This window comes from Pimephales promelas, chromosome 8 (genome assembly GCF_988280905.1).
Source record: "Pimephales promelas chromosome 8, fPimPro1.hap1.1, whole genome shotgun sequence".
NCBI lineage: Eukaryota > Metazoa > Chordata > Actinopteri > Cypriniformes > Leuciscidae > Pimephales > Pimephales promelas.
In genome coordinates, this window is record NC_142776.1 from 4,690,798 (window position 1) to 4,762,886 (window position 72,089).

General features: G+C 37.3%; 1 long non-coding RNA gene across 1 annotated transcript; it reads right to left on the minus strand.

Moving 5' to 3' along the window:
• Positions 1-14,339: 14,339 nt before the first annotated feature.
• On the minus strand, positions 14,340-44,115 carry LOC148977633 (uncharacterized). The gene is made up of 4 exons (XR_016169598.1): positions 44,069-44,115; positions 41,566-41,647; positions 14,816-14,978; positions 14,340-14,487 (listed from the first exon to the last, which is right to left on the minus strand). It is a non-coding gene; the product is annotated as an uncharacterized LOC148977633 (long non-coding RNA).
• Positions 44,116-72,089: the final 27,974 nt, after the last annotated feature.

Consider the following 72,089-nt stretch of genomic DNA (forward strand, 5'->3'; position numbering starts at 1 on the left):
GCAAAAACAGCTGGCTTGGGAGCATTTAGAATTGGGCCGCCATGGCATTGTCTATTTTATCACCAGTAATGTGTACTATTTGTTCCACTCAATGTGCAGCGAGAAGGCGATTTAGAAAGATTGATCTTTTCGCTTTTGTTGAAGACCAAACTCTGAGGCATCAATATATGTCCTGAAACAAACCTTGATTAGTTTCCACAAACCACAAAACAATATGTGCAGTAACAGAGATGCAGCAAGCTTTTATTTATTGTGGAGTTGTGGTAGAGCAGCCATTTTAACGACATTAGTAAACCACATCTGTACGGCTCAGCTTACACTGTAATGCGCAGTAATTACGAGACGTGTTCCTCAGAAAGAAAGAAAAAAATGGTGCAATATAACCCACGATAAAAAAAAAAAAAAAAAGCAATAAGGCACGATATAAACATGCCTCTACAGCATGTCTCACTCTTTTAATCTTTGGCTGAAAAAGAACTAAATCTAACATTGGTGTTTAAACAATGCATAATTAAAGCTTCATTAAAACCGACTGAAGGGTTATGCTGCAAGAGTGACCTGGCCATATAATTACAATTAACCAATGACCCTCATGTACATAAATTCATAGAATTGCTCGACAAGGTTGAAAATTAGCTTCATTTTGAAATATTTAGCATCAGATCATCATTAAAAAGAGTGACATGAGCTGAGACGGAAAGTCAAGGCAAAGTGTGTGCGTGTGTGCAGAACAAGAACACACAATGCTTATGTCGACTGTGATTACGTGAATACTCACTGAGGCATTCTGACACATTTCTGTGTATTTGACCATTTTCCAGAGTCGACTTTGATTCCATCTCCCACTGTAGGAGTCGATGGAGTCAAAACAGGGCTGGGATTATAAAACTACAAGATTGCTGTCATTATTACACAGTAAATGGAGGCTATTCTTTTCCTGACAAGAAGCCTAAAACTACTTTTTTTTTAAAGCCTTGTCCACATTAACACATTTTCGTTTGAAAACAAAGCATCTTTTTCTCTCTATTTTGGCCTTCTGTGTACACTGAGAATGGTGACATCAGTGAATGGTGAGATGTTTTGCTAAATAAATTTTTCCTGCCAAAAGAATAGCATGAGTACTTTATTATTCCTGTTCCATCTGGATCATCTCATCCTCATCTTTATGAGGTTTGACGCATACGTAGTAAGGTGGATTTAGTGTTTTCTGACTGATTTCAATGTGGATGAGAAACCTTTAGTAATGCTTGAAAACGCTGTGACAATGCTTGAAAACGTGTGAATTGAGAGCATTTTAAAAATGGAAAGGCTATTTTCAAATGTATCCGGATTAAATGTAGAGAGCCTAAAACAACACTTTTAGCCTGACTGGCCAAATTAGTCCAGTTTAGAGACAACCAGTGTTGTGCCTGAACGCGTTCATTGAACGATAGTTCATTAACTCATCATATTTTGGGGCGAACGTGAACTGAACGTACTGTATTACTGCCTGATGAACATTGTATGCGTTCATTCTGGTGTTTGTGAACGTAAGCTCTCTCAGTTTAACCAGAGCCGTTAAAAGAGTTTAAGTTCGTTTAATTGGGTGCCAGATTTCTATAGAGCCTTCCAGGCGAAAACCCGGCTAAACGCATGTAAACAGGCCTTAATATGCAGCAAAAAAAGCACCCAATCTGGCAACACCAGACACCGCGGCCGCCGCATGCGTCAACAAAAAGCAGCATGCAGTCGACAAAGCAGCGAGGAGGCATCTTATCTTATGGTACGGTGAGGATGGGAAAAAAAACGCCGAAAAAAATAATGGTCTGTGGTTGTATAATAATAATAAATAGCTTGCAACTTGAATATGAACTATGAACTTAACTAGTTCATTTTAAAATTTGTGAACTGAACTTTGAACTAATTCATGTAGAAAGTGAACTTCCCAACACTGGAGATGATATAATCATCTTATAGCATAAAAGGAGGAGCGATGACAGTGAAGGATGAGAGAGGACCAGGCCTGGACTATTTATGTTATGGTTTGTTTATGTGCGTGTTTTACCTTTTTCTGTTTATTTTCGGTTTAAAGTGTTCAAACGTTCACTGAACAATGACTTGAACAACTTCAGTATCACGCGATAAAATGAAGTGAATGAAAACAAGACTTAACATCTTATACAGTGTTGCTTCCGAGTAAATTTGAGATTACTAGAAAACAAGTTAACAAGCTTGGTCTGGTTTAGACATATCAATCTATGCCACATTTAGATGAAAAGGTGAGGAACCAACAGCAACATCAGAAAGTTCGAACATTATAAACAAAAGCAAATCTTAAAATAAAAGTTAATTGTTATCCTCAAAAACCCTTTGATCGACACAACTCAATTTGAAAGTGGAGCCGGCTGAATCTGTGAAGCAAGCAAAATGGGAGCTTGTAAGATTCCAGTCAGTTGTATAAGGCTCAACAAATCTCAGTTATGAAGTACAATAATCAAAGACAGGCCCATTGCACGGTGTCTTCTGACTGGCGAGCCACGGACTCAGCCGAGCAGCAAATAACGCTGTGCAGAGGAAACCTTTCCTTGTCTCAAAAGTGTCCTCTCTTCATATTTCCAATTGTTCTTCCGCTGTTTGTTTGGTTAAGTCTTCACCGTCATTGTTTGAGGAAGTGTTCTCCACTAGGCGAAGCGTTTCGCTCACTCTCTCTCTCTGATAATCTCCTTTCATGGTCTGCTTGGCACCACATTCACTTCTGCTCATCCACACAGTGAAGGAGGGAGGAAATCGACTTTTATTTATTTAGCTTGCTAGGGCTTATTTACTTATTTATTTTGTCAGAAAAGAACAGGAATAGATATTGTAATTCTAGTCACCATTTCCTATAGAAGTTTTTTGGATGAATTCAAATGTCTCGGTGTGCCTGCTGATTAGCAGCCTTTTGATAATTCCCTTTTGATTTTTCCTTTGTGGTCTCTTTGGTTTTTTTGGCCCTTCAGAACACTTGAAGGGACCCTCATTATCCGTATTGGTTCTCTAATCCACATATGTTCAGAGGTGTAACTAAATATTACAAAAATTAGGTACATTAAGAGTTTAGCATTTGGTTCTAGATCACTAGCCTGAAAATTGAGTGGAATGTGTCCTTTTAAATGTCTATGGTGGTTACCACCCATACATATTCAGTATTCCACACACACACACACACAAAACAAATCCATTCAACATCCCCACTGCTTATAGTAGACACTGAAAAATACAGTAATTTACATACCAATGTAGTTTTATTACATACATTGCAGCTGTCCTCTAACTCAGCAAGAAAATCCCTAGTTTGCTATTACCCAGTCAATTAGTTGAATCCCTGTTCCAAAATTTAGTTCGATCCCCTTAAGATAGTATGACCAGCTGGTAGCTCGTTTGTTGCTGGTCCAACATGGTCTAGAGCTCATGACCAGCTAGAAAATGACCCTGCTGAAGAAAATAGGGCTTGTGTCAGTCTTTTGGTAGGTTTTAATGGAGTTTTTAGCACACTCTAGTTGGTGTCCAGGCAAGCTTAAAACCACCTTTGATATTTTTCCATCTCTACATAAGCAGCAAGTAAGAAGCAAACGCATCACATTACCACGCCACAAAAACTGTTTTCATTCAACATGGAAAAGTAACTAAATAAACGTCTGATATTTAATTGAACATTTCTGAAAGCAGTGTATCATGGGATTACCTTTTCTGTGAAGCATATGCATGATGCTGCCTTAGATTTTAGCCAAAAGAAGGCATCTTAGAAGGAACAACCTGTAATAACAGCCTTCGAGTCCTAAAATGCTGTGTAGTTAGACAGCCGAATAGGTTTTTAAACAGAGCTATGGAGTTTGTTTTCTCAAGCATTCCTCCCAGAAGGGATTGCAGTCTTTGTTTGCATGCTTGAGCTTGGTGTACAGATGTATATACATATGCATAAAAACTAGAATCAGCAGACATCCTCTCAGAATCTTAAAGACATCTGTATCCACAATAGCACCTTGCCCATCCCAGCACTGTTTTGATCCAATAAGAAATATGCATATTTATGACATTATAACTTATGAAACGGAAATTCAAATACAGTAAACACAGATGACTGGCAGATCATGTCTGTGTGCTTTTATAAATGCGGGAAAAATTCATAAAATCAAATTTGCATGATACTAAATCTGAATTATTATGAGATAATGTTCCCATATCTGCTCGAAGGATGCATATGTATTCTGAAATGGCAAAAAGCCCAATCTTATTGGGGGGGAAAAAATAAATGAGGCTTTAAATTGTCTCCAAAGCCAGGGGATTGAAATGTATACATTTGGTTATCAAACCAAAGGTTCAGAACACCTGCCAATGGACAAAGTAATTGTGAAGAATTGGCCAGGTCATTGGAGTAGAATGTGATTGATTGCGGTTCTTATACTACATACTAAAGGAGATATCATTGGTCAGTTTCATTATACTATATGAGCAATATCACACGAGTAAGAGTACAATATTGCTCTATATGCTGATGATCAGCTATATCACACAACACTTCAGAAATGTCACTTTAGAACTAGCAATGAGGGAATGCTGAATTGCTTCATTAAAGCATATTGTATTACTAAAAACCATGAGAGAAATCGATTAACGCTGGTTCAGACTACAGGATTTCGGTCCGATTTTGGCACAATCTATTTGACGTAGGTTATCATAGTGATTCGTAAACAATGATGGGCAATGGGACATCAGAATCGATAATTTCAACTCGTATAGTGTGTCAAAATGGGCGCTAACAAATGTCGAGTCTGCGACACTTCACAATGTCACGACAAAAAGACTAGGATGTTTAATTTTGTATCGGCCCTCCACCACGGTTCCGTCAAATCTGCAATGTTGACCAATAGCAGCACGGCAATTGGTCGAGAAGCAACGTTTAGGCTGACATGTTTGTCCGTGACATGACATGAATTTAGAAGTCAAAATCACATAATCTGACAGAGTGACTATTGCAACAGACAAAAACAGTGTAGTCTGAACCCAACATAAGCAAGCGTATTACTTGCATCTGATATAGCATTTATTCTTTAGGTCAATCTTAAGCCACGTTTTCACCCCAGGAACTTTCCCCAGGAACTAGGAACTTTGGGGTGGTACTCTGTGTCTCACCCGCAGGGACCAGGGTTTAAATGAAGCTCACGAGGCAACACATTCTCATCCCAAGACGTCATCTAACTGACTCTTTTGACCATACGTCAACATCCGACGTTTTAGGGCACCCTGTAACGTTAGATGACGCTATCCTAGGACTGATGCTTTAACTTTAGCGTCAGTTAGATGACGCGGGGAGGTTTAGGTCTGGGGTAGGGTTAGGGTTAGATAGCGTCATCTAACTGACGTTAAAGGGTGCCCTAAAACGCCGGATGTTGACATGGTCAAAAGCATCAGTTAGATGACGTCTTAGGATGAGAACAGGCTTCATGAGGTATGGTGCGTTCTATTATAGCCAACGAACCGACTCGGACCTCGGATTTAACGTCACGTCCACACTTCAAGCATTCTATTATGTTTTGCGTGTTCAAGTCGGAGAAAAAATGGACGCCACCCGGAAAGCTGTTATAATGGTAGCACGGGCCGAGTACCAGGCACTTACATTAAAAATATATTTATATATATATTATGACTACACCTTATCAAAACGCAGCCATTTGAACTTAAAAATGTTCACTTTATTTAATGTTTTTCATGTTAATCTTCTGTTAGCAACACTAGCAACGTTAGTAATTGCACTGACAACAACCGATTCCCATACCTACAGGTGGACACAGTAATACGAGTTATTATAATCGTCATTAAAAATACCAAAGCAGTTCAAAAACAATGAAAACAATTCATTCTTACAAGTCACAGGGCGCAGCCATTTTGAATTCCGAAACTGAATTCTTGCTCGGTGTCCTCACGGTTGTCCGACGTCCGAGAGGAGAAATCCGAGGAAAGGGGGTGTGTTGCTAGGCAACGTCTGTCGTCCGATTCGGATCTCCGAGACGGATGAATAATAGAATGCACCATCGGTACTTTCGGGGATGGGACTTGGGTGCTGAACATGCTGATTGGTTGAGTTCATGCAGCATTTTGATTGGTTGACTCCATTTTATTTCAACTTTTTTAAAAGTCTGTTGTGGTGCGGGCTGTGCAGTAAGAGTTGTTTGCTATTCGAATCAACAGTGTAGTTTAAAAAATATGTCAGATGGACCGACAACGAGGTTCAGGCTTTATTAAGCTTATATATAAAGGACGAAATCCAGCGGGAACAGGAAAGTCGAGCGCAGTCCTACGTCATCTGATTAATTTGCCTAATCTTCACGGTAATTTTGACTGCAAAGACGGGGGAAAAAGTTCCAGGACAAATTGTTCTGGGTATTTTCGGTGGAAACGCGGCTTTATTTTCATAATAAAAAAATCAGTTTGAATGTCTGCTGAGGAAAGAGATATTTTGTCTAGTATCCTTTTAACAGTTAAGAAGATTTCCCATGACAGCACGAGTCGATGCATGTTAGTTGCATCTTGTAAGGCTTTGTTTAAACGCCTCCATTAAGGCTTCCATTTAACGCCGTTAAAATGTCAAGCCAAAATCACAATCACTAGCAGACCCTTTCTTAATACTAATATTATTTATTGAAGAATAATGTTTAAAAGGATCAATAATAACCATTATAAAAGTATAAGAAGTTTGTACAATAGGAAACAAACACAAAACAGTTAAAAAGCAATACTCTAGTTAGTACAGGTTTTAAATTGATTGAAAACAGAAAGTTATGAAACTCAACTTTCCCTTAGCCAAATCGTTTTTCTCTGACACTTTGCTCTGATTAATTTTGGGTATATCAAATGAGCAGTCGTTTGGTCTTATTAATCTATCTCATGTTTAACCAACAGCAAAAATCCCCAAAGGACTGGTGGAGATCAAGCTGTTCTTGACGGCCACCGATGGTCTGTAAACGTCTAAACAAATTTTCCAATAGGCACTATTGTTCATATCACATTTTTGAGGTCTAAACAACTACATTCTCACCTAAACTCTTAAAACTACATTATGTGACACAATAACTGCTGTATTTGTAGGATTGGTGAGTTACCCTGTGAAAAATTTTGCTAGTATATGTCTGGCAGAATCTATTGGAGTGATCCAAATTGTGAAGCGGTTTCTGTGTGATATTAGTACAATATTGCATGGCTGGAAAAGGCTCTCAGCCTTGTTGAGATTAGAGGACCATAACTGACTTTTGTGTATACATTTACATCATTCTCAGCTTCTTTCTCATAGCCTTTAAGGACAAATATGCCAATGTTTATGATGCAATGTCATCTCGTTAAAAGCAATTATAAGACTGTGGGTGAATCATTCAACAGTTTTGCCCTAGCTTCTGCTTAGCAGTGAAGATTTGCTTTACGGGTCCTGTCGTGAAAAATAACTTCAGGCTTTTTAAAGTGTCCTCTTATTATACCAAAATAAATTTGATCACCGGGCATTGTCTCCTAATTCTCAAATTCTTCAAAGAGCACATCCAAACCACTTCTCTTAGTTTTGGGATTTTCAACGTGGCATCCTTGGAGCGAGGGTGGCTAAATTTATAAATGTAATTCTATTAGCATGCTTTCACGCAGCGTTCCAAGAGTTTCAAAGAGTGAGCATTCAATAAAATCAAAGAAAGAGCAGCTTTCTGCTCACATTTTTCCCCATTTCGAGTACTATTACGGTCAAAGTCCTGTCTTTAGCGTTCACAGATTGACATGGATCGTTAGACCAGGCAGGGAAATGCATAACTTTGTTTTAGCCTAATGAGATCTCTGGATTCCAGTCTCCTACACCAGAGCAATAATGCACAGAAGAATGGAATTGATTGCGACCGTAACGGGGTTCAAATTTGTAATGGCGAGCAGTGCAATATGGGCTTTTAAGAACATGGAAGAATGGAGAAGAAATGCATTCCAATGACATCAACATGCTGGAGATTTTTTTAAAATGCAGGTAAATTAAGTTTAGAGGGTCTGTCAAGGGCAGATAAGAAATATCGGTCTATAAAAAGGCCATCTGTATAGTTTCTGTGCAATTTACATCTAATAGCAGAAGAAAAATGATATAGATATCACATTTATCTCCACCCAAAGGAGACAGAACAGAAACAGAATTTATATTCCAACCTCAGAGCCTGATTACAAAACTGGTTTATGTGGAAAAATCATATAAAAATTGGATTTTGGGAAGTTCTGAAAAAGCTCTCATTCATTTTTTTTCTCCAGGTTTGTTACATTTTTTTTTTACAACTAGAACAGGTCCAATGTGCTGATACATTTTTTTTTATTATTATTATTAGATGAAGAAATAAATGATCAATCATGACAACTCTTCGAATAGTTTTTGGATCTTATTGAATATGGCAATGTTAATGTATTTGGTCTTGGCAGACTACATCTGTTAAGCTGCTGCTACTGTCAATTATTGCTGTTGGTGCGGATGCAGAGCAAGTGTGTACTTTCTGCTCACAGAGATGCTGCTCTGAACATGAATAGACATACATACATTCCGTAGCAGATCTAGTCAGGTGGAGGGGTTCAGAGCAACTCTGATGTAGGACCAATACAGCAAACACTGAACCAGACTATTTAAATGGGTCATGAACTGGCTTTTTAAATTTTATTATATTGTTGTCTGAGGTCAACTTATGACGTTCGCTTGGTTTTTGCATTCAAAAACATCAAAATGAATAAGTAATAGGCTATTTTCTACTCTAATTTTGAGTCTAGCTCAAAAACACTAGGTTTTATGGGCGTCTCGCACTGAAGACTTGGAAGTAAACGCCCACTGCTGTGGATAACAGTTTTGCATATTATAATGAGTTTCAACTCACCCGTCAATGCACTTGGAGGAAATTGTTTTGAAAACGTCCAATGTTGTAAAATGTCAACCGGAATGATTCGCCCATACACGTTCGACCCAAAGTCTGTGTGTTGCACAATTCCTGTCAGATCCAATATAGACGAGTTCTTTACTCTTAATCGGTCTGCAAATCCAGTCTTGTTTACAAAACAATCCTCAGTGAAATGAAGCGAACAGACGGACAATGTTTTACCTCATCAGCTGGAACGTAATTAAAAATAAAGTTTATCCATGCAGTCCTATTGGAATCCAGAGGATATTTTGTATTGCTCGGTAGCTCGATCTGGTTTGTCATCACAAGGTAGGCCTATGTTATTTAGCTATGCGTGTAATGTGCGAGTCGGTGGGCGGGGCAACACAGCCGTAAATAAGTAGGCGTTGATCTTCTTCTGCGGGAGTAGTGTTTTATCCTGTTTGACGTCATAGTTCCCCACTTTGAAAAACGAGTCGTTTGCTGGGGTTGGTGTCAATAAAAGCTTTTATTGGACTAACAAGGACGTTTTCAGTTCTTACAGGATATTCTTATAATATGATGACCTCTTAGATGTCAAAAGCTCAAGGAAAATTTGATTTCTCAATTCATCACCCCTTTAAATGTTGAGCAAGCAATATCAATGGCTGCAGGATCAGCAGAGGCCAATCAGCTTGAAACAAAATGAGGGTGAGTAAACGATGACATTCATTTTGGGGTGAACTATCCCATTATTGTTAACACTTTGGTGCTAACACTTCTTTTTAGTTTGCTTCTGTACTCAGTCTGAGATAGCGACCTATCTCTCAGGTTTCCTCCGCCCTGAAAACAGCCAACCAATCAATGAACAGAGGGCAGGCTGAGAGCCGTGACGTAGACTAAGCACCAAGTTTAAGATTGTATTTTAGGTTAGGGAAATCGAAAACGACCGTGGAAATGGAGACAGGGGATGCAATTCGCTCTGTTGTGGAGAATATTACCGCCATTTGCAAACTGAAGCCCTATCAAGAAGAGTGTTTGTTAAACATTTTGAATGGAGGTGATGTTGTGGCCCAACTCTCGACAGGTTTTGGGGGAAAAAGTGTTAATTTATCAACTATTACCGATCATCAGCGAGAAACGGGGCAGGCCAAAGGCCGGCAAGGCGATAGTTGTGATTGTGTCCCCCTTGGTTGCACTAATGGAGGATCAGATTAAAGGGTTAGTTCACCCAAAAATGAAAATTAAGTCATTTATTACTCACCCCCATGCTGTACCAACCCCGTAAGACCTTCGTTCGTCTTCGGAACACAAATGAAGATATTTTTGATTAAATTTGAGAGCTGTATAACTACCACATTGGCTCCTAAGGGACTGCCTCTTGACGGCCCAGAAAGTCAATGAAGAAAATGTTTAAATATCCCAAGTGACTACAGTGGCTCAACTATATGTTTATCAAGCGACGCGAATACTTTTTGTGCGAAAAAACAAACAAAAATAACGAGTTTATTCGACTATTTCTTTTCTTCCTTGTAGGCCAGAACGAGAATTCCTTAGATTTCCACGACGCATGCGCGAGATTTGCGATCTGCTTACACCGCTTACACTACTTCAGATCGCAATTCTCGCGCATGCGTCGTGGAAATCTTTAAGGAAGTCTCGTTCTGGCCTACAAGGAAGAAAAGAAATAGTCGAATAAACTCGTTATTTTTGTTTGTTTTTTCGCACAAAAAGTATTCGCGTCGCTTGATAAACATATAGTTGAGCCACGGTAGTCACTTGGGATATTTAAACATTTTCTTCATTGACTTTTTGGGCCGTCAAGAGGCAGTCCCTTAGGAGCCAATGTGGTAGTTTTACAGCTCTCAAATTTAATCAAAAATATCTTCATTTGTGTTCCGAAGACGAACGAAGGTCTTACAGGTTTGGTACAGCATGGGGGTGAGTAATTAATGACTTAATTTTCATTTTTGGGTGAACTAACCCTTTAAGGAGGCAGTAAAACTCGGTCAGCCATGTTCACTCCGGTATTTCGCTCTCGTATCATACATGCGTTTACAGTGGAGCTTCGATGCAACTGACCTGGTGAATAACACGTTATAACCAATTATGTGATTGGCTTACAGGCAACCAATGATTTTTTACCTCAGACAAGTGCCACCCCCGCGAGAAAGAAAACACTCTTTAATTATGCCATTCCAGACTCTGTCTATGAAGCAAAGCGAAGTAGCAGAGATCGGTATTACCAGGCCAGACTCATGGCAAATGCAGGCTGAAAGTGGAGATTCTATGCAATTAAAACTACCATATGCTACAGTACATTTTACTATGATTATGAACTTAGTAGCATCGCAATATTGCCTAAATATCATTACTATCGCATTATAAGTGTGCACGTAAATATAGTCACTGACACAGTCAAAATGCGCCATTGGAGGATTGATGATTAAACGTAATTTCGGCCAACACCTAAAATGTGAACATTTTGTGTTGCAGAGATTTCAGTACATCACTAAAATACAACGCCAAACAGGTGGATCGGTCTTCAATGTGAAAATATCGGTGCAAAACAAGCAAAAACTAATTCCACTCTTTCCACATATTTTGAATCTCTGGACCGGTGTAGGCATTTCTCTCCCACAGAATCGCTGCTGCCACACAGCCTGCCTCCTCCATATTGTTCCCCGGGGGCGAGCCACCTGCAGCAGCCTCTGGTTGCACGAGCAGATTGCCATCACTGGTAATTGAGACTGCGGAAGGGCTCGGAGACATTTCAGCAAATGCTGGATCGGAATAGATAGCAGAGGCAGCTCGGAAGGAGAGACGTGAGGGCCGGGCATCCGTACGCGGTGAGAAGAGATGACAAAAAACGTCAATGCCGAAGAGGTTCTTCCATGCCATGATGCCTCAAACAGGCCTGTCAGTGCTTGTGAAGAGCACATCAGGCGATGAATTCAGCCCGGGGCTTAAACATACAGATACGGCCTTGAGAAGGATACATGAGGCGCAAGCTAGCAGATGAACCCGACAAGAGGTACTATGAAAGACTTTACCGACGTTGATATTTACACACTGCACAGCAAATGTTGCACTGAATATGTCTTTGAACCGTTCACAGAAATGAGGGAGAAAGGTGCTATCTTCACCTGTGCGCCTGTCATTTCATCTCTTCGCTCTTCCTCCTCAGTCTCAGCATGCCCTCCTCCTCTTCTTTCATTAATATCCACAATATGATGGCTTTAACGACAGCGCTGCATTCATTAATATCTCCCCCTTTAAATGCCACTCTCTCGCGCTGCGCCAAAATGAAACGCCACCAAATCAAAACATTAATTAATTACGTCGCCACCTCACCAACCTTCAGCGGGCTGACATTTTCTCTCCCTGTCGCTCTGATGAGTGAGCCGGGTTACGGCTTGGTCTCCACAGGGCTCTGCGTAGCAACGGTGCCTGCGGCTTTAATGCAGGAGAAGAGAGATACAACAGCGGTGTTTCTGCATAATGGCATAGTGTAGTGTGAGTGCCCACTAGTGGACAAATGAGGAAGCATGCAGGGAAAAAAAGACTCCTTGTTTTGCTCGTGTTGCAATCTTACATGTCAGTAAAAAGTGTATTTCTCAGTCCTCTTATCACCATTACTTACTGAATCTCGGGTTGTTCAAAAACACACTGGCCTAATTAAACGAATGGGTCTTCCAAAATAAAAATAAAAAAGGTCGTCCCAAACCCGTATGACCTTCTCTGCAGTGGATCACGATGAGATGCTATGAAGAATATCTATGATCTCCATAATGACTTAAAAAAAAAACAAAAAAAAAAAACAGTCCATGTAGTTTGTATGCTATACGTTTTCTTAAGTCACACAGTAGGTTTGTGTTTGTAAAAACATACCAGATATATATCAAATATCACCACCAAATAAATGTATTACATGTATAAATTATATACATATATTAGGGAGTGTTGTTTGCCTGTTATATTGGTATATTGTTAGTTTATATAGAATCAATGACTGAATAACGAGTTACATTTCGAGAAGTGTGAATGATAGCTTTCCACACAAAGCTATCATCCACACTTCACATCATTCACACCTCCGATATTCACACCTTTTTTCATGGTGTTTTGTGCCAATTTAGAGATCTACCGAATTTGTCCCTTTCCTTTCTATGAAAAAGAGCACCTAACATCATCATTTGTGTTCTTAAGGAGAAAGACTCTCATAGTGTTTTAAAATGATATGAGGGACTGGATTTTCATTTTGACTGAACTACTTTTGACTTAGATATAGTGTAATCACCTGGACATCTTTATTGCACTTGGGATGCCAAGGTTGCTCAAATACTACAAATCCTGACCTCACAGCTGAAGTCGAGGTCAAAAAGACACTTGTTTGGTCTAGTCACCTTGACCTTTCACCGGGCCAATGCCTGACCCAATCGACTTCCATCAGGGCGACTAAAGCACAGGAGTCCCTGTCCCCTGCTCTTGCTCCAGATTTAACACCTGCCTCGATTCACCTTTAGTATATCCCTAATCAGTCTTTCCGACCATTAACAAGGCCAGAACTGTCTGACATAAACACACACCTGCAAACGCAACCCAGATTTATGCATCGCCTTGCCGTGACACAAATGGAGCATCTGATCCAAACAAACAAGCCAATAAACCCACCGCGCCTTGTTCCTACAGAGACCAAAGTTCACATTTGAGACTTTTTTCGAGGTACAATAGCCCTTTTATTTTCAACCAAGCATTCACTACCTCTTTCTATTTTCAAAAACCTATTCAATACTTCCGACCAATGCATTTCTCTCATTTTTCAAATATCTAGAGGAAGAACTCAAACAGGAATTCCAATAATGCTTGCAAGATGAACTGCAGACGAGATCCGAAATCTACCATTTCACCTGAAGCACAAAAAAAGAAAGAAAGAAAGAAAGAAAGATAGATTCAAAAGTCAATGCTGAGGAGCTATTAATGTGAATTCAGTTTTTTTTTTTTTTTTAGCTGAGTCATGCTGGACATTTTCACTTACATACGGAGCTCAATCATCGTGTCTTTTCAGAGTGAAGGGGACAGAGGGAGTGTCGGCTGCTTTTGTTTGTGTCCCATACAGTGTAAATTACATGATACGAATCTCTCCACGAAGCTGAGTAGAGTAATAAATATGATAATGTCTATGTTTTGTTCACATGGAAACATATTAGAGGCAAAAACTGTTGTCTTATTCATCACAATGATTCCGCTGGGTGAATTTTCGTATTACCTGGCCATTGAAAGCGGCATAACAATGCAGGCGTTATTCAGAATGCAACAGACCAGTAGTGTTTGCGGTTCAGCATCTCAAGTTTTCCAATAATTTGCATTATTGGACCTCGTCGGTCAGGCTGAAAACAGTAAAACCGGAGGCCATTTTTGAGGGACCCATCAACGTAATTTACAGCGCTCTTTAAAAGCTCCGTAAAAGGACAAGGTTAGTCAAGGACGAACGTTTGGCGAGACAGTGAAAGTGCCCCTTTCTTACGAACCTTCCCAGAATGCATCTCTCTCCTCCAGCAACAGCACGTCCTCTGTAATGGCTGAGCTGTAAAAGCGGTACGTGTGCGTGCGCCGTCTGCGGACACAGATTAGAGGACACTTGCAGGACAGAGGGTGGCATACAAACAAAAGAGCATGCGCTCGCCATATTTGCAGGGCGGCAAGAGAGAGGGAGAGAGAGAGAGAGCGTTTTGCTGTGACGGTGATGTATGGCTTGTCACTGGCTAAGCTTTGCTCAGAATACTAATGGATCTTTTGGAGCACAAGATGGAGAGGCTGAATACGTCTCTTTATTTTTCTCTTTCTGCAAACGTGCGGTAACGGAGACGCTGCGTGCTCGCAAGGGTGCGGGGGTTTGGCGTGGGACACTTTTCTCCCCTTGATTAAAGTTGTAAGGTGCTAACCTGGGAGCCGACACGCATCTTTGCAGCCTGCAGACGGTTGTGGTTGTTGGGGATCTCTGGGCTTACGGTCATGAGAGATCTTGAACTCATCCTGACCTGGACCAGCTGGAATTACCTCTCTTGAATGGGAAACCAATCCAAGGGATATCCACATGATAGAGGTCTAGATGGAACACATGAAACAATTACCTCTCATATCTTATATGATCACTTAGACTGAGATGCAGTGCAGAAAGATTCAATTCTTGTATTACATTATCTAAAAACAAAAATGCAAATAAAAAGTAGTGTCGGTAATGGTTTCAGACTTTAGGACTGCATTTATTAGGGATATACACTCACCTAAAGGATTATTAGGAACACCAGATCAATTTCTCTTTAATAATTAACTATCTAATCAACCAATCACATGGCAGCTGCTTCAATGCATTTAGGGGTGTGGTCCTAGTCAAGACAATCTCCTGAACTCAAAACTGAATGTCAGAATGGGAAAGAAAGGTGATCACAATTTTGAGCGTGGCATGGTTGCTGGTGCCAGACGGGCCTAGACGGGTACCACTCATCTCCACTACAAAAAGGAAAAAGAGGCTATAATTTGCAAGAGCTCACCAAAATTGGACAGTTGAAGACTGGGAAAATGTTGCCTGGTCTGATGAGTCTCGATTTCTGTTGAGACATTCAGATGGTAGAGTCAGAATGAGAACATGGATCCATCATGCCTTGTTACCACTGTGCAGGCTGGTGGTGGTGGTGTAATGGTGTGGGGGATGATTCTTGGCACACTTTAGGCCTCTTAGTGCCAGTTGAGCATCGTTTAAATGCCACGGCCAACCTGAGCATTGATTCTGACCATGTCCATCCCTTTATGGCCACCATGTACCCATCCTCTGATGGCTACTTCCAGCAGGATAATGCACCATGTCACAAAACTTGAATCATTTCAAATTGGTTTCTTGAACATGACAGTTAGTTCACTGTACTAAAATGGCCCCCACAGTCACCAGATCTCAACCCAATAGAGCATTTTTGGGATGTGGTGGAACGGGAGCTTCGTCCCTTGGATGTGCATCCCACAAATCTCCATCAATTGTAAGATGCTATCCTATCAACGTAGATTTAAGGCATTTCTGAAGGCGAAAGCGGATCAAACACATTATTAGTATGGTGTTCCTAATAATCCTTTAGGTGAGTGTTTATAAACCAAAAATGTATTTTAAATTATATAATTGTTTACACACATTTATAAGCCGTTTTCCTCAAGGGGACCATAAGGACTTTTGGTTATTGGAATCTTTGTGGGGACATTTTTTCCCCATAATGTAGGGTTTGCCAGGCCTAACACACTCAAATCTCGTCAAATAATTTATTTGATTGAAAAAAAAACAGTAAAAACTAATATGTTACAGTGTTATAATAGCTATATCAATTACAATAACTTAGTTATATTTGAACGCAATTTAAAATCTCATTTTTACTCCAGTCTTCAGTTTTACATGATCCTTCAGAAATCATTCTAATATACTTAATATTTTGTAGAAACTGTGTTTGATGAAAAGACAGTTGCTGTTTGCAAGATTTATGTTGGATACACAGTGAACATTAGTTAAATAGGGTTTGAATACTAAAACATGTGAGAGAAAGGCTGTATAAGAATCAGTTACACAGAACAAATTCAGTATCTTGGTTATGAGGTAAAAAAAAAATATCAACGGCACAATATAGCAAGCAGTGTTTATTATGCAAATAAAATAAAGCTAGCTCGTGGACAGCTCATAAATTGGAAACAGCTCAAGTAAGACAACACCATTGCTTACAGGAAAACCTTATATAAAATATGCTAATTGATCTCAGTCACAGAGCAAGTTTATGACTACAGATTCAAAAAGGCTAGAGTGAAACTGTCAAAAAAGTGGGGATAACAGTGAATAACGGGGTTTGTATATGTAATGGACACAGAATTACTCAGTAAGGGTATGGTCCATCTAGCTTTAAGGCCCCATGAGACTTTTTTTTATGCTTTATTACTCAATTCAATGGATTTTTTCCAAGGATGATGGTCCACTTGAAGGAAACCGTTAACATTCAAATGGATTGCCTGGGATTGCCTAAAGCCTCACTGAACCCACTTCTGACTGTAAACACTTCTGACTGTAACAATATTCTTTATTAGGCCTGTGTAAATATGCGTTCAATGTTATGCATAATGCATTGTTACCATGTTGCTTGGTCTTGAACATCGTTTTCGGCTTTCATGCATCCTATTAAATTATGCAAAAAAATAACTGTGCTACAAAAAAGGGCTACAAATGATAAACGGCATTTCAAAAAATAAATAAAAAGAAGAATACCACACACGCACACACACACGCACACACACATATTATTCTGAACCAATTCTTGTCCTTTGTTTTAAAAATAGGACCATGAAATGCACTCTTTCAGCATTTCTCAGGATTTTACATTATGCAATTCCAACATTGTCATTTTCTGGCAAAAATATATTGTGCTCACATCTCACTTCACAAGTGTTTGCGTCTAATTTCTGCACAGGGAGCCATCAATAGCACCAGCATTAGCACAGCAACACACTTGTGTGTAAGAGCTAAGTGCTTAATTCTCTATGTAATCTCCATTGGCTTTAATTTTTCTAAAGGGAGGGAGGTCGCATGCGTGTGAAATTGTCTTTCTTAGCAAGAGGCATACCTTTATTTCCCTGTACACACAGAACCTGATTAAATCAGGGCGCTAAGAAGGATAATTGTTTTGTGCATTAACTTGAGTTAGTCAGATTGCTTCAGGTAAGACCCAATTTAAAGTAAGCCAAGTGCTCTTTATGCAAGTGATCAATGCTTGACCTGCCACGTGTGGTCTGCTCAAGTGCACACTCGATTCTTAAGAATCATAAACGCTCTCAGGGATGCTCTTCAGTATAACGGTGATTTTTTTTCTAAAACAGGGGAATGCAATGTCCAGTGTGCAGTTCTCCCGACATGGGGTGAGTAAATGGTGACTGAATTGTAATTTGGTGGTGAACTATTTCTTAAAGGGATCTTATATGCTTTTCAACTCTCTTCAGTGTGCTATGTTGCTGTTTGAGCATATAAAAGGGTATGTAAAGTTACAAAGCCACTCCAAAGGGAGTTATTCTCTATATCAGTGTCACTGTTTCTGTAACTCAAAAAATGCCTTGATTGTTGTTGGAGGTTTCTTCTGGGAAACGGACATGTAACAATATCCCTCATCAAAACAATTCCTGCTTCTTTCATATACAAAAAAAAAAAAAAAAGACTTGTTGAGTCTGTTATGGTAAACTTCAGAAACTTTGAATGATTTTTTCCAAAACTGCTGCAAGTGGTTGACCAATCACAACCCACTGGTCCAGCCAACCAATCATAGCAAATGCACTTTCAGAAGGAAGGGATTCAAAGAGACAATTCCTGTGTCCCAATTCAAAAGCTGCATTTTTCGAAGGTCTATTGCGTCATGACTGCACGACGAAGGCTCTTCCATTTCAAATGCTCCTGCAAATGCGGTATCAATTTCCCGGGAAAAAAACCCAGAACGCCACGCCAGTGTCGACAGCATTTATTGAGAGACATTGTCAAATTACACTTTAAAAAAAAAAAAAAAAAACTTTTAAACGCAAGTGTTGGGTTTCAACTTATTAAAATATCTAATGAGACAAATAAAAAAAAATAAAGCAGTTAAAATGTTCATATATCTCTCTAAGATGCAATTATATAAAGTTTAGTCTTTATTATATACATAAATGTACCATGGTGAACGTATTTAGACAGTTTGTGAACCCGGTTTTGAATATAGATAGTTTAATAATAAAAAAAAACATAAAAATAAAAAAAACTAGTACAAATGTTACTGTCACTCATCAATGGCAGTTGTCACGGTTGCCAGGTGACAATCCTCCATAGGCAAGACCTTCCCATTTACCAACACTCGTTCTGACCTTCAAAGGATGCCGCCTTTCAATTGGGTAGCTTCTATCTAAACAGAGTGTTACTGACCATCTTGGAAGAGAGGCACTGCAACACAAATGACACTTATTCAACATTAAAGTTTAAAAATCTAGTAGTCGACAAAATTAAGATGTTGAAAATGACATAAAAGGTCCCCTTTATTTTAGTTAAGTTAGTTTTTTTGCTTGGCTTCTTGTAAGCCGAAGTCGGTTGTTACCTGAGCAGGTGTGAACAGCCAGCAAAGCATGGTTATTTAGTGATGTTCACATCTCAGTGTCTGTTTTAGGACTGAGAGAAATGCTGAGGAAGTTGTCTGATTACCACTGCTCCATATCACCTAATTCAGGTCAGTGTGCCACCTGCTGCTCGCCTGGCCTCCAGGGCCGCTCCAAATCAATGCCATGACCCAGAGGAAATCACCCCTGTCTCCCGTAATGCTAGGCTCGCACTGCACTGCACCTTCTCGGGTATTACATCAGACAGGCAGGAAAAACAACCGAGAGATAGCGAGGAGAACAAATTTGCTTGCAAAGTGGGAAAGCACATTTGTTTGTGCCATATTGTACTCTTATTTCGTGGGCAGAAATGCAAAATCTCCCAAAAATTATATGCAGAACTATTAGGCACAAGCAGGCAAGTACATTTTTTTCTGTTTTTTCACAAAGATGGAAATAGGAAAATATCAAAACAAGGTCGTTTTGCGTTCTCTCTCAGCTCTACAGTGACATCTGGGTAAAGCACAGCATGTTGTTATGGCAAGACACTTGAATTAGAGCACGGAACAGCTTACAACACAGTTTACAACATTGTTTTTTTTATATATATAAAGATGTGGGTGATTCTACAAACAGGTGACTTTAAAAATAATTAGCTAATGCTGACTTTTACTATATGTGCTAAGATACACACAAAAAGAAAAAAAAGTTTTTATTGAAACACAAAAACAAACTAAGTTTTAATTTAGCTGAAAATGACAACTCAATTGGACTTGGTATGCTGCTCAGGTTGACATGTTATTAGTTTTCTTTTTTGAATTATATTTACCATAAATAGGGCTTGACATCCACCAACCCGCCAACTCCTAACCATTTTGGTGGTTTAAATTGCATATATAATGCAATTTTCAAATGTAGTCTTTTGAAAAGGCATCTGAAATAATAAACTATAAGTGCAAAAATATATATAAAAAAAAAATTCTCAATACATATCAAATATATACACGATACCAGCTACACTCTCTCCCCCACACAACCCACCTCTCCTCACTCACATCCACTCATAAAGCTGTCTCTTAACACTAAATAGAGTTCTTTTTCTTTGCTAGTTGCACTTAAACAGTATAAAATACACATACACACATGAGTGAGTATTCACGTAAACACAGACATTTATGTTTTAAGTGAAGGTAAGCAGTTGAGAAAGAAAATGCACGTGTAACAGTTTAATGAATCCGAGCATCAGGCCTTAAAGTGACAGCAGTGATATATATATATATATATATATATATATATATATATATATATATATATATATATATAAATGAAAAATGTTTATAATGAATTTTCATTACTTGGAATAATATACAAATTATTTAGAAAATATGAAGAATATATATATGAAAAATATATAAAATATATAATATATATAATATATAAATGAAAAATGTTTATAATGAATTTTCATTACTTGGAATAATATACAAATTATTTAGAAAATATGAAGAATATATATATGAAAAATATATAAAATATATAATATATATAATATATAAATGAAAAATGTTTATAATTAATTTTCATTACTTGGAATAATATACAAATTATTTAGAAAATATGAAGAATATATACATACACACACACACACACACACACACACACACACATATATATATATATATATATATATATATATATTCTAAATCATTTTATATTATTCCAAGTAAAATTAAATTATTTAAAATTAAAATTAATTATAAACATTTTTCTTTTTTTCTTACTCAATGGGTTTCTAAAGTTTTTTTTTCTTTAATTTTTTGTCCCACTGAAATGTAAAACAATCCACGTTGTTCATATTATTAGTAATTTTTTTTTTTAAATAAAAATATATTTTTCAAAAACTGTAGACCTATTCTCACTGCCTTGACTCACTTGTTTCCAAACAGATGTTTCAAATGTTTTACACCTGTTGAATGACCCTGCTGATCGTACTGTAAAATCATTCACCAAAGAATACACAAATTCATTCTCCATGAATGATCAGTAAAGGACAATACAAGGATGTTGTTTCTTACATTGTTTACAGACCTGGAAGTTGAGTCATCATCTGATAAACGCAATAAGATGCAACCGCTCACACTGATGCACGCAAGCACACACACACACCGAGCTCTCTACCAGATTTAGAGCATCACTTGGGGACCGTCTTCTGATTGGCAACCCGGGTGTTTTGTTTGTCTCAAGAGACCCAGAAATTCCCTCTCCCTCCCTCAGCCTTTTTCTGTTCTTTCAATTCACTTTCGGCAGAGGCAATCTTTGTCTCTCTTGTTCCCTTGTGATCTCTCGCTCCTCAGCAGTGTGAGCATGGAGGATGTGCGTCTCCACCTGACAGTGTACGGAATCTGCCTATCAGAGGGTTAGAGGCCTCAAACTGTCAGTCTCATGTGAATTACTTGCCTACCAACGAATTAACCTGTTTGACCAATCCCTTCCTGAGAATTCTCAGTCGTTTGGCTAAGGGATCATAAGGAGACAAGCATACAAACACACACACACATACACATCTCATCTCCTGCTAAGCTCTTCCTGTAGTAATTTATTCAAAGTCCCCTTGGATTTGTGCTTAGAGGGCGTTTTATGGGGAACTGACCTGGATCATGTTATTTTGGGTCTTTCTGTCACTCCGCTGTCATGCATGGCTGTATAGTTAATGTTCCTGGCTCTCAGTCATGTGGGCCATTCAATTATTTCACAATTACATTGTATCATTATCTATTGTTTGTCTTTCTCTACGCTTGAGCATCTATCATCCATCATACTTCCATCCATTCATATTTTCTTTTATTCATGTGTCACCATAAAGACCATTATTTTTTTTATGTTGCTCACTGGTGCTTTACCCACAATGCTCCATGTATGCTCTTACAAGCATGTTGTGTAAAATATTGATTCAAAGGCAGGTTGTGTGGTAATTAAATAAGTGGAACATTGAAGGTTTAGTCTCCCATTAAGGGACTGGCCTTTGTGACCTTGCGTGACCTTGATTTAACCCCAGATGGTTCCAGCGGAGCTATCGCTCTAAATTTATTTGAATGAAGAAAAAAAAACCTCCTAAAAGACAACTTTAATAATTGATCGAGTAAAATACCCAATTGTATATCTATTAAGAGTATTGACCTCTTTCTAATGCAAAACTTTTCACAATAAGGGTGGAATTTGAAGAATTTAAAGTCATATCATGGATTATTCTACATTACCATGTGCCTAAACATTATAAAGCATAGCTGAAACGTGATCATTTTGTTGGCTCACATAAAGTCTCAAGTCTCATTTATTTATATAGCCCTTTCAACTATGGTGTAGACCAAAGGACTGTACATCTCAAACCAACAACACAGTCTCATCCCAAGAAGTCATATAACTGACGTCTTGGGAGGTCTTTTGACCATTCGTCAATATCCGCCTTTTTAGGGCCCCCCGGGCCGTCATACAACTGACGGTTTACCTTTAACGTCAGTTAGGTGACGGGTTAGGTTTAGGTCTGGGGTAGAGTTAGGATCCGATAACGTCATCTACCGACGTTTAAGGGGGCCGTAAAAAAGGCGGATATGGTCAAAAGACGTCCCAAGACATCAGTTATATGACGTCTTGGGATGAGACTGCGCTGACAAAAAGAAAAAGAACGGAAAAAAAAGACTTGAGACAAACTTTGCAGCCGTATTCCTAACTATATTGTGAAGGTTTGTTCAGAGGGATTTGTTGATATCATTCTTGGCCTGATTTATATGACATTTTATGCCTAAAAATAGGGTGGGAATTGGCATTATTATTATTTTCTGATTTACAGGGTAACAGAATGAGATATTCATAATCCCCACTGAAAATGTCTTATCATTGATTATATCAACAAAATGCAAACATAATTTTTAACCTTGTTTTTTTTCAATGGTCAGATTCGTCACTTCAAAAAATGTGCAAATTAGTGCATATTTAAATATAGCCTGGTAAGCATATTTAAACATGTAATTACAGAACACGTGCAATACATGTTGTTCTCCTATTTATGTGAGTAATCAACTGGTAAAGTTTCATGGTGACATCTGTAAGTTAAAATTTTTATCCTATTCACCTGCAGTGTCTCGCCTTAAAGCTAGGGTATACGATTTCAAAGATTGTTCATTATTAATATCCTCGTTTAGATGCTGGTTATGGTTATATAGTACAATCCTAACAATATGAATAGAAAAAAGAACGAAAAAAATCCATTCACTCTATTGGCTGTACAGCCGCAGAAAAGTTGACCAATGTAAGCTGTGCGGCCGCACAGCTTATATTGGTCAACTGCTCTCATCCAATCACCAGCTCCACTTGAAACTCCGCCTGGCGCACACGTCTCCAACCCAACCGCACCCGCCCCCCTCCGTGCGTGAGCAAACAGCTGACAGACTGTCTATGGTAGCTAGCTAGTTGCGTCAGATCAGCAATAGATAAAGCAATGGATAAAAATATAAACGACAACAGCAAGCGGCCCCTGCTTGCCTCTACTGTAAAGTTTGGACGCAAGAGAAAGTCTGTGGAGGAAAGGTCAGAGATTAAAAAGAAATGTGAAGAACGCCGGACTCCAAGTAGGATAAATATAGCGTCCTTCATTGACCATTGGAGAAAGCTTCGGGGAGATCTGGGGCTGAAAACAACGCTGACACGGATGACTTTTTGTTGAGCAGGTAAACATTTATTTATTCTTTTATAGTGTGACGTGTTACGTGGCTTTTTATCAGTTTGACAACTTGCTCATGCTGCCGGTCGGCATTGGAATGTTAGCCGTTTAGCATCGCCGATCGCGGTTCAAAGTAATTATATTTCTTGTTCGAGGTTTCTGTTCGAGCCGATCGGAATTCGAACAAGATGCGCTGCAATAACAATTACTGAAAACCTTAGCAATACTAGTAGTATTATAATGGTGGTGGGGAGTTTAGAACATTTCATGTGTTGCTAATCTTGCCTTGACGTGAACTCAAACGTGACATACGTCAGGGATCAGGTAGCGCAGAGGGGAGGGGGGGGGTGTGTGGAGGGGCGGGATGAGTTTTTTAAAACTTCCCTACTGTCTCGACCGATTTTTAACATCGTATTCCATAGCTTTAATACAAACATGTTCCATTTCAATGGATACAATCACCATACCAAACTGAGTGTAATGGTCAACAATTTCAGACTTGCTTAATATTTGGCAAGTCCACCTTTTGCATAAATGACACCAGCAGCACTTGAGCTGGAATTAACAAAACTTGGCGGTCATGGTATCTAGAATGTTCCAAAGAGTAAAAAATAACATTAATATACATCACACATTTTGTTTCGTGAACAAGAAATAGAGCTGAATTTAAAATATGTATTCATCTTTTCCACAATTTTCTTTTTTTTTAAATTTAATGTGGTCTTGGAATTTTGAAACGAATTGTACATTATTGTACAAAATGCTTTCAATTCACTGGATGCAGTTCCCTATAAAGTACTTCCTTTCAGGTGTTCTAGATCTGCACATTACACTGCAGGCCTGTGTAGTGTTCATGAACCATTGGAGAGAAAGCATTTCTCAGCTCAGCTGTCTGCCCTCTTGTTACCTGTCCCTAAGCGGCACAATGAAACAGAGACATTACTGATACAAATAAGACTTTTTTTTTTTCTTAATTTGCAAAACATTACTTTAGCAACTCTCAAAGCTCAGGCTTGAATCCTTAAAAGCTCCATGGACCCTTTAGATGCTGATCATATGCTGCTGCGTCTGCAGTCACAGTGTTCTTTCATAAGAGCTTAAAAAATTAAAGAGGCAATGCATTGACGCTCTTGTTTCCATTTGGTCCCATTATTGTGAGACATTGTTTCTCTCTCACTGTTGATGATGGAGAAAAGCCATTCAGCCCAAGTCACGCTGATCACACTGACGAGTAACATGCATCGGCCATTACAGAACATGTCTGGCTGCTTTCTTTGCATAGCCTGACAAATGGAAGTGGCCAAAACACATAAGGACACCCTGCCTTCAGACAGCAATTCCATTAGAGGACATGAACGTTGGGAGAAGTGTATAAAATGGATTTGGAATATGGTGCACTAAGTGCAGTGAAAACCTTCTCGGCTGCCTTGTCTCATTTTGTAACTCCTCACATACAATGAGTGGGTTGTCAAAGCATATCAAACTTGTTCGGGGGATTCCTGCGTGTAGAGAGTTTAAACCGAGTGCTTAAAAAGAACAGGTATTGTTTTATCTTTGAATGAGATGCCTGAGAGTGTTAACTTCTGGTGAAGAAGTCATGTCCACCTGTACTTTGAAGAGGTCAGACTAAGTATGGAGTAACACAGTCAGCACTTTGATATGCATCAAGCACCTGATTCCCTTTTAATCAAATCCAGACTTCTTTTGGGTTAAAGGGATAGTTCACTTTGATCAAATTCATTTTTGGTATGTTTTAGCTTACCTCAAGGGCATCCACGATGTAGGTGTCTTTGTTTCAGTAGTAGTTTCAATTTTGAAATTTTTAGGTCAAACCGTTCTTTTCTGTCAGTCATATAATATAATACGGACAGTATATATATATATATATATATATACATACACTAAAATGCTGGGTTGTTTTAACCCATGGACAAACCCAAACATTGGGTTAAAATGTACTGTAATTAAAAAAAAAAATTAACCACATTTTTAGAGTGTAGTATTTACCTCTTGTAATCACAGCCACAAAGTGCCCGCACCCTCAGATGACTTGGACGTGGCTGTGGTTACAAGAGGTAAAAACTGTATAAATACTGTCCGTTTTCTCACACAATCCGCTCGTTTAGTGTCTTACGCCATCAATGTGTAAGTTTACATTTACGAATCATTAAAACATGTTTAATTTGGTCTTCTCTGTGCATGCTCTTTGAGGTGGTGACCATAGACCTCCATTATATGACTAACAGACACAAACGGTTTGACCTAAAAATATCAAAATTGAAACTACTGCGGAAATATAGACACCTACATCTTGGGGTAAGCTAAAACATACCAAAAATTAATTTCAAAGTGAACTATCCCTTTAATGTCAAAGCAAAGGAGACATATCTGGTTGTTGGCTAAAGTCAGATGTAAAAGACTGCTTTGCAAATTGTATAAGTTTATAAAACTTGAATAAAAAAAATCAATACAAGGTATGTAGTTAGCAAAACGAATGGACTTGAAAGAATACACATGACTTGCACACAATGACAAACATCAGCCAACCATCGAACCAATAAAATGTGATTACAATACATCAATATGATACAGGATTAGCTTTTAAGGAAACATTTCTTATTGCTATCAATACATTCGATTCTTATATATCCAAAATAAAATAAAATGAAACCTGTTGGTTATGTTTCTGTCTTATCCCTCATCTCATACAGTTGTTTTTCTTTTTGTTTTTCACTAATTTGTGAAGCCTTGCCAAAAAGTCCATCATTTGCTCACTTTAGGAGTTATTTATTCACAAATCGTTCTATAGACCATTTCACAAGATGTAAACAACACTGGTCCAGAAGCACTTCCTGTTTCAGTTTTTTAACACTACATAAAAGCTGGGATAAAATACAACCAACAGAACATTTAAAACTGAATCAAAAAGTTAAACAAACATCTTTAAGATTTTTTTATTTACATGTGAAATAAAGAAAACAGTTACAAACTGAAACAGGAAGTGTTTCTGGACCAGTGTTGTTTACACCTTGTGAAATGGTCTTATGAAAATCTTTTTTTTTTTTTTTTGGGGGGGGGGGGGGATTTAAGAGTTGCTATGGGTTTTAGCAACAATGGTTGGAATATGAACATGTGATCTATGTGTTGCAATTGGAGTAATAGACATTAAAGTGCACTTGTACTGTACATATAGTAAGATTTTGTCAACTGGTTAAAGGGCTGTTCACATTGAGGACGACGACTATAACGAGAACTATAAAGTTGTAATAATAAATCAATCAAATTCTAGAGAATACTGTAGTGTTCACATCACAACTATAGCAACACAAAGGAACAATTTTGTTGGAAAAAAAAACAAAACATTGACAGCCGATCAGATTCCGACCTGCTTTAATGAGCTTAAAGCGGCAGACGTCAAAACTCCAGCACACACTTAGAATAAACCATGAGATATCTTCCACTGGTGTGGGTGCTATACTTCTAGTCTTGGTGAAAAAACTCGCCTGATTTACCAAGGCGAATTGCAGCATCTCTACAGCATTGAATGCTTTCGATCCCAGGAGCACAGCTTTGTCCTCAGTTAAAGATAGAATGTTCTTATCAATTAACTGCTTAGGACACTTGATGCATCTCACCTTGGCCAGGAAATGTCCCACCAGAGACGGATTGGATTTGCCCTTTGTTTTTCTCGTCGCCTCTCTCTCCCCTTCTTTCCATACCAAATTTCTGTTCATTCTCCCTTCACTTTAAATTCATACTGTCAGCCTGTTTGCCCCTAGAAGAAAAAGTCTTCTCTGTAACCATTTGTATCCTTGGTAACAATTATGTGTCATAAAAGAAACCAGTGAGACAAAAGTTATTGTGAATCAATTCATTATTTGCCAACTCTACCATCACTTTTATAAAAATGTGAACAAAGCAATACATGGCTCATGTTAAATGCATCACAAAGGACATGTAAACATCCTTATGAATTGAATCCGAGCAACATGTGGGCAGTGATTGTTCAACATCATTCGCTGAGGCCAACGTGCTTCTCCATGTCTTAGCTTCCAACACCACTTGGGAAGCCATGGACTCTTATTTCATGCAAATACAGAGGTGAACCCCTCTAAATATTTCAACGCTGACATCGGATTATCTTCTCTCCGCGTTAAAAAATGGATTCATTCGGGGAGTTTTTGAAGTGAGCAGAGGACTGGATAACAAGGCCTCCGAGGATGATGTGTTTCTCATGTTCTTCGGCTTTAATAAACATTAGGTCCTATCACATCTGCACCTTTTAGAGCACTAACACTTGCTTACCAGTACCTAACCTTTTTTTTTTTCCCTTTCTCCTTCACAAGCAGAAATTCAAACTAGCATTGCTAAAAGATTTACAGGATCATGCAAGTTTTACGACGGTGAGTGCCGTAATGGGTTTTAGCGGTGAAACTCGGCGTCATCGTGCATGTCAAACCGGAGAGAGAAGCTGCGCCACGTACGGCAGCAAGGACTCGGCTTTCTATAAAAGTTGATGGTATGGATTAATGACACACACTGTTCAATACGTTTTCACTCGTTGAAAGGTAGATTGCATGTGAATGGTCTGATTATGCATATCAAAACTGACCATTCCATACCAGTAAGGACATTAATATATAATACAATTAACAACACATTAGGGTTTGAAGTGGCCCAGTCTTTCTCCCAGCAAAGGGAAGAGTAATTCAACTACTTTCAGGTCTCATTATGTAGTATTGCTACAAAATGAATCTAAGGGTGTATTCACACTAGAGCCCGGCCGATAAAGGATTTTGAAGGCCGATACCGATACAAATATTTTTTGGTTTTAAAATCCGATATTCCGATATATCGGCCGATATATATATATATGAAACGCGCAACAAAACACAACAGATTTCCCTAACATTAGTTATTTGTAGTTATTTATGAGTTTTAACTAAAATAATATGATAATGCATTTTAACAAGAAACTTGTTTCTTTTAATTTTGACACACGGAACAGACTGATGATATTGGCATCAGCTAGCTTTATGGTTAGCTAGTCTATGAGTGTTTAGCTTGCCAACGGGAACGGTGTAGAGTGCCCTGTGGTGGACAAACTATACAACTCCAACACTCATGACATGGTTCAAGCGTGTTTCGTCCATTTTTATTCTATTTTTTAAATATTCATTTATTGGCCATTATAACTGCCGATACCGATAGTTTGGAAAATGCCTAATATCGGCCGATAATATCGGCCTACCGATATATCGGTCTGGCTCTAATTCACACCAGGAAAGTCTGATAGTTCACTTGCTTTGGTCCGGACCAATTTTTTTATTATGATTTTTTTTGGTACGGTTCACCTTCACACTGCTCTTTTTGCAAGTGAACCATAATTTATAAACAAATCCACACTTGTGCAATGGTCGTCTATCCATTTGATAAGGATTCTCAAGTAGGGAAATCAGGAAGTGCAAAAAAGGCTCAGCATGGAGATGTTTCGTACTGCAATATTTGTTCTTTTACTGATTTTGAACATGCTCTCATGTCAACCCATTCTCATCCCAAGACGTCATATACTGAGGCTTTGGACATTTTGCCTGCATCCAATTCACATGGCCCCCATGTGCGTTAACTTTAGCGTTAATATGAGACGCAAATATATATGGGCCAGAAGGCGCCTCCTAGTGGTCTAACCCTAAACCTAACCCAGAACTAAACCTACCATAACCAAACAAAGCTCTGTGCGTGTTATATTGACGATTTAGACAAAATTTCAAAAGTGTCACTACATGACGCCCTAGGATGAGAACGTGTTGGCCTACCATGGCATGCTGACAGTGGCACTGCGCAGAAGACGGATAAGGTATAAAGTTTTCATTCATAGAGAATGTAGTAGGCTACAAAAGATCACTTTCCCATAACGCAACTCTGACTACGGAAGCCTGTTAACTCAAAGGCGCAGTGCTTTCTTGCAATTGGGTCGGTTCATTGTCACACCGTAAACGAACCGTACCGAGACCACCTATTCGGCTGGGTCTCGGTTTGGTTGTTTGGTCCGCACCCGAGTTCGATTGCTGTATTCACACCTGCCCAAAAAGTCCGCACCAAAACAAAGAACGTAATACAAGTCTGGAGCGACGCGAGTTAGTAAATGGCATTTTAATATTGAGTGAACTATTCCTTTAATCCTTTAACCAAATAAAGAGGAGCACATAGTTATACTTGCCAAACACAATACCTCTAGTTCTGATTCTGAAAGCGGCCCAAACTCTAGGTGCACGACACAAAATCAATTCCTGACTCCTTCGACTAAAAATATCCTGGACTAACCTTCTTGTGAGAGTAAAAACTGGTCTGGAATCAGTTTGTGAAGTCATTTTTTCTGAGCCATTTCAGCGGTACCTTAGAAGGAGCCAATAAATCACCTGACACCCGTGCGCCACATATTCCTGCACTGATTAGCAGAGCGCCGGACAGTGGGATATCAAACCGAGCCGAGTGTGTTTGTTTTCGGATTCGCTCAACCATTTACCGTGTGTGTGTGTGTGTCTGCTTGTCCTATTATCCAGACTTCCTGAGATCTGTGTGACAAAGTGGGCATGTCAGCCAGAAAGATGGCAGTGAACACAAATGTTTCAGTCAATTAATAATGCAACAAATTGCACTAGAGAAAGCCAAGTAGGGCAAAATAAAAATATCGGCCAGTGAAAAATATCAATTCAATCCGACAGCCCTTCATGTACATTTCATGGGTGTGATAAATGAGAAAGTCGTGTTTTAATTCTATATGTGTGTCCGTTGCAGATATCTGGTGTCAGCTTCTCTGGTAAGTTCATTTTTGAAAGATACTACCAAAGCACTTAAAATGTCAACATCAATGATCTGTACATCCCCTCGTTTATCAAAAGTTTGACTTCTTTTAAAACGGATGCTGAAAATTGTGTCGGATTAGAGGATGGACACAGGTCACATTTGTGACTGAGCTCAGAGGAGAAGCTTGTGTAATGAGGTCAAGACTTCTTGATCCGTCACTCACTACTAATTTAAGCGATTTCCCTCTCTGTTGTCTTACACACCCTTAGGGTGTTTAGACACTCGAGAAATCTTGGACGGAGAGACTGATGGATGGGAATGCTTAAGATGGGCTGTGAGGATGTGGAAACAGCCGAGTCAGTTTGAAATCAAGTGGGAATACAGCAAATTGGATTTGTTTGGGAAGTCACAGCGTTCTCAGGCCAGTGTCGACACAAGGATGGATTACTTATGGTGCATTTGGAATTTCATATATATATATATATATATATTTCTGTTAAGACATTCAGATGGTCAAGTCAGAATTTGCCGTAAACAGAATGAGAACATGGATCCATCATGCCTTGTTACCACTGTACAGACTGGTGGTGGTGTAATGCTGTTGAGGATGTTTTCTTGGCCCAATTTAGGCCCATTAGTGCAAAATTGGGCATCGTTTAAATGCCACGGCCTACCTGAGCATTGTTTCTGACCATGTCCATCCCTTTATGGCCAGTTGGCCACCATGTACCCATCCTCTGATGGCTCCTTCCAGCAGGATAATGCACCATGTCACAAAGCTCCAATCATTCCAAAATGGTTTCTTGAACATGACAGTTAGTTCACTGTACTAAAATGGCCCCCACAGTCACCAGATCTCAACCCAATAGAGCATCTTTGGGATGTGGTGGAACGGGAGCTTCGTGCCCTGGATGTACATCCCACAAATCTCCATCAACTGCAAGATGCTATCCTATCAATATGGGCCAACATTTCTAAATAATGCTTACAGCACCCATTGTTGAATCAATGCCACATAGAATTACGGCAGTTCTGGTTCACAGTATTAGTATGGTGTTCCTAATAACCCTTTAGGTTAGTGTACAACACATTCAAAACTTTGGAAAATGAGTAGCCTCATGCTCTCCAAAGCAGCATTTATTTGATGAAAAATACAGTACAAGAGTAATATTGTGAAATGTTACAACAACATAAAATAACTGTTTTGTAATTTAATATATTTTTAAGACCAAGAAACATCTCTTGTTATCAATATTGAAAAACAATATTACAAAACGTGAAATTTCTTTCAGGATTCACAGATGAATAAAAAGAAAAGCATTTATTTAAAATACATTTGGGGGGGGGGGGGGGACAACTTTAATATGCTCTTGCTGAATAAAAGTATCAATTTCTTTTAAAAAAAATGGCAGTGTAGGAACGGCATTCGTTGAGAAAATTATGACATATTCAGTATGGTCCCCCTAAAATGCCGACTCTGTCGATGCCTCATCATAAACTCTCATGGATGGGCCCTAGCTGTGACTATTAAGTTCGATTAATATGTGTTGTGATTTTAGTGACAGCACTATGTGCAAGGATGTATCAATGTCTTTATGACAGATGTGTGAAGTAAGATGCTTGTTAAAAAAACATGATTCATTTTTCAAATGTCTCAATTTGAAATTAATGTTCACACTCTTCAAAGGACAAAAAACTTGAGCATTAAAATGAGAGAACATAAGAAAAATAGTACGGCCATTACTTATAAAAATACTTTTAAATGGTATCTTTACCAAAAAAAAAAAAAAAACCTCCTATGTGTAATTAATTTTCCGTGAGGAGAAGAACTTGTCATTCACATCAGTGGTTCTCAATCTCAAATAATAAGCATACGTGGTTAGAAGACCAAAATAAACTGTAGAATACGTCCCATATTTCCATCCAGAAGCAAATCCATTTGAAAAGCATTGATTTATGTCACTTTTAAATGTTTACTGATTGCTTAAGAATCATATATTTTGCCATTCTGTTTATTATGTCAAGTTTGAGTCAAGAATAACAGATAACTGTATAAAAAATAACAAAGATGTTAATACAATTAAAAGTGAAGCGTGTTATTTCTGCACCCTTACCGGCAAGATGTTCAAACAATTAAAAGTGAAGTGTGCTATTTCTGCACCCTTACCACCATCACACAGAAATGCAAAAATGGTGACTACTTTCAAAATGGACAATAAAATGGTGAAAGCTCCTTAGATTTGACACTGATTTTGTATATCAATGGTATATATTGAATATCTGAAAAGAACGTCCCATTGATTCCAGCGGACAAATATTGAATAGTTCCCATTCATTTTTTTTTTTTTTTTTTTTTTACTAGCCTATCTCTTGTCATACCCAGCACTATTTATCTTTCCACAAACTTTCATGCATGACATCACTGCTTGTGGAAGAGGCCTTATCTCATGGTTCCTAGACAATGGGCCTAAAGAAATGCCACCGTTTCTAGCACAAGTCAATGTGAAAGGGCAGGAGCGGAAATTAATCTAATGGGAAAGGCATTTAATTCTCTGCTTAAATAGTGTATAAAACAGATAATTAATACATGCACAATGATAGTCTCTCTGAGCTCTTTCTCTCTCCTTCACTCCCTTGTTGGAAATATATGTCTCCCAGATGGTATAAAGTTACTAAGCAACAAGCAGCTGAGCAAAGGATGGTTAATTTATTTTAAGGTATTAACTTCACAAAGCTCTTCTCTTCCTAGGGAGGACGCAAAGGACATGGCATGATATTGAATCATTCACCCTTCTGTTTGCAGTTGTTTCACACAGCTCATCCATATTGATGTTGTGGTAAGGATCAGTATTTCTCTCAAGACGAAAAGTTAATGTGATATAGCAGTTTAACTTAAGAGAGATTTAGCCAAAATGGAATGCCATTACAACAACCACCAAACAAAACTTCATAATAGCTCAAATTTGAAAAACTGCCAATGGCATAAGTTCATTCTGGCATTGCTCCAGACCCTCATATTAAGAAATATTTCATAATAAGTGCATAATTTTCATATTGCTAATGCCATGACCACAATGCAAAAACACTACAACCTTTGCAACTTCTCTCATGGTCAGAAATGTTAGATCCCTTGCCAACAAAATAGAGGAGCTAATGATGCTAATGAGGAACCAGTGGGAGTACTGCGAGTGCCACAATAGGCTTAATGGAAAAACATGCCAACATTTTTGCAAACTCCAAAAACGTACCTATGCATACAATTCACTGCAGGTTCCAGTTGAACACTAGAGGTAATACAACACCAACAATTTATATTCCATTTCACACAAATTAGGATTACAAGGGCAGATTACTGATTAACTCTTTCCCTGACAGCATTTCTTAAAAAAAAAAAAAAAAAAAAAAGTTGCCACCCACCATCTGACATTTCATGGCCTCTAGAATATGCTATTGTATGAATATCTGAACATGCAATATATCAAAAGAAAGAAGAGACCATCTTATTATTCTAGCTTCATGCATTATTTTATGCATCAACACTTGAATGTGGCTAAGTTTCATAAAGCAACATTTTGAGCAAAAAGATGAGAAAATGTTTTTGATCAAAACATAGAGGAGTAGATCAAGTAAGTTCATTTAAACCCTCAAAGCTTGCGCAGTTCCCGGGCCGTCATTTCATTCTGTAGTATTAGGAGTTTGATTTATATGAAGTTAATTGTTGATCATGGCATATTTTTCATATGCATCTGCTATTCTGCGTAGATATGATTGCTTGTTTCTGCTTCTGCTTTTCCTGTGTTTTGATCTGGAGACACTGTACCCGTTCAGTAGATGCATAATAGTGCCCCCTACCATACCGGTCTACTAATGAAAGTTAGTCAACATGTAGATGCAATGTTACTTATAGTTAGTAGAATGTCTGTATAAGTGTAGGTGGTAGATTATTTTCAAATGAGAGAGCATTAATTATAGTGTCACTCACCGGAAATTTAATTTACGAACTGCTGTGATAGGTATTCAACAACCGTCAGTGCCGGCCCAAGCCTTTTGGGGGCCCTATGCAGAATTTGACTTGAATTTGACTACACGGAGTCACCTGTGCTTGACGATTATAGACACAAATATCCCGTAATAATGATACATTATAAATTAATACAGTGAGATTATGATAAGTACAAAATAAATACTTCATAAAAAATAGATAGCCTACTTATATATATATATATATATATATATATATATATATATATATATATACACACCTATATATATATTTTTTTTTTTCTCTTCTTTACTCTTTTACAAAGACTTTTTTTTTTATTATTTATTTATTTTTTTTATTATTTTATTAATGATGTACTGGTGCTCGTTGTAAATGTGCGTGTGTGCAATGTATTTTTCCCCCTCTGGGCTTGCCGTAGATAAGAATGGTTCAATTGCTGCTCAAAAAATACCATAAATAATCATGCAAACATACTTTTATCTTGCTCTTTTTTTCTCCTCCTCTGTCATTTTCTTCATTCTATTTTCGGCACCAGAGGGATACGTCCTTTTTTGTGACGTGGCTTAACATTACCGTGAGCGACTTTTCTATGCACACGCGAGGTGTCTAGAACAGTGGTTCTCAAACTTTTTCAGGAGGAGGCCCCCTTGTGTAGGGTGAATCCTTTTGTGGCCCCCCAAAAGAAAACTCATAACGAAAACATCCTCAAAACGTACAATTTTACTTACAAATTTTAGATTGTACCAAAAACAAATGAATTTGTACAATGCTGGAACAACAGTTCTGTTTTTAGCTTCATGTCTTTGAATATACAAAATTAGTTAAATTGTACATTTCATTAAATATAACATTTTTTTTTATAAAAAATGGTTTTGACAGTTAACAGTAATATTGTCTGAAAAGTGCAACAAAAGCATTGAATACTGAACATTTGTGATGTTCATAGTAAAAGATAAACACTGAAAAATTAATTTGCTGATTGTAAAAAAGTGCATTAAACTTCTTACATTAAGGTAGTAAATGACAGTGGCTCAAGTTTGGTTTGCAAATTTGAACAGCAATCTGTTTTTTCAGCAAGAAACAAAAAAAAAAATTCTACTCTACTTAAAGAAATACTTTTTCAATATAGAAGACATACAATTTTATACAAGTTTTACAATATAAAAGAAATCATGCAATGCAGATTTCACATAGGACAATCCAAACTTACATACAGGTAAAATATTTTTTTTTTTAAAAATTCATATTCTAGAATTTCTTTGCGGCCCCCCTAGCGCCATCTAGTGGCCCCCAGTTTGAGAACCGCTGGTCTAGAATATGCGCATGACTTAGCAGCAGTTGTATGGAGGTATGTTAATCAGGAAATCAGAAATTTCTTGTCTTTAATTTTTTCATTCATTCTTAATTCATTTATGTCACTACTTAAAGTCATCTAAAAAATTATTTTAGATTTTTCGACTCGATTGTGGGGCCCCCTGGTGGCCAATATGCCTCAGGCCGGCCCTGACAACCGTTATAAAACATTTCCACATTCACATTGAGGAAAACTGAATGCGCTTTTAGCGCCTCTCACGGGCATTTGAAATGCGGCAAAATATGAACGAAGCAATATTGCAAAAATGTCGCCACAGGTACGTTTTCCCAATAAGCCTGGGTCGGCGAGAGACAGATTCCCGCTGATACTGATATCATTGAAGGTTTCCTAATAAGAACAGTGGGAAACGAGAGGTAAAACAGCCAAAGAACAACTACTCACACCAGACACTGAGCTGCCATTGAGGCTAGCCTGCAGCAATATTGCGCACGTGGAAGTTTTCGAATGTACTCTAACAGTGGTAAATGTCACTCCCACTGCTGATACACTTTCAACATGTCATGTGACTCACAACAGGTTGCACATACAAACTCTATTTTAACCACCATCGGCTCATTAAGTGTCCTTCCTGGTGCAATAACACTTCAGATTCGCCATATACTGGCCCCAGATCATGCTGTATGGGAGTCAAGGATGTGTTCACCTCCCAACAACCTTACTCACCTTCGTGCAAGCAGTCAGTGACCACAGCGAGCAGTGAAGGGACGATCAGCTGGGGTTTAAACGCCTGGGGCAACCTGCGACCTGGAAGCGCTTCTGAATGAGAGGAAGAGGTGCCTTAAGGGCACACGATAACGAGGAACTAAGACACAAATAGAGGTAGCTGAGGGTGATGGGGGTGAGGTTGTCTACAGGAGGACCATGTAGGACAGGCAGTGTGAAGTATGTGAAATGTGAAAACTACATTGCCAAGACCTGACCCTGTTCTCCATCATTTCTTGGACCCTCCATAGGGTTCATCTATGAGTCACACATCATCTACTGCTGGATGCTACATTTAGAAGAGGCGGACAGTGTATGAGCCCTTTAATACAACCCAAGACAAGAAAAGGAGAGCAAAGGTGGACACTTCTGACAGGTGGACAACATCTAACCTGGAGGCCACAATTTGTTCAGCTGCAGAACTGTGTTTCTGAGCTGTTTGTAAGCATTACTGTTGCTCCAGTGTACAATCTCCACACCTGATTTCCAAGCATAAGTCTGAGAAATGCAATCTGTAGAAGCTTCCAGACGGCTCTGCAATCACTCCGAGGGAAAGGAGGAGGAATAAAGGGGTTTGGTTTTCAATTTGTGTTGAGTGGTGTCAGATCAACCAGCTAAAGTAAGTCTACAGACATGAGGTGGATGCTAATGTCCAAGAAGATAACTCTATTTCCCAGGTCCCTTTGGGAACATACAGTAGGAGTGACCTTCTGTACTTCATGGGGCAATAAGACAGGGGGATGCCAATACATGCAATCTCATCAGACAGGCTGTCTCAATTGTTGAGATACGGTCCAACAGATTCGACCCGGAGTCCCACAGAGATGGTGGCTGAAGGAAGAAAATCGGCCAAGCAAGATCTCAAATGACATCTTCCATTCTCCTCATATGACCACTATTGCACAGTAAATAATCCAATCTTAAACTGCACATGAACAGCTCTGCTTTAAGGTACAATATGCAGGATTTTTCTCCACCAGGGGGCGCTAACCTCTTACAATAACAAAGGCGTATATTGATGACGTATATTAAGCAGAATTATGGATCTTGTCATCAGGCTGATGGATCTTTTATGGATGAGTGAATACAGTGAATACAGTGAATACAAGTAGGGCGCAATTGCTAATGAGAAACAGATATCAGCGCCACACGCTATGCGAGTCCCACGGATATACAAGGATAAATAGAACTGCACACAATTGCTGGATTACTCACACTGGTCAGTTTATCAGACAAATTAAACTTGAGGTAACGCAGCGCTGTTTCACTTGCTCTAACAGTTATACTATCACACTAAATGCCATTTGAGTGTGTTGAATGTTGTTAGTTAGGTTGTGGGTTGGCTGTGTGAGACTAAGTTCATTAAGCTAGGTCAACATTAGAAAAACATACAGATCATATTGTAACATTTCATCATGTTGAACTAAATAACATTGATTAGTTTTATTTACATTTGCTCACCTGTCTAATAAAGTAACGTACATGCAACACTCGCGTCTCTAAGTCGAAGTTAGTCGCGGACGTGCTCTCGGCATCTCGAAAGATGTTGATCTTCGTTTTAGTCCTCTTTTTGTCTCAAAGTCTGCTTGGCATGGTCCATTATGTATGAACAAAACAACAGCGTGTGTGTCCCGCTAGGCATAGCGGGCATAACCCAGTAGTCAACGTCTGTCGCCATGGTTACTATGGTAGTACGAGGTCAAACCTGGCGGAAACCGGTGGTAACGCGGATATGACGCCATTGACTGCTCACCCCTGCTCACGCGCCCCGTTTTCACACGTCCCGAAAATTGCAATTTTCTCACGATTTACAAATAGTTTGAAACATTTGGGATATTGTAAATAATTAACTTAACAAAATATATAACACTGGCCTAGTGTTTTGTTTTTTGGATTTTACTGCAAAAATCCTACATAACGTTTAACGTTTAAGACATTTAAGTCCACTATAGCCATTTCACCTGTCTAATAGGTAGAATAAAGTAATTAAAGAACAAAATAATAATAAAATACAAAATGTATTTCAATAGTAATATTAAACTAAATAAGCATATGTGACCCTCGATTACAAAACCAGTCACAAGTAGCACGTACATTTGTGGCGATAGCCAACAGCCAACAATTTTTCATTTTATGCCAAAATCATTAGGATATTAATTAAACGTCATGTTCCATAAAGATATTATGTACATTTCCTACAGTAAATATATAAAACATTTATTGTTGTGAGTGATTGCAGCACAATTGCGACCATAAATGGGCAACTTTAAAGGCGATTTTCTTAATGTTTCGAATTTTTTGCACCCTCAGATTCCAGATTTTCAAATTGTATCAATTATATTTTTAATATATATTAAAAACCTTTTTGTTTGTTTGTTTTAATTAAATAAATATATATGCATAATAAACTTCTTTGAAAAACATTTTAGTCTTACTGACCCCAAACTTTTGAACGGTAGTGTACTTTTCAACCATAGGTTTTGTTTGTGAGTTTTCTTAAGGCTGCTCACTAGTTATAGATTAAAGCAGTGGGAATTAAAATGAAAATTATGGGAATAAATGTACATACATGAATTCCCATAATTTTCATTTTATTTAAAATCTGTATTTGTTCATTAATATCTGTATTTCTTTTACCACAACATCTTTGTTTTCTCAACTTGGCTCCCGTTGCATCAGTATAGCCACATAAACATATTTGCTAGCTTGTGTGGTGTAAATTATAAAGCAGGACTTCAGATATCAGCTTGTCTGCCAGCTTTGCTTTCAGCTGCATCAGTCAGAACTTTGGCAGAATTCACATTCAGCTGAGTCAAAGCATAAATCTACACACAAATTACAGAAAAAAATATAGATTTTCAAAGAAATTACTTGTATACTTTCCACTTGACTATTAATATTCTATAATGATGATGGAATGATAGAAGCGTGAATGTATTTTTGATGTTATACCACAACATAAAAATGTACGTTTGAAGTGAAACTGTCAGATCTAAAAGAGTGACTATCAGGCTTAAATAGTGCCGAAGGAGACGGTTAACAAATAATGGAGATAATATATGTCAGGGGGATATAGGGTAAACTAGGTACAATTTGAGCTATTGAAATATTGTCATCTGTGCTGTTGGAAAGCAATATTTTGACTTGCCTGTGTACATGTAATTTTAATGGTAAAAATCACACATGCGTCCAATCTGACAGTGATCAGTACTGACAGATTAAACAGCAAACGATCACAGTCTGTCTAATCACTGTCTGTTTAAAGAGCTGCGTGTCAACTAGCAGCCGCAGGCTAGTGATTAGTATAGGTCTTTTTTTTTTTCTTTTTTTTTTCAGAAAAGCTGCCTGAACTTAATAATCAGATAAGATTTTGTGTTTTGATAAATACTATGGTTTTAGGATGTGTTTGATAAAGGCAAAACAGACCATTGCTTGAAAAAACACACATCTCCATGAATCCGGTTAAAACTTCTAATAAAGATTTAGAGGTTAATCTAGTACTAAACCTAAATCGTGAGCTGTCTCTAAACCTCCATCTTAACAGCATTCTAAAATTCATTACAAAATAAAAGACCTCTAAAAGGGTGTTAAAATCAGAATAAATCAAGTTTCAACTGACTTTTACTGCTGTTGTGTTGTTTTTCTGAGTGAAATGGTTTATCAAGAAAAGAAACACACAATTGAATTGGAATGGAGGCATATCTGAATGCAACTAGCTTAAAGGGGTCATATGATGCTATTTTCAAAGTCAATTATTCAGTTTATATTGTGTGTGATAGAATAGGGTATATTTTAATGTTCAGAAAACATTTTTTTTTTTTTTACATTCTGAATTTTATTGCAGTACCTCTAGTCCCAGGCTGTCTGAAATGCTGTGATTGAGTTCCGGTTTCGACAAAGCCCCTCCTTCCAAAAAGCCCAGCGGGCTCTGATTGGCCAGCTGACAGTGCATTAAGATTGGCCAAACACCTCAATGTAGAGCCAGACCGATTTATATTTAATATAAATTTTATATTTATATAGAGACATTGATAGCTGAACTCTGCTCTTTAAATGAGACATTTCTCATCCTCCCAATTTCGAACAAACTGCCGATGTGTATTACACCTTGTGTGTGGACCCATTAACTACTTGTTTCAAAGCAATTTTCTAAATGTCTAAGGCTCAACAGCATTACAGAGGTTTTGTTCTCTTTGTCATACAATCACTGCCAACCAGTGTGGCTGACCAGAACTGGCAACACTTAGCACGACTGCAATGAATCTATGCTTGAACGCCAGAGGTTTGAAGCTACTAGACAGACAAATTTTCAAAAGCCAGAACCAAAAAAAAAATGCCTCATTATACGATTTTTCATCTGGCGCTAATTTAATAACTGAATCTGAAGCAGACTGGCTCAAAGCATGGTGCATGAAAACCATCACCATTCTTATACAAGACCCAAAAATCAAAGATATAAGGCTTTTTAATGGTTTCAAAGTTGGAAAACTGCTGCCAAAATCGGCACAGTAACAAACCTGTCCTACTTTTTTAAGTATTAACCCAGTGGCAGCCACTGTGAATAGCTCAATGTAATGTTCAATAGAACTTTCGATGCTATTCCTCGGATTTGTAAAGCCTGTCTTAATTATGATGAATTATACTATTTCGAGTAACAGCTTGCCCAGACTCACTGTTCCTTGATGTGAATAGGCTATTGACCTATAGGTAAAACAATAAATCTTGCCTTTCATAGTGAGAGGGCACTCTGCGCTGCATCAAACATAATTAATACACCTCTTTCTGCAATATCATTGCAATCTTTTTATTGTTATGGACCGAGGGCCTCACCAACAATCTGTCAATTTACAAGCCCGCCTGAAAAATTCCCATCTTCGCAATTTCTGTTAGACAGGTTTGGAACAGCAGCTAGTTTCAGATGTCAACATTACAAAGCTGTATATCAAGAAAACTGTACCTTTCTCGCTGGATATGAAGTGAAGCTTGCTATAGCTGGTGTGTTGTAGCCCGGACAAATCCTAGCGGTGAAAAATGAGTTTCTGTTGTAACAAAAAAAGATGTAAACATATTCATTATCCACCTGCTGAGGCAATCACAAGAACACAATACATGCACTTTTTCACAAGTTGCTTTGACATGACAGAAATTAAATGAAATATATGACTTGGTCAGTCAGCCACTCAATCAGTAACGTTAGTATTTCTACATTTAGGAGAAATGATTTCACTCCAGTAGAAAGAGAATAGTACTGACACTGTCGCTTCAGAAATTTGAAACCACTTTTTTTTTTTTTTAAGTTAAATGATTTGCAAATAATACTGAAAACTTCAACATGTGTTTGATATGCACTCAATGTCATAGCTATCTCTTAGACAAAGTGGTTTTGGGAAACATTGACTTTAGGCCACAATTAATTTATCACAACCAATATGATAGTTCAAGCAGATGAATGACTAACATCTAAACAATAGGTTTAAACTGTGTTTCAAAGAACCTTTTTGTGGAACTACTTTCTTGGGTTATGGATTCATGATTCTAAATTGCCACGTTATAACTAAAAATTATGACTCAGGAGGCTTCCAAGAAAACGAGTAACAATGCAGCTTGATGTTACGCTACTTTTATACAAGAAACTATGTAGTTCAATAAACAAGAAATTTAAACTGTAGGCTATAACTTACATTTTACACCAGCAAGTCAAAATATTTCCGAAGTAGTTCCAAAAAGCTCAGAGTTCCTGAATAATTCGGCGATTTTGAGCAAATAATGCCCCTTCCGATGACCCCTTTAATAGAGCTTTTCATTGTGTTTGAACTTGGACACAAATATAAAGAAATGGGGTCGGTGCTTAACTCAATAAGTTCAGTAACGTTGGATATATATTCACAGATTAGCGTGTATGGTTGTTAAAACACAAATTACACTTATTCGCAGTAACGTAGACAACGAGCTACAACCCAAAATTCGTAACGAGCTTATAAATTGAACTATGAGCAGGCGATCGAGAGACACGTCCGACGAAGGGACCGTCTGCAAAGTGCAATGTAAAACTTCAGTAATTAACGTCGTCAGTGTTACACACTGTAGTGTCACAAATTCAGTTTGGCACAACACTGTTTGGCAAGTAATAAAAAATTACTTAAAACGTTTGGCAAACACATAAAAAATAAGTAGGCCTATTCTTTACACAAATGATATTGCAGCTATAACTTAGAACCATAGCTTTTGCATTATATTTGATGGCATTATACTGTATAATAGTGTGAAGTTATTAATGTTTTTTTTTTCTAAAAACGGTGTGAAGTTATTGATTTTGTTTCATAATAAATAGCCTAACCATAACACTGATGCTTTTCTTATCAAACTAAGTATTGTATAGGCTAACTAACCTTAACTTACAACCATTGCATTATATTTGCTTACTGCATTTGATGGCATTATACTGTATAGTGTGAAGTTATTTTATTTGTATTTATTTATTTTTTTCAAAAAACAGTGAAGTTATTGATTTTGTTTCATAATAAATAGCCATAATAAATTTTCATAATACACTGTATATAATATATAGATATACATAGGGCCTGAAATTAACACCCAACCACCTGCCAAATGTGGGTGAATTTAGCTATTGGCAGGTAACACTGTCAATGTACCTGCCACATTGGAAGTCCGCCATTGCGTTGGACTTTAGCTAAAATGTGGCGGCACATTACTGGGGTAAAGAGGCCAGCTGAAACAAACAACCAACAAAAAGATGAGGATGAGAAAAAGAAAAGTAAAGATTTATAACATGTAACTATTGTTTCGTAAGGTTCATGTGATCACAAAGAAGATGAGGCCCTTTTCTGACACGTTTGGATGTGCGAGTACTAAACTATTGGTGAGATGGGATGAGATAATGTAACACTGATGTAGGCTACAGTACAATGACAGTTGCACAGATGTGTGTGCATTAGGGTGACCATATTTTGATTACCAAAAACCAGGACACTCAGACCAGCAAACACATGGGCCAACTCAAATGATACTCAAAGATACCTTATTAATTTCAATACATTTAAAGTAGGTTATGCCTCCTCTGTATGGATGGATAATGGTTATATTTGTTGTATGAAAAACAGGACAGTTGGTCACCCTAGTAGTGTGCGTGTGCAACTGTGCATGTTGGGAGTTGGGAACTGGTGAGAAAATGCCTGGTACCCGGTAACTCTACCAGTAATAACAAAATTAGTTCATAGTTAACAGTTCCTGAACGCTGTAAAAGCTGTTAAGACGTGTCTACGTGACTGTGGTGGATGCTGGTGAGCCTGGGTCAGGTCAGTTTGAGGTTTTGTTTAATGGAATTTGTTTACAGTAAAGAATACACAACAACATTATTTTGGTTTAATAAACTTTATTTAAACTTTCGTTTGATGTTAAGTGCGCACACACTTTAGCATTTAGTTTAAGTTTATTCTTACCGTTCTTTTTGTTTGTTTGTTTGTTTGATACGTCGGAGTCCCGTGAGCTGGTGCACCATCAAAAGGGGTTTGCGTGGAAACATTGGACGTATTTATATGGTTCCGGCCGATGATCGGGCCACAACCATTCCGGTTTCTTCTCCGGGGGAACTCCAAGGACTATTTTGCTTGCTTTTCTTTTGTTTGTTTAAAAGAAGTATATTTATTAAGTGAAGTCATTTTATAGTATTTGAGGTTTTTGTTTATGTATATTAGGTGTTTTCATATTCGTTTATTGTGTGTAATGGCCATTATATCAGGCAATATTTTTGCGAGGGAAAGTAAAACAATTCTCCCATCCCAATTTTTTTTTCCACCTTCACGTCGTTTATGGGTTCCTTGTCAGTGCATGCATCGGTGTTTTTGAATGAATCGATTGAGAAAGAATTAATCGTTCCTGAATATATCAGCAATTCTTAACCGGTTGAACAAATTATTCAGCCACTTACTAAATATATATTTCGTTTTCTATATGACTCGTCGCTTTTTGGATGTTTAAAATGTTCACTGAATCTGTGCTTTTGAATAGATTATGCAAATGTTTTGATGACTCATTCCTAAATAAAATGGACATAATCAGTGCTTTTGAAAGAAATCGGTTGACAATGAGTCAATGACTCACTTATAAAGACATTTGACTCAGACAAAGACAATGACTCGCTTATAAAGACATCAAGTCACTTGCTTGCCACGGTACCTACTTAAATAAATGACGATTTAGGCTTAAGGAAGGGTCTGTTTATTAAATTAAAAATTATTTTAATATTGATTTACAAGATCCCATAAGTAAATGTTAAAATGTTTGTGCTCCCCTCTGCTATGTCAGGAGATTTTTAGTTCAGCTTTACACACATTAGCATGGCCATGCATAAGCAAATACCCTCCTGTTTACTTGGAAAGCTTGAAAAAATGCCACCCTAGCAAAATCATTATTAACCGATGTGTGTGAGCGTGAGAGTGCATTTATGTGTGTTTGCTTAATTAATACTACAGAGATCCCAGTGCTGGTCAGAGATGCTCAAGCCTTTTTAGCATTTTTGTAAAGTTGTGCACCACATCACATTATTATTTTTTGCATGCTGCTGAATTCTCAAGATTTTAACTCTCTGGAATACTGCAATAAAGCAAGTTATTTGTGAGTTTATTTTTTTAGAGATCTTTTTGTGTTTGTTTGATGTCATATCAAACACCCAAGGATAGAGAGACTTTAATGACTTTAATATGTTTTTAGGATACCTCAATTATTTCAGAACAGAGCAGAACTCACATTTGAAGCAAGTTGTGAAGATGCCAAATTTGAATTGTTGCCAAGTTATCACTTTAAAAATTTCACTTTAAAGTAGATGCTGTTTTCACAATACTGTATACTCTATATAGCAATAAATAGCGTACAAGTGCAACAGATGCTATATAGAAAAAGTGCAAGTAGAAGTGATATACTTATATGCTTTTACAGTCTTTTAACTTCAGTATACAGTGGCAATAAATACATTTTCAGAATAAAGCTACAAGCGGGATATTATTCACATCACTGTCACTCGAGACGTCAAGATAAAGCAAAGGATTGAACAACTGGTGTACGGAAATCAAATGATTGAGTGACAACAAGTGATTGTCTGATAAGTTACCAGACATTAAACATTTCTCAATAGGGAGGAATCTCAGTGAATCAAAGACATGAAAACCAGCTGGATTCTTCTTTTAGTTGTTTGAGAAACCTAAATGCTGATTATTTCAGGGTTACAAAGAAGTCAGACAGACAGACAGAATCTGCAAGCATGTCCTTGGGCTAAACGTCTGAAGCCAGTAACAGCATCCAAGTCAAATAAGTTATAGTTCACTGTTCTGGAGTTTGGTAAAAACACAGGCCAAGATGCTACAATTTCAACTAGATGGATGGAGATATTAAAAACTCAACATTTTATTTGATACACTTTCTGCATGGCAGGTTAATCACGGAAATTCTTTGATGTCAAGTGATGCTTGGGTGTGTTTTTGCTGAGACAGATTTTTGTAAAGATGTCCGACAGCAAAAAGATGTAAAATGACATAAGATATTAAGTCTTGATTTCAAAGAAATCCAATGAGGTTTAGTGAGGTGAATACTTAAAGCAAGAAGAACCTATGTGCCAGTGGGTCAGAAAAATCATCTTAATTCAAAGGAAAAACAAGTTTGCTTTTCTTTGCCATTGGCAAATAATCCGTTCTTGTTTGAGGCATAAAAATCAAGAGTTGATATATTATGGCACTTTCTTCGTAAGTAAATTCATCTTGTTTTAATGATGTTGGAGATGTTGGAGAACACACAAAAAAATGGGTACGATAATTTTGTTGGCAGTGAATATGATATTTTCTTTTGAATGGCATGGTAAATGTCCATATCCATCCATTCTCCAAAATGTTTGTCCTCTCTAGGGTCGCAGAATGCTTTATATATATTGAATACCAGCAGAATGGTGACAGAGCATGTTTGTATATTTTCTGCTTCGAATATGAGAATGTCAATGGGTGTGGGAATCCAATTAAGAGATACACTGTCTTCTCTTAGAAAATGATTCAAAATAAAAATATAGACATACCCAAAGCATTAATTAATGCACTCAATCACTCAGGTGAACCATACTTATATATATATATATATATATATATGAAGAGTTCAGATGCAAAAGCTTCTAAGTGCCATTTGAAATTTTCTTCTAAAATGATCATTTTTATCAAGCTTGTATATTTAAGTTCAGTAATTTCACTTAAATGGCAATGAAGATTACCTATTTATTGTCTTTTAAGTAAAATTACTGAACTTAAATATACAAGCTTGATAAAAATGGTCATTTTAGAAGAAAATTTCAAATTGCATTTAGAGGCTTTTGCATCTGAACTCTTCATATATATATATATATGGCATATATTATGTTGACTGTTTTCTTTGTTTTATCGAGCAACCAGCTGTTACTTCATTCAGTCGATCACATTATTCAGATCGTTTTATGCATTTATACATAATTTTTACATTCAGAACTGCAAAATATAAAACTAATATGGAAACCATGCTTATGATTCCCATCTCCACTTACTCCCCTCAAAATTAATAATAATACATAAAATATCATTCATCCATAGAGGAGAACATATCAGCATATCATTAAATCCATCTCCAAAGTTCATCTTGTAGTTCCACAAATCTGATCTTCCTCCTATATCTAACAATTCTTCTTCCATTTATCCGGCCCTTATGACCTAATCAGAGTGTAATTATGAATTTGAAAATAGAGGAATGGGAATAAAGTTGGTAATAAGCCTGATTAACATTTTGACAGTGGCCTGTAATAGCAATATTGGAGCATCCTCATTCGTCATGGATAACTCAATCAACTTCTTTATGTGTTCAGAAATAGAGTCATTTGCATATATACCAGCTTCAATTTGCTCAAATAGATCATTTCCAGTAGCTCTTCTGATTGTTCTCAGTGTCTGTCCCAGGTTAGAAGCTAATAGGCATTTATTGTGGTGAACATCCAGTATCAGTATAGCCTGCATCCTTGTGTATAATACACAATCTCTGTCTCATTTCAGCAGGACATTACTTAAACCCAGCTTATTTATACCTGAAGATGAACTAATGATAAATGCCACCACAATATGTGGTTGCAATCGAGCAACCGCCATCAGATGAAAGAGAAATATTTAAAAAATGTATCACCCAACTGTTGAGATAGACAGCGTATACTGTGCAGTAAGCAAGCCAGTATTCCTTTCACAACAAAGCAGCACCCTAAAAATGTCTAAATTTGGGTTGTGTGAGATGTCCTTCTTGACTTTCTGGCTCTACAGTGAAGCTTAAGCATGGAATCGTCCGCTCACTGCTGCTCAAGTGTGAAAAATATGTATTTAGATACACTGGATGTGTGAAGTGGGTCACTGCTCTTTATGCTTGGCCCAGGTCTGGCGATTAGTTAGTGCTGCCTTTCTCTGGGGTCCTTGGATGGTAATGAATGGTTCTTCATCCTTGCCACTCCATGTGTCGACATTCATGCCATTTGATAGGTCTTCTGCTCTTTCTCAGTGCTGGTGTGCTCAAGCATAAAACATGGGCACATTTTAGCTCTTTCACTAGGCCGTGTGATGTCAACTGAATAAAATACATAAAAAAATAAAACATGAAGATCATGCATCATTCTGAAAACGGTTTGTTCAAAGATTCATCCTGCTTCCTGTGTATGTGAAAAACACTATACTATATTTCCAATAGGGCTGAAACGATTAGTCGACATTGTTGTCAATAAAAAAATTGTCCACAAATATCATTGTTGTTTGATCTCACTTGACCTAATGTAAGAGCGTGCAGGATTTGACCGCTACGGCGCTGTAGCTAGAGTGTACTGCAGCCCTTTACAAATGCTATTGCGGTAAAAGAATTATGACGGTGTGCAAACGAATCCGAACTAGCAAGGTTTGGGAAAGTTTCACAAAGCTTAAAACCAAAAATGTTGTCATGTGCAATACATGCAAGGCGGAACTTGCTTTTCATGGGAGCACAAGATGCGTGTTGGAGCACTTAAAGAGGAAACACCCCGAAACAAGAGGAGCCGTTGAGAATTGAGTGTTCTCCAGCTGGAGCTTACTAACTAGTGGTAAATCCAACCCAATCTCACGACCAAATCGTACGAAATCGACGCATGATAAAAAATAGTCTAATTCGTACGACCTCACTTGTGCTAAATCGTACATATTTTACGAATTGGCCAATTCGTCCGAATTCGTACGAATGACCTACCCCCTAAACCTAACCATCACGTGGGTTTATACAAATCGTACAAATTCGTACGAGTGAGGTCGTACGAATTAGACACTTTTTAATCATGCGTCAAATTCGTACGAATTGGTCGTGAGATAGCGTAGGGTAAATCTCTTTATTAGAGAATGCAATACTACTAATAATAGTGACAATATTATCAATAGTAATATAATTACAGTAATGTGATGATGTTTTGCATAGAATAAAGCTTAATTGAGCTTTGTTCCATAATTATGAAGACTTACAAAAGGAGATGTTAGGAAGAATATCATGGCAGTTACTTTTCCATATTGTAAATTAAAAGGTGAACGAAAACGTCTCTGTCATGTAAAAAAAAAATTATTATATTTATAATAATGGGTTGCAGATTAATATTTTACCACTCTTTGTGTCCTGAAGTAAATATCCCTTTTTCTGTTTCAGTTCTAAGAAAAGCAGTGGTCCTATTAAACAATGCCTAAAGAACATTTGTATGTGATTTAAATTGGACTGAAATCTGAAAACTTAAAGAGAATGACCTGTTTAGTTGGCTCGAAGTTCATTAAAACAACTATTTCAAAAGCTGAACTGATTTAATTTTTTTTATATTATAGTAAGAATATGTATAACTCAATGTTTTAACTAATTGAAAAAGTTGAATAATCGTTCCAAACTTACTGATTAGCCGGCAAAATAATCGACGATTAGTCGATTAATCGTTCTAATAATCGTTAGATTAATCGATTACCAGAATAATCGTTTGTTGCAGCCCTAATTTCCAAGAACATTGTATTAAATGTGTAGGCGAAAAGTCTCCGGTGACCTACTACTTCCAGCGAGATTCTGAAGAGTGCATTCGATGGACACTTTACTATCCTATGAGGTCACAGGAGAGGATTTATAAATGGAAGTGAAGCAATGAAGGTAACATGATAATGACAACATGTGTGTAGTATGTCGGTTTTACAATTATACTACACAGAATATGCTTTTTTTAACGGTCGTGAAGTAAGTACACTAAAAAATAATACTAAATAAAAAATAAAAACGGTAAACTACAGTACTGGCAGCTGTGGTTGCCAGCATCATACCGTAACTATATGGTGTGTTACTGTTTTTGTGTTAGAACATATCGCCGTTAAATTAAAGTTTAATATTGTAGCTGACAATACGGTATTTAGCTGTTAATTTCAAAAACAGTAACACACCGTATTTTTATGGTATGATGCTGGCAACCACAGCTGCCAGTAGTTTACCGTTTTTTTTACAGGATTATTTTTTACAGCGTACAAATTCAAATGTAGAACCTATTCAGACAGAATACGTGATTTTGGACACACCACCAGTCTCTCTTAACCTCTCCTTTCAGAGAACCTACTCTGCTCTGATTGGTCAGACGGTCCAGTCTATTGCTTACAGCACGTGTTGGAAACGAAATGGCCATTACCATACCTGAATTTCAGCTCCGGAGAGTTCCTCAGCATTTGAGACACAGTGAAATGGACAGTAAGGATGGAGTTGTTTTTTCCGTCTCAATTTCCCTTGCAAGTCCTCATCCTTTGGAAGTGCATGCAAGTGGATTTGCAGCACTGAAAAAAGCACCCTCTTGACCTGTCAACAACACAAACCAAACTCTTCCTGGCTTCAGCTACAAACTATGTGATTGAGGGCTGGTCAAAGTAGACATTGTTCACTGGCAACCAGTGAAAACCATAGGCTGGCATTATGCAAATGTGTTACATTGTTACGCAAGTACGTATACTAGTGAGACTGGAATTGCTGACGACTTGTTTCAGCAGTTCAGAATCAATTATTTATTTTTGAACACAAAGAATCGTAAAGATCAAAACTGTATAGTTTATAGAATGCAAGCATGCCCTTATTAGCATTATTCTACTCTGTGTATCACTGACTTTTTCGATCAGTTAGTTTTCTCAATTGCTTGAGTGAATAACACTAACAGTAATTACAGTATAGGGGGCGCTGATTACATGTTTGCTAGTGATTTCTTAGTCAGACACGATTTAGACCATTGAGTTTTGCAGAGCTAATGATGCTTCTAATTAATTCATTAAGGCAAACAGCATTGTGCAAAATCTAGCACAAACAGACGCCTTGAGGAACTGCATTATCAAATGTGAGAAACGGTCCTGTCCGGGTTCGAGCAGAGGTGAGGCCCGTGAGCCGGAACCACAGTCGAAACAAGGTTTAAGATCAAGGGTCTCGGCTGATGGAGCTGTGGAGATTGTTGGGGGATAGAGAGGACCTCTGATCTAGAATGGCAAATTGGGTGAGTTTGTTGTATAGCCGGAGGCAAGGGGAGAGAAGAAGTGGAGGTCGCGTGACCCTGAACGCCGGCTTTCTCTGCGTGTTGTCCTGATCGGGTCAAAGTAAGAGAGGCAATCAGGAAAGCACACAGTCAGCAGATGAGAGCCTGGGTTCATCAGCGTGGTGTCAGCCGTTCCTGAAGACCCTGCGGAAGAGGTGAGCATTCAGAGAATTGGAAGGTAAAGAGACAAGAATGAAATGTGACAGGCTCTTCCGATGCTCTTCTGGGTTATTAACATCACGTTGTGTACATTGCAATATGTTAGCAACTGGAAATGTAAAATTTCATTAAAAGCTCTTGCATTGTTTGCTATGTAACAAGAACATTTCTGCATTGATATGTTCATGGAATTCATTGAAATGCATTTCAGTGAAGTAAAGATTACGTTCACTGGACAACAAGCTTTAAAATTCATTGGAAATGATAAGTATGAGGGCTTCAGATTCAGGCATGTTCACTGCTACTATGTTTGCAGTAATGTGCACATTAGAGTTGTGACGTTCGCGAACGAACCGATTCTTTTGAACGGCTCATAAACATGAACGATGGGAGCCGAGTCGCGGCAGGAGGGGAGCCGTTCTTTCTGTCGTTCTTTTTTCCTATGCGTGTTTTACACAGATGCACATCAATTACCTCCTCAGTTACAGGGGAAGGGGCGCCCAGCGCAGGGGTGATAGTTGTGCACGCGCGTGCATCTTTTACATTATCTTTTATAACCCTACGTGCCTATGTCATTGGGTAGGAGCGGAGCCAAAACTTGTGCACGCCGCCATCACATGGTTACTCCAGTTTTTTTTTTTTTTTTTAAAAGCCATAAAGTAAGGAACTGCTTGTATTTATTTACATTGCATTTTGTGTTCATGTTAATGTTATTGTATCTACAGTATATATTTACAACTTTAAATATTTTTTGTTTTTTATCAAAATGTTCTTGTGGTATTGTATGAAAAACATAAGTCAACAGCTTTGCACATGCACTCACTTTGTACTAAAGGTAAATCCAAAATAGTGATGTCACGTTCTAAGCAGAGGGATGTTGTGCAACCCTTTGAAATATAGCCCACACATGAGGTAATAATCAATATTTCAGAATAATTCAAACTCAGATATTGATGTGTGATATCTGAGTTTGAATTATTTGACTACAAATCTCACCTCATCATTCCTCCCAGTGATTATACTAAATATTTAAAAAGAGCCAAAAGAGCCATTCTTTTGAACGGCTCTTTGAAAGGAACGGATCGCCAAGATCCGGATCCCCTCAAAGAGCCATAAATCCCATCACTAGTGCACATTGAGCACATGTTGTGTTTACATGGCATGTATATTTACGTATACAGAATTCCTTATTTCTAGAGTAATGGATAAACCAAGTAAACGTATGGAAGTGTGATTCTTACATAGAATAAAAAAAAAGGTAATATCAACTTTTTAGCACACAATTCTGACGTTTCTCCTTGCAATTCCAGGTTTGTAACTTGTGATTCTGACTTTATTTTTTCTGAATTCTGAGAAAAAAAAAAGACTGAATGGAGAGATCAAGTCTCATTCATTCACTCATTCATTCATTCACTCTCAGAAAAAAGTTGTCACTGGGGCTGTACCTTTTCAAAAGCTAATAAGTACATTTTGGGTGTTAATATGTACATTTTGGGTGCTGATATGTACATTTTAAGTGTTAATATGAACATTTTAAGTGTTAATATGAACATTTTAAGTGTTAATATGTACATTTTAGGTGGTAATATGTCCATTTCAGGAGCTAATATGTCAATTCCATTAGCTAATATGTCCATTTAAAGTGTTAATATGTATATTTTAGGTGCTAATATGTACATTTTAGGTGCTAATATGTCAATTTCATGAGCTAATATGTCCTTTTTAAGTGGTAATATGTCCATTTTAAGTGCTAATATGTACCACTAAGGTACCAATATGCAGCCTTTGGGTACAAAAGTGTACCTTTTGAAAAGGTACAGCCCCAGTGACAGCTTTTGTACCTTTTTTTCTGAGAGTGTTCATTCATTCATTTTGTGGTGGAAACAAGCTAAAGCTTTCATATATATATATTTCATATATTTACATATATTTTTCATATATCATATATACATATATTTCATATATAGACATGACTTCCTATCTTTCTTTCTTTTTGACTCATTATTTGACTGGATTATTATTGAACTGATAAAAGTAAAGACATTATATGATATGTTTACTGTTATTATATTACGTATGTGTAATGTGTAACGGTGTCACCTTAGAATTAAGTGTTTCCTAAGTTGAACTATTACAGTAAGTCCCAAATTGCACAATATGCATGTCCAATAGGCTTCTTGTAATTAATATAATTCTATGGTCATCTGTCATTTTAACAGATTCATAAACTGGGCATAATTCTCTGCAGACACCTATAAGAATTTATAGTCTAAGTACACTCAATTCATTGCATTTGCTTCCACCCCTTTTCACCCCCGGTTCTTATCCTTACATGATGAAATGAACAAATGACATGCTCCCATTAATTCAGCCATTGTAAAACAGCAGACCTTCATTCACATTTAACTTGTCCAGCCAGTGTAAATACGTGCCTCTGTTGAAGTCAGTCCAAAAGGCAATTTAGTTCAGATATATTGCTCACAGACTTTTTTTTAAAGTGTATAAGGAATTATTAATGACTGTTTAGGTTTGTTTATTGGATTATGTTGCTGGTGAATTAACACACCAGTTTGATGTCTTTCTTTATAGGCGAGCTTTCATCTTTCTAGGTCAATGTTTGAGAATTGCTTAAATTTTGTGTCAATTGTATTGCCCAGCAAACATCATATCATGTTTTCCAGTTTATAAACAGATTTTCGGCCACGGATGATGGCTCCAAACAGAAAGCGAGTAAAAGGAAGCTCTAATGAAGCGTAGACAGTGACTGCACGCTTCAGCGCACAGATTCATACAGCGCTGAGATTACACTGACAAAATCAGCCACATTCATACACTTTCATATTGTTTTATACATGCATAAATATGTGTATACTTCATCTTTCTCACTTACCTGCTGGCTTGCAACTGTACCGAAATACCCTCTCAGGGGAACTCAATGAATATTATACTGTATGTATAATGTTGGTAAATTTTTTTATAATTAATAATATACTCATGAGATGAATGTTTATCTGTAAAAAAAGAAAAAAAGAAAAATAACCTTCTTCTCTCTAAAATAAGACAGCTGAGCTGAGCTGTGTTAATCACACGTGTTGACAGTTCTGGATTAAACTACTGTATAGAGACACTTAAAGGAGAGCCCCGGTCAATTTTAACTTTGAGCTAATTTTTTTGTACATTTGAGGTGCTGTCAGTACAGACAAAAATGACAAAAATCAGTGTTGCCTACACTGTTATTGTCTTTTTAAAATTCGCACCATGTTGACTTCAATGGGGCATGTTCTAAACCTGCTTTTAACAACCATGATTTGTCATTACGAGTGCACAGCCATGTGAGTGGTGTTATTAAGAGTGACCACAGTCAATCTGACTGCAGTAGATGTGAAAGATATTAATAAAAATTATGTTAATTCAGCCAGCTCACACACCTCTACACTCTCAGAAAAAAAAGGTACAAAAGCTGTCACTGGGGCTGTACCTTTTCAAAAGGTAAACTTTTGTCCATTGTAGTTGCTAATGTGTACATTTGAGGTGCTAATATGTACATTTTATGTGATAATATGTACATTTTAGGTGCTAATATGTACATTTTGGGTGCTAATGTCCATTTCATGAGCTAATATGTCCATTTTAAGTGTTAATTATGTACATTTTAGGTAGTAATATATCAATTTTAGGTGGTAATATGCCAATTTTAGGTGTTAATATGTACATTTTAGGTGATAATATGTACATTTTAGGTGCTAATATGTCCATTTCATGAGCTAATATGTACATTTTAAGTGATAACATGTAAATTTTAGGTGCTAATATGTCAATTTCATGAGCTAATATGTACATTTCAGGTGGTAATATGTACATTTTAGGTGCTAATATGTACCACTAAGGTACCAATATGTAGCCTTTGGATACAAAAGTGTACCTTTTGAAAAGGTACAGCCCCAGTGAAAGCTTTTGTACCTTTTTTTTCTGAGAGTGTATTTGCTTTTTCGGTCGAAGCCCACAGTAGTCGATTGTCGATCTCACGCATTTTTGTCACCGATCATTGGTGAATCTCATCTCAAACCTCTTCCGTGTGTTCAACATCTTACTTGGATGAACTAGCCATTTGAGCTGATATTCTCAGAACAACACACAGCGGTACAATAGGTTTGAGATGATATTCATCAATGATCATGCGCGTGAACTCGACAATCAACAGTCAGATTCACCGTGGTCACTCTTAATAGCACGACTCACATGGCTGTGCACTCGTAATGACAAATCAAGGATGTTAAGGCTAAAAGCAGGTTTAGAACATGCCCCATTGAAGTCAACACGGTGCAAATTTTAAAAAGACAATAATACGGTGTAGGCAACACCGTTTTTTGTCGTTTTTGTCTGTACTGACAGCGCTCCAAATGTACAAAAATAAATGAACTCAATGTTAAAATTGACCGGAGTTCTCCTTTAACCCAAGAAAGCGCTAACAGGGAGTGATCCTACATTTGACAAAAGTAAAAACTCTAGTGGAATTGAATTAATATCCAAACTCAACAAATACAAAATATCACCCACAGGTCATTTGACTTTCATCCATACAAAAAAAAAAAAAATGAATACTATATTTTGACACTAAGCCCATCTGTCTTTATGTTCTCGTTCTATCTACATGACAATGTGTTGTTTTTCTATCTCACACCCATCCCTCGATCTTTTTCTCACGTTCTCCCGCTTTGAGGCCCTAAAATGAACTACTGCTGACGCTCCTTTTGACTTGCTTGCCCGTGTCTCTTCCTCATCTCTTTCTAAAATGACATTTCCAGCAGCTCGGTACACCAGGGATGACTCCTCCATCCATTCGCTCTCTGTCTGTTTGATTTGCACTGTGTTCTCCGAGATTCCAGCGAGAGGACAGATCTCATGGTCGAAACTCTTAAACTACTCTGCTAACCTTTATCATCAATATGCCATTTATTATGTACAGTATAAAAGACAAAAGTACTGAATTGCATACTGATTTTTTTAAAGGTATACTCCTGAAGATTCACAGCTTTGGTATTTTTGTATAAATGCAGGAAAAAATAATCACACCATCATTGCCATCCAAGGTCTCAAGCTTTAAATAGTTGCACAGCTCGGGTTATACTAGTTTTAAGCGTCTCAACATGAAGTGAAAATGCGTTTTTGCGTTCCTCACACCTTTTCAAAACAAATCAGCTACCTGACACTGCATTAAACATAAATTCCTCTCAAGGCCGCAGCTGCGGTATCGCCCGCTCCGCTGCAAAGTTGAGGAGAGCTGTAGTCCTGCGAGTCATTATGCAGTCAATCTCCAGTTAGGAAATGAACTAGGCGTACGTGTGGTTTGAAACGGCATTGACTGTATCGATTCGATAGCCATTTGGGAGCCAATTTTTTACTTCAAAACCAACCTGGGACATTTTATGCATCAACGATACTCGAGAAGTAGCAATAGAACGAAGAAAAATCAGCAACATTAGCTGTTTTCAGGATTTTTTTGAGTAAAAGTTGTGGCAGGAAACATACGGCTTATGTCATGACGTCTCCCTTACAAAACCATCAGTCCCCAAGCATGGACAGTTTACTGTTCAATCCCCCAGTGATACTGAAGTCATGAAAACGCTTAATTCTGTTGTTTTGCACTTGGCACGGCTCTTTTGGGGATTGGGCTGCTGTTTGGGAACTCCAGGTGTTGCACTGTTGTATTTGCCTTTTAAAAATTAACAATAGTGACTTCCAGCTGAACCATGTAGAAGGAAAACATCTGCTCAGAATATCACTTACTATACAAAAGACTATAAATCCCCCCTTCATCCAAATATGTGATGCATGAATTATATGCAGGGTTATAACTAAGAAGTCTCAGCTCTACTAACTTAGCTATATATTTTCAGTAGAGTCAAAAACTGTGTTGATGTATTGTTATGACTTGCTACTTTTTTATGAATTATTCTTATAAACAGCCCGGTCTCATCCCAAGGTAACACAGTCTCATCCCAAAAAGTCATATAACTGACGTCTTGGGACGTCTTTTGACCATACGTCAATATCCGCCTTTTTAGGGCCCCCTTAAACGTCGGTAGATGGCGATCCCAGGCCGTCATACAACTGACGCTTTACCTTTAACGTCAGTTAGGTGACGGGTTAGGTTTAGGGTTAGGTTTAGGTCTGGGGTAGAGTTAGGATCCCATAACCTCATCTATCGACGTTTAAGGGGGCCCTAAAAAGGCGAATATTGACGTATGGTCAAAAGACGCCCCAAAACGTCAGTTACGTATATGACGTCTTGGGATGAGACCGGGTTGCCCAAGGCGTCATCTAACTGATGCTTTTGACCAAGCGTCAACATCCAATGCACATAGCACCCTTTAGCGTCAATATGAGACGCCTCCTAGTGGTCTAACCCTACCCATAACGGAAGCGTGTCATATTGACGCTAAAGGGTGCCATGTGCGTCGGATGTTGACACATGGTCAAAAGCATCTGTTAGATGATGCCTTAGGATGAGAATGTGTGGTTATAAATGTAATTTATCTGTCTGACATGGTTTGTCGAAATAGCGAGAATGATTTTGTCTTGGAAGCAACTTTAAAACTGGTGAAAGAAAATGGGCAATGGATAGACATTGATAGATGAATGGATGGATGGATATTAATATTTATTTCAAATGGTTGAATAATTAGTGGATAAAATGAAAGCACTCTTGTTTTAACTGTAGTTGAACTACATTAAATGATGAGTATAGCTTGCAGTTTGAGAAACTGTACATCCCTTCAACATTATACCTTAAATCAATTTTCAAGAGAAGCAGGTCAAGTATTCAGCAGGTCATTTCTATTCAGGCATGGATCGTTTAGTGTCACATCAAGCTGAAGAAGCTCCTTGATTGCTCTATTCAGATTTGGCCTACAGAGGACAAAGTGACTGAAGGTTTATTAAAGTCATTTAACATGACCATATTGGCTTAGGTCAAAGAGATAAAGCTTGTGATAAATGCACTAAGGACAAATAGTTTGCTTCCAATTCATCATTGTCTTCTTAAAATTGTAAATGCATTGTAATGCATGAGGATGGAAGCAACTCTCGATGGAGCTAGACACAATATGGATCTTAAGGACACTTTTTTATCGCACACTCCACCAAGTACACACTCATAAGGGAATATGGCCAAGTGTTTTGATATTACTGAAGTTTGACTCACAAGCCTCCAGGAGATCATGACGTGGGCTGCAAATTCGTCTCACCTTCTTTTGTTTTGTACTTGTTTTCTCTTCCTTTTTTTTTCTTTTTTTTTTAGTTGAAAGCTTTGAAGACACTTGTGCTTTTGAAACAGAGACAACAGTGTATGACATTAAACAGATTTGCAAAGAACATTTCTGAAGTGAACAATATATGTATTTTCTCAATAAAAGCTGTAAAAAAGAGCATTGCATCATCTTACCCTAACTGTGTAACAGGTGAGTGGGCAAAGTGACAATGTTGAACTTTAGGGAAAAAAAGCCTTTTAAGAGGGAAATGCCCCCGTTAGCAAGAACTGCCCTATTCAAATAGCACTCGTGAATATTAATGTAATGTATTCCTCACTTACGCCGTGAGTTCTGCCAACATCAGCTTTCGCTGGAGACTTTGATGTTTTGAATGTAAGAGCAGCAGATACCGCTCTCTCTTTGATAATGTGAAACTTTGTAGCATGTTCGGTGTTAAAGCTAGCAATTTAGCTTTTTTCAGGAGAGAGAGCTGTTTATGCATACTTTACACTGTATACTATATATAATTTCATTCAAATTGCTGATAGATGTTTTGACCCAGACACTCCTATAGACAGAACTTGATTTCCACTCCTGAAACAACATTCCAATCAATCAATCAATCAATCAATCAATCAGATTTGAGGGACAAGTTTTCAAGCCCGTTCTCATCCCAAGGCATTATATACGACGCTTTTGCCATCCAACGCACATGACACCATTTAGCGTCAAATGAGACGCATATATATATATATATATATATATATATGGGGCAGAAGGCGCCTCCTAGTGGTCTAATCCTACTCCATACCTAAACCTACCATAACTGAACTGAAGCGTTTCATTTGACGCTAAAGGGTGCCATGTGCGTTGGATGTCTATGCTTTTGTAGTGGCCCCTTGGATTTACTGATCAAGACGCAGAGAGTTTCAAACGGGTGTCGATTTATTTATGCCTCTCAACGTGCACCATGCACCATGAACACCGTGAAAACTACAGAATAAACAGAAGTACAAAATGCTTCAATGTAGTTTCACAAATAATTGCACATAAATAATGTTCACATATTAATCATGTTTACACACAATGCAAATAATTTTTAACTAACAACCAATATTACTATGAAATGTTTTTAAGCCTTTATGACAAAATATCACATGCTTTTACATAAAATACAATATGGTTGCTCACAGAGATGATATTGCTTGTATATTGACGACATGTGCAATTAACCATAAACAAATGAAGTAGTAAGATTTCTTTTCCTTAAAATCCCTTCTAATGACAATAAACTAGACACACTTTCATACCTCATTCCGCTATCCAAGGACGCTATTCAAATAGTTTCCACCATCAGCTATCGTGCTCTCTTGACACTCTCACAGTTCGTAGGTCTTCGAAATAACACGTACAAACAATACAAAATAATAAAATCACAATGAGAACACTTTCTTTACAAGAATCAAAGGGAAGAACATGAAAAATAACTACATGTTTAACAGTTTTACCGTTCTTCCGACGACACGTGAGCATCACATTATGAGGAGAGAGTGGCAGGAAGTTTTTTGCGTCACAAACACATTAGAAGAAGAAAATGCGCCTTTTTCAAAATAAAAGCCAAACAGACAAAGTGACACCGCAGAACTATAAATATAATAATAATATAATATAAAATATTTATATAAATGTAATACTATGTAAGATAATATTAAAGTGATTTATCAGACATTTACAGCTTTGGCAAAAGTGTCGTATGAGAATGCGTTGAGTTTTCAGATTATGTCAAGTTTAAGCTTACAACCAGGGTTAGTTGCTTCTACATCAGTGTTATTCACCTATCGTTTCCTTCTGATTTTAAGGATTTGTTATCGGTAGGGCTAGGTTTAGGGGTAGGGATATGGTTAGGACTAAATTTGCGAAAAGGAAACGGACATAGGCCAGTAAGAGCTGTGAGTGTAAACCTCACTTTCCTGGCCTCAAGAAAACCACTAGCGGCTGTGGTGTCCTTTTTAGTGCGCCCGCCTCCCACACCAGAAATGCCAACACTATCTCACGACCAATTCGTACGAATTTGACGAATGATTAAAAAGTGTCTAATTCGTACGACCTCACTCGTACGAATTTGTACGATTTGTCTAAACCTACGTGATGGTTAGGTTTAGGGGCGGGGTAAGGGGTAGGTCATTCGTAGAAATTCATAGGAATTGTCCAATTCGTAAAATATGTACGATTTAGCAAAATCGTACTAATTCGTACGAGTGAGGTCGCATGAATTGTTACGATTTAGCCACTTTTTAATCGTTCGTCAAATTCGTACGACTTGGTCGTGAGATCTGGTTGGAAATGCCGGTTAAAGTCGGAGTTGGTCGAGAAGGACCGGTTACATTCAAGGTCCACTTTATACATTCTAAATATAATGAACTCAATAGAGTAATAATAGACTGTCTGCTTAATATTTATTTTGATGCTCCCCAACACTCATTCTACGGACTAAAAGTAACTTTGCAACTGCATTACAACTTATTCTAGTAACCCAAACACCCAACATTAACCTAACATGTGGTCTAGTACAGTCTACTATAATGACTGACATGTAGTTGACAAGTTAAATAAGTTAGTAGAATATTTAAATTGGACAATAACCGGTCGAGAAGGACTGGTAACATTTGGTGCCGTGACCCGGATGGGAGTGAGGTTTAAGTGGATGAGTGTAACCGACATAGGCCAGTAAGAGGCCATGTAAACCTCACACCCTTGGCCTCAAGAGGCTTACTAGCAGCTGCAGTCTTTAGCATCCTTGTTAGAGCCCGTTCGAGTCCGGTTACACCTGTATTAACAAAAAAAGTTGACCCAAGTCTTACTCTGCAAAATCAGGACGTGCCTTCCATACGCCTTCCACAATCATCTGACAATCTTTTTCACAACCCAAGTACATATATTGTATGCTTTTGTACTCAACACAATCTATGGCTGATAATTACTAAAGCTTTTGTTTAGTTTGATTGCTATGCCAACTCTTTAGTCCTTTTTAATTAAAACAATATTTGCTGTTCAGCGTTAATCCCATGATCCGTACTGAGCATAGACAACGGCACAGCACAATAAATATGACTACATTTACAAAAAAAACCGGATCAGATCATAAAAAGGAATAAAACAAATCGACAAGAGTCTATTCAGTAGGTCTGGTCTGTTCTGGGCAAAGTTTCATCAGAGTAAAAGGGCATCACTTATGGTAAGAGCCGTTCTGCCAGTCTAAGACAAGTACCATAATAGCGCAATCAGAGTTTTGTACTGTAAGTTAAATGTGCCAGTTGAATGGATTTGGATTCTTACTTTTATTAGATTTTTTTTTTTTTTTTTTTTTGATAATGGCATGGAGCATGCAGGATCCCTGCGGTATTGTTTGCATCAATGATTGCGTTTGATTGACAGCTCGCTCTGTTTATCATAAATTCCTCTGAGCTTATGCTCATGTCACTGGCTGTTGAAAAGCCCCAAAGCTGTTCTCCACATGAATCAGATGGGTCATACCCATAATGCGACGCTCTCGCAGATGTCACTGCTATTTGTTAATTGACAACAGGGATAATTAGCGTGGACTTTAGCCTCAGAGAGAAGAAACAAAACTGATTCATTCTGCTCTGTGATTTAAAAAAACGAAAAAAAAAAGGTCGCAGTCAGCACGTGTCTATTACACTCAACACATTGTTTTGATTTATAGTAAAAGGTAAAGACCTTTTTTTTTAAATCAAATCTGAATGGAAAGTCATTTACAGTCTTTATGTGGCAGGAAGTAAATATAAAACTCATCAAATGTTAAATATGACTTTTTAATGAGCAGGATTTTTTTTATTTTCTTAGATCAAATATACAGAAAAAAGTTAGAATTAGAATTTAAAATAATATTAACACTTTATTCACAGTCCACCTTATACATTATAAATATAATTATCTCATTAGAGTAATAATAGACTGTCTGCTTAATATTTATTTTGATGCTCCCCAACACACATTCTACGGACTAAAAGTATAGCCTAACTTTGCAACTGCATTACAACTTATTCTACTAACCCAAACACCCAACATTAACCTGACATGTGGTCTAGTACAGTCTACTAATACTATAATGACTGACATGTAGTTGACAAGTTACTTATAGTTAGAATGTCAATATCAAACTATACTATTTGAATATATATATAAAGTACTAACCGCAATAGAAGAGTCCTTGCATATAGCACATTTAAATAAGAGATGAATTATGTTAACATTAATCATTGTTAATTATTTTAACCCTCAATGTCATTTTCATATTTGTTTAGAAATTTTTTTTTTCTTTTTTTTTAAATGGGAAAATTATCTCACATAATTCATTGGGGCACACAACATAAATATAGCCCTAAAATGATGTATTCTTGGATGCCCACTTTCCCACCACTGTCCCCTCTCTCTCGTGTTCTGCTCTTTTCTCAGCTCTGTGAGGCAATTTGCCACCATCGTCTCACAGGACCAAGGAGAACCTCTTTGGCTGCCCTGTTCAGATCCATTAGTGATGCATTGGGATCTCTCGCTGACACTCAATCCAATCACAGAGCAGACTTCAACCTTGTTGTAATCCCACTCCAGTAAGGGAGACGCCACTATGGGACCCGGTGCACTGCCTGTTGGGCCTCTGCAGTGGACTCTGTCTCGTGAAATGAATTGGTCTCCAAGGGCGGCATATAAACAACCTCTAGAAGCCTTTAATTTGGAGATCTGAGCCTTTTACCCCCTAAATCCCAGCTTTTAGCAGATTAAATATTAAAAAGATGGGTATTTATTGTCTTTTCCCCTGGAAGGAGACGGAGAGTCTGTGAGACTTGTCTGTCCTTCTTTCTGGGTGTCATTTCTTTAGTTAAGGACATTTAGTGACATGCACTGTAAAATTAATGCGCTTTATCTAATAATAAAAAAAAAAAAAACGTGGCAACTAGATTACAAGCAATATTATTAATTAAATTTAATTAGAATTGAGTAATAATTAATCAAATTAATTCCTTAAAAGTTAACCATTTAAAATGAGTAAAATCTATTAAAAATTATTTAAAAAAAAAACCACCATTCACCTTAAGTCACCATTATGGTGATCCGTGTTTGTTTTAGGTTTGTTTTAAAATTACGGTGTTCTCCTTCAGTGATTCTGCATGTTAACATCAGGTGTCTTCAATGTTGGCAATATAAAATAAAGAGTTCTTAATTAATCTTTGACATCTGTCTGTTATTCAGATATTTTTTGGTGATTTTTTGGTGTAAACTTTACTCATTTTAAATGGTTAATTTTTAAGAAATTTTTTTTTTAATTTTTTTATTTTTGAATAATTTGATTCATTATCACTCAATTCTTATTTGTTCAATTTGCTTGTAATCTGTTGCCTCAATTTTATTGATTAGAAAAAGTGTATTCATTTTTACAGTTTGTGGAGGAAAACAATGAGATTATTTATGGATTGTATAATACTTTTGTTAAATCAGAATGAATCAAACGCTTCTTCATTCATTAAATATGTCAGTAAAAATGTCTGTTTAAGATGTTTCTCGATTTCTTTTATTACATTTACCTGAATTCAAATTCTTTTTGTCAATATATGTATTTTTTTCTTTAAATGTGTAAAAAAAAATGTTTTTCACACCGATTTTTTTCCATACATCAAGTTCATTATGTCTGTAAAGCTCCAAAAAGCCATTATAAATGTGGTCCATATGAGGTGTGCGCTATATTCCAAAACTTCTAAAGCCATACGAATTGTCAAAAACAACATACAGTTTAGAATGACATAAATGTGAGTAAATAACAGCAGCATTTTCGTGTTAGAATAACTAGAAGAAGTTTTGTAAAGTGATGAAAAATGATGCATATAATTGTTCATTCGTGCACATATCATCTCATTTCCTTTTCTAATTTCCCACACAAGTTGAAATAGTTTATGCCAAATTAGCTATTAATTATGATTGCATGATTATAAATTTCAGTCTGTTTTCATGAAAAAAGTTTAATCATTTTATGAGCTCGTAATTCATCTACTTCTTATAACCATCATCACTTCATTTTCATCTGCAAGGTTGCACAGCCCATTGAAGTATCAACTCTTGTAATTTAACATTTTATAATACTCCATAATTCATAATAATATGGAATGGATTATGTATTCATAATAATGTCTGAGCTTGAATGATTTCCTTCAGTGCAACTCTGGTGATGTACTACATCCAAGATATTTTCTTAAGATTTTAGTAAAGAAGCAATTTCAGTTCTGCTGCAAGAGAGATTTGTTTTCTAAAGTGCAAATAAATAATAGCTCACTATGGGTTCGATTACTGTACGTGTTAGCAACCCAGAACTAAAGCGACGCCACGAGGAAAAGCTCTATTTATTGATTGCTTGAGGAATTGGATTTTTTTCATATTTGTATTTATTCGTTTCAGTGTCATGATTTATGATAACGGTGATCTATGAGATATTCCCTATGGCTCTACTGAATCCAGCTCTGCCACATTTATTTAAATATTCATTCAATAATGGTATGTTTCACAGAAGCTTTGTTGACATTTCCAATCAGTCACTGCTATAGAAAGCCCTGGAAACTTCAGAAAGCTTTCCACTTCTACAGAGCTGAGTGATGCATGCAGGCCTACGCCAGTTTACTGAGGAGTTGATAAAAGCTACTTCTAAAATCTGCATGAGTTAAAAATATGTCAAGAATCCTACAGTATAGTATGTTAAGGGAAAAGGAAATGGATGTGGCTGCCAGGAAACCCATAGACTCCGTATTTTATTAGCAAACTAAATACTTTCAGTTTGCAAAAGTGTGTCGTCCAATACCTAACCGAGTCTCAAATGAAGACGATTGTTGATGTTGTATTCAATTCAACTCAGAATGCTTGTCCGACTTGTGACCCTGAGGAAAATCTCTGATGTCGATACTTGTCTATAATGTCCCAACAGAGTGGCGGCTGGCGAATCATACACTGTAAAAGAATATTTTCAAGACTTGTTATTACAACATAATTTCTTTTGTCAAATCAACTTTATAATAATTTATTTAGTTGAGATAACTTATTATTTTGAGTTTCTGATGGTTAAATGAATCTACTTCATTGTATTAACTCACCTTTTCCAGTTCAATCAACTTAAAATTTTAAGGCAACCCAGATTACTTACTTTTTTAAGTTAAACCAACAAAAAATGTTTACAGTGTAGTAATCACAACGTTTCTTCTTTTGTCAAATCAACTTAAATAATTTATTTAGTTCAGATAACATATGATTTTGAGTTTCTGATGGTTAAATTAATCTCCTTCATTGTATTAACTCACTTTTTCCAGTTCAATGAACTTAAAATTTTAAGGCAACCAGGTTACTTACTTTTTTTTAAGTTAAACTATCAATATTTTTTTTTACAGTGTACAGATGTAGTGATACACATTCAGTTTGGAGAAGTTAAAAAACATCAAAGTTCTTTGTACATTAGTAAGATGACAAAGCCTCTCTAGCTTACTTTTGCAGAGACAGGTGTGTGAAACATGATAATCCTCTGTTCATAATCATACACCTGCAGAATAAATGGTATCGCAGAGCATAATTTATCCTCCGTAGTTTGGTTCCTGTGAGACGTCTTTGTTGACATTCTAACATCTGACAAGCATTAGTACACTTGCATCTGGCAAAGAAACACCTTCATGGTTGGAATCGTGGGAATATGAAACATCTGACTCTGAAAGTAGGCAGCCTAACACTTTTGGACTTTCTCAGTTTGTGTAAGGGCATTTCTTTTTTCCTCATTAAATTCACACGTTTAGTACAATTATGTGGTTCTCTTATGTTATTACAGCTTATGTTTTTATTTATTTTATTTATTTATTTACCCTGAAAGAATGGAAGTGAAATGTGACAACATGCCCCATAGGTTAGGCACGTTGTTTTAATGCCGAGTCTGACTACACAATATTTGTGTCTGGTTAGTCAGTGTCAGATTCTGTGGTTTTGATTTGATTAACACAGTCTCATCCCAAGAAGTCATATAACTGACCATACGTCAACATCCGCCTTTTTAGGGCCCCCTTAAACGTCGGTTACATGACGATCCCGGGCCGTCATACAACTGACGCTTTACCTTTAACGTCGGTTAGGTGACGGGGTAGGTTTAGGTCTGGGGTAGGGTTAGGATCCGATAACACCATCTAACCGACGTTTAAGGGTACCCTATAAAGGCGGATGTTGATGTATGGTCAAAAGACGTCCCAAGACGTCAGTTATATGACGTCTTGGGATGAGACTGCGCTGTTGATGATGGATCAGCCTGTCAACAACCATCAGGTGAAAACATCACGTGATATCCAAAATGGCAGCTAGCATCGAACTAGCGGCAAAAATGACAGAAAATGTATAAATTATGGACATCAAGTGGCTCAAACATGGATATAAGCGTTTGGATTTATTGCTGAAAAACTCCAAAAGTTCCAGGCTGGATAGAAAAGACACCAAATTCACCCCGTGATGGCTAGCTCGTTAAAAAAACAGTAAGAAAATCGAAAAATCTGTCATCAAATAATTTAAATATTTATAGGAGGTGACGTGTGGAGTCGTCGACGATGTCGTCGGTCTCTGAGGGTTAAGGGAATGACAAAGTTTAATGTGAAAAAATGGTGGAGTATGCCTTTAACAACGTGTGTGATGTCATCGAGAAGGCGTAAAACAAGAGCGTAAACAAACAATGGCTGCCGAAGTGGCCTGTAAGCTTAATGCTAATTCCAGTATTTACCAGTTTGTTGAATCGCCTCTCCTTGTTCACCAGCATTTATATTTCTTCACTCTGTTGTGGAAGTCCCTCAAGGAAATTTTATATATATATAAAATGTTATATATATTAGGAATTAGTTGAAACTCCTGACCAGAGAACCATTGTTCTTCACCATTTGCAAAATGAATGAACGTTTTCAGAATGTCTCTCTTAACTTTTGTGAGAACAAGAACAAGTGTTTTCTTTCCCTCTTTCCATCACGGAGTAATTCGTTTAAAATGAAATGTTTTGATATTGGACTGTGAAATTACACCATCCAAAGAAATTCCATAAAGAAACCACTTACAATAACACTACAACTGTAACACCAATCATCATGCTATGCTTAACTGCGAGCCAACATGGAACCTGCCTTTAGAAGGAGAAAAATCAATGTTTAATTTCCACTGAGCTTTAAGATCAACTTGCCCTTCAAAAACCCTCCTACTAATGCTTCAAACTAAGAGTGTTTGTGTGTGTTTTGTTAAATAATAAAAAAAAGAGCTTGATTTTCATTTTACTCAGGTGTTTGACATCCTTCATATACATGTATGCACATGTGCTTTTGAAGTTCTACCAATTTCTACAGCAAAATGCATGTGCATATACAGTATAAGACCATTTTGGGTGATGTCACTTCTTGTTGACATTCAAAGTATTCTCACTTTATGTTGATAGTCACTTTAGACTTTCAACTAATTATAAGTAACTTTTCAACTACATGTCTCTCATTAGAGTATTAGTATATTATCGTAGACTGGTAGGTTATGGTTAGGTGTTAGGGTTTGGGTTAGGAGAATAAGTTTACTTGTAGTCGCCAAATTACTTATAGTCACTTAAATGTATGTTGGGGGACCAACAAAATAAAGTGCTAGCAGATATTAAGCAGACAGTCTACTAATACTCTAATGACAGTTAGTTGACATGCAGTTGAAAAGTTACTTAGTTAGTAGAATGTCTAAAGTGGACTATCGAAATAAAGTGTTACCTTGTCGAATAAAACAGAGGATGGGTGGATGGATGGATTTTGCATATCCCATTAATCCTTTATTTTTGCCTTTTAAAAATGTGTCTCCAGCTTTTAATTATCTTCAGTTGTATCAAAATGACAGATGCTGAAATTTTGAACACGCACACAAACGCAGAGTCTCACATTCAGTCACGAGAAGACGGCTGCCATCCTTTTTACCCCCACAGTTCTTGCCATGGAAAATCCTCGTCTTGGCTACTAATTGTCTTCGCTTTCGAACACTTGTAAATGAGCTTCACATGACTAATTAACAGCAAAATGATGCATTATGGACACACTGACTTCGTTGGCTATTTCTCTTTGCCATCAAAATGATAAAGAGCATACGAGAAACACTACTGTCCTTGTTGTTTAATGGGGGGTTTATTGTTGTATATTAAAATCTCCCCAATTAATCCTGGTCCAAGTCTATATCCAACCCAAAGTCCTGTCAGTGCCCAATTTGTCTTCATAATTGTTTTTTAACAATGGCTGGCAGAGGATTCATAGTGAGTAAACACAGTTTTAGAGATGCAGGACAACTTTTATGGTTCTGTGTGACCGAAATAAATAAAGACAACAATCTTTTAATTGACTTTGATCTTTCATACGGGTCAGAGAACTGTCCTCTTTTATGGCTATTTTACCTTCTTATGAAGGTGCCAAGAAACTAGCAACTATACCTTTACAGCCTGATGCCAAGAAGTTATTCAGGTTAATATATATAGTACAATAAATCTATGAACTAAATCTATTTTTTAGTTGCCACAGACACCTAGAATATCAGGATCCCAGGGCGATGGAAAGACTCCATGGATAATAAAGTTAGCTATTATTATTTTTCATATATCCACTTACCATTCGGGGTTGGTAACACATTTTTTTTAATATAGAAAGAAGTCTATTCTGCTCACCAAGGCTACATTTATTTGATCAAAAATACTGTAAAAACAGCAATACTGTGGAATATTATTAGAATTTAGAATAACTGTTTTCTATTTTAATATATTTTAAAAGTAATTTATCCGTGTGATGGCAAAGATTATTATTTTTCAGCAGCCGTTACACAACAGTTGCATTGTTAAATATGTTTGTGGAAACCAAGATGCATTTTTTAGTATTAATTTATTTATAACAAAATAGCAAAATACTTTAATCTATTGATTTACAACCAGCGTTTAGAAGGCATGAAGTGATTTTAAGATGCATTAAATTGTTTTAAAACGTAATGTGTCCGATAGTTTAGAGTTTTTGCTGGCTTAACATGTACAGTTATTGGGCAGCCTGACCCAAGACTGAATATGAAATAACCACAATTGAACACTCTGACATTCATCCTCTGAATAGGCCCATTGCCAGTAGTTAGCCAAAGGAGGGTTCATCTTTTTGCTATAACATTGGTACTAAATGTGAGAGCCGGGCTAATATTACACAGAAACCTGCCCTGAGGAAGTAAATCCTCCTTTTATGGACAGGACCCCTCTTGGTTTGCATTAAAGGTTTATTAACTCAATTTATCTGTGGGGTATATGACCCCAATCGACTTTTCCACAGTAAATAGACATGGTTCCCTTCATCTCAGTTGCATAAAATGTTGTCACTTTTTAACATAATCTATCTAAAAACTTGGCTTGATTCGGTTGTTCTCAATATGTAAAAAAAAAGAAAAAAAAAGAAAAAGAAAATTAAGAAAGTTTGTGTTTCCCCGGGTGTCCACTAGAGGTCTCTTCCCCATACTGTCACCATCAGCTTGGGAAGCATTTTGACCAGGCTTCAATATCTGACGCTTTAGGCACCCTTTAGCGCCAGTTAGATGACGCCCTAGGATCGCGTGTAACCCTACCGCAACCCCTTGATCGTCAACTAACTGACGCCTAGGGGTACTTTCAGCGTCTTTATTGTGACGCGGAAGGACCTTGACCATGCTTCAGTTTTTGACGCCCTGGGAGTGAGAATGCATTGTTTATTAACACACTGACTATTATGTCCGAATAATAAAATGCATAAATAAATAGTTTATTTATGATTTACTTGCACGAACCACTGACAACTTATTAATAACTGGTTTGTATATAATGCAATTCTTCCTGTAGAAATGATAAATCGATCATTAATGAAGTATGAAAATACAATTATTAAACACATTATAGATATGCTTTTAAATAAGAATAACAATAAAATAAGAATACAAGAACACATACATAACTGTAGTTATTAACTGTTTATTAATGCTTTATAAATGATGAATTAGCTGTTTACTAATGCTTCATAGCATGCAGTTATTTTAAAGGATTAGTTCACTTTTGAAAAAACTTTTGCTGATAATTTACTCACCCCCATGTCATCCAAGATGTCCATGTCTTTCTTTCCTCAGTCGAAAAGAAATTTAGGTTTTTGATGAAAACATTCCAGGATTTTTCTCCATATAATGGACTTCAATGGGAACCGGATGGTTCAAGGTCCAAAAGACAGTTAATAACTGTTTCAGATGCAGCTTCAAATGTCTTTAAACGATATCAGACGATGAATAGGGGTCTTATCATGCGCAACGATCGGTTATTTCAAAACTTATTCCAAAAATGTAACTTTTCTAAGGACAAATGCTAGCCTTGCTCTATTCTGTGAGGCGCGTTTGCAACGTCACGTATTACGTAATTACGTTCAAAAGGTCACGGGCGATAAAAACTGATACATTATAATATAATATAATATAATCATAAGTACCGATGACAGTCATCAAAGTTGGTTGTTTCTTGTTTATTATTTTACCTCTAACAATTTTTATTTGACCTGACTTCCCTGAGCACTGTGGAAAAAGATGGTTTATAACCGGGTATAGACTGTTGGAGAGTGATTATGAGGAGGCCGAATTACGCCAGCTGCTGTAACACAGCGGCTGTGGCTTTTGTGCTTTTGGTCTGTGCGCAATAAATCTCTAAAGAGATCACCTGACCTGACTGCTACATTCAATCGTATCTCGGCGCATGAGCAAGCACCTTGGGATACGTGTTAACAAGGAGAGCAAGGCGACATGGAACATAGAACACAGTCTCGTGCTCGGAATGAACAATTAAAAAACAAATTGTTAAAAACAAACATAATATAATAATTAGGTACGATAGGCTGTGCTGTATTGTGAATAAGCCTAGTGACTGAACAAATTTTAAAATATGCACTATGTTTATACGGTTTATGAGTTACATTTTTGAGGTCCAAACATTTTCGGCTAAAAAAACTACACTGTGTTATTTGTTAGAAAAAAAAAAAAAATGGTGGATTTGCTTGGCCACCATGACAGTCGCTGCAAGTGGAGTGATAAAAACTGATACATTATAATATAATATAATATATTAACTGAATATTTATTTTGGATGAACTATTCCTTTAAATTTGGCCTTGCCATAATTTTGTCTGTTTTAGCCCAATTAATCTTTCCCTGTTAGGATGAAAATTACAGATATTTGGTTATATTGTTCTGGAAGCCATTTAAGGCAATTATGAACAATCCAAATGAGGATGATTCAAAAGTAATAGCCCAAAAATGTGCATATCCAATCTGAGTGCATTTTATGAAATGGGATTCCAATAGATGAGAAAAGCATGAATAAAAACTCGTGATTCTGATGTTTTTTAGTTAATGTGA